General features: G+C 35.0%; 2 protein-coding genes across 2 annotated transcripts; both read left to right on the top strand.

Annotated features, from left to right (window-relative positions):
- Nucleotides 1–40,870: 40,870 nt before the first annotated feature.
- LOC122050219 (U-box domain-containing protein 51-like) lies at nucleotides 40,871–43,458 on the top strand. The gene is made up of 7 exons (XM_042611145.1): nucleotides 40,871–41,015; nucleotides 41,103–41,185; nucleotides 41,263–41,381; nucleotides 41,522–41,900; nucleotides 41,971–42,090; nucleotides 42,160–43,303; nucleotides 43,388–43,458. The coding sequence occupies exons 1-7, from the start codon at nucleotides 40,871–40,873 to the stop codon at nucleotides 43,456–43,458; spliced, it is 2,061 nt and encodes a 686-aa protein (XP_042467079.1).
- A 4,433-nt stretch (nucleotides 43,459–47,891) lies between these two features.
- On the top strand, nucleotides 47,892–63,140 carry LOC122051187. Its single transcript, XM_042612175.1, has 9 exons — nucleotides 47,892–48,299; nucleotides 48,759–48,938; nucleotides 49,064–49,166; nucleotides 49,255–49,334; nucleotides 49,417–49,494; nucleotides 56,130–56,221; nucleotides 61,119–61,230; nucleotides 61,334–61,459; nucleotides 62,806–63,140. Exons 1-9 carry the CDS (start codon nucleotides 48,018–48,020, stop codon nucleotides 62,923–62,925), a joined length of 1,173 nt encoding a protein of 390 aa, XP_042468109.1. The 5' UTR covers nucleotides 47,892–48,017; the 3' UTR covers nucleotides 62,926–63,140.
- Nucleotides 63,141–72,089: the final 8,949 nt, after the last annotated feature.

The raw sequence follows: 72,089 nt of genomic DNA, 5'->3' as shown, positions 1-72,089 counted from the left end.
TGAGACAACTAAGATTTGATTTCTGATGAAATCACAATTCATATGGGGTCTTGCTAACCCTTTTCATAGGAATTCTATTTAGGATGTAGCATGCACTTAGAAGTACCTCATCCCACCAATAATCAGGCAATCTGAAACTGATTAACATATAATTTACCATTTCAATTAAAGTCCTATTTTTGCCTTTCAGCGACACCATTTGATTGAGGCGAATACGGTGGTGTGAACTCATGAAGACTTTAATTTTCCAATTCAATTGATTTTCAACTTCTATATTAGAAATTTACTTAACACCTCATCATTACTTTTAAGTAAATAAACGTAAACATATTTCAAATAATCATCTATGAAAGTCACAAAGTACTTATTTCCATCACGGGATACTTTACAATAGTAGTCTTTTCCTACAAACACATTGTTCTTTGTTATTATAAGGCTATCAGACTCAATAACTAACTTAAATCCACTTTGTTGACAAGATCTCCAAAAATCAGATTTTTCTGAATTTGGGAAACATGATACACTTCATTCAAAGTCAGTGGCTTTCCTGATGTGAAATTCAATAGCACTGTTCCAATTCCAGCAACTTTGGCACGAACATTGTTGCCCATTTTCACTTCTCTGCCATCAGTGCATTCTGTGTAAGTCTTGAAGATAGACATATCATTAATTATGTGAACAGTATCCCCAGTGTCCAGCTACCATTCATCTTCAACTCCAATAGAGTTGACTTCTTCCACTATAGCAGCGACATTTGTATCATCATTTGCAGTTGGCATATTAATCTGTTTTCCTTTGAATTTTTCATCTTTGATGCGGAGCCGGCAGGTCTTTGGCAAAGTTACCAGGCTTCTTACAATAATAGCAACTACCTTTCTGTTTTTTCTTTAGAGGAAATCCATTGGAACTTGGAATCTTCCTCTTTTGCCCATTCCTCTGATTCTTAGATGATTCTCCTTAAGTTTTTTTTATTTTTTTTTTTATAGCCGTTCTAGGAGTTAGCCAATTTGGCAATTTTTGGCTCCTACTTGAAAAGGCTTAGGCAAAAGGAGCTCAGCATTTTTAAGATTACTAACAATCAACTTTAACTAATGCACTTATCCAAAAACAGATTTACTATCAGACATCTTGAAATCAAAATAGTTACATATTAGAAACTTCTGGTTACTTGATTCCTCGATATGATATTTGTTTTCCATTGCTAACCATAACTGCTTGGCTGAACCGATGGTTCTGTGTGTGCTGTAAACTGAGTCTGATAATGCATTCAGAATACTGCCTCGACACAGAAAATCATCCTTTTGTTTTTGTTTTTCCTTTTACAATTTCAGTTTGCGTCCTTCTTTGTCGTCTGGCTTGTCGGTTGGGATATCAGCAAGATCATCACCCAGAATATACGACAGTTTGATTTCCGTCAGGAAGAACAGAACCTTCTCCTGCCAACGTGTGAAATTGTAGCAATTAAAACGATCAAGACGAAGCAAGTCCTGATATGACACTTGAATGGACTGTGTCGTGGATTCACGTAGCGTTAAGTCCTTGAACGAAGACACCCCTTAAAAATTGTTGTAGAATTTCAACTCCAAGGCATGTAAACACTGTCTTTTAAGAGATGTTTTCAACACAAAAAATCTCTCTCAGGATACAATGGAGTTCAAAGAAATCATAACTCAAAAAACTGATGATGCAATATATTTATAGTAGCCGACATGTCTATTTAGAAAAGATGAAACTTTTAGCAAAATAGTGCATAACCCTTCACGAACAGATTTTCCCTTTCAACTTTGGGACACATCCGTTGCATGAACAAATGCCCAGGTTTTGAAATTTCTAAAGCGGCAGACATTATTTGTCTCGTCGACAAAGAAGAATTAATTTATGAAAATAAACGGAATTAATTTTATGAAAATATTCTAACACCCTCTTCAGGTTAGAAGAGGAGGACTCGTCTTCCACGGCGCCTCTATCTTCGGGTTAGAAGAGGAGGCTCGATTTCCATCCATCCGCATCAGCAAGCTTGGGTTGATATCTTATGATGTGATGTTTTTTATGTGTTGGATTGTTCATTCATGTGATTGTGTTGGATTGTATTGCATTATTTTTCCATGTTTAGATTTGCACCCATTTGATTAATTTTAAATTTATGCTATGAAATGTCTCTTTCATTAGTTAGTTTCTAAACTTAGATTTTCTTTGATTTGAATTCTTGTCACGCTAAATTAGTTGAATGTTTTAGGTTCTCTTATATTTATATCTTTCATTTTAATGCAATTAAATTAGGTTAGATTATGTTTCATTTTTTGTGTTGTCTTTTAATCATTAGGTTTAGTTTCATATTTTTTTTTTACAATACATTTGTTAGATTTAAAATCCAAATTCAAATCTCCATTTTCATATTAAAAATTCTCAAAAAACAAATAACACTTGTTAGATTTAAAATCTAAATTCAAATCTTCATTTTGACATTAAAAATTCTCAAAACACAAATAACACGATCTTACATTATTATTTTACTGTTACATACATTGAGAGACGATTCAAGTCGTTTTTATATTACATTAATATAGAAGATGTTCAATAATTTAATTGAATTTCATACACCTATGATTGCTTATCATTAAGACATGCATCATTGCTAGCTTGGCATGTCTCGAACTTACTGAACCAAAAAAATAATAAAATAATAATTATTTGAATAATAAAAAAAACATGAAAGTACTTTAAAAATAAGAAAAATCAGAAAAGTATAAATAATAACTATTTTTACGTTGTTATTATTTTAGGTAGTGTTTAATGAAAGTAATTAACAATTTATCAACAGTTTGTCTTTCAATTTTCTTTTATGATATTGGGTCGAAATCATTCGTTAAATTCAATGGGAGTAGAGTAAAATAGAGAAAAATCTTCAATCACAACTTGAATTTTGTATGCAATCTCCACTCATAAAAAACTTTATTTCCACTCCTTGCATGCAAAGTTTTATTTGCTTCAACTCCCTCATGCAAATATTATGACCTAATTGTCCCTCAGATTTTTTAGATAGAAAAGATCCAAAAATGAGTATAATTCCTCTTAAATTCAGCACTTTACATTAGAATCGATTATATTTTCTATTAAATTGAGCATATTTTTTCCTATTTTAATATAATTTCCTTCTAAATTCAGCACCATATAAAAAGAAAATCTAGTATATTTTCTATCTAATTAAGTATCATTTAAAGAAAATCTAGTATATTTTCTATCCAATTGATTGAGTATCATTTAAAGAAAATCTAGTATATTTAAGTATATTTTCTATTAAAATTGTCCTTCATATTTTTTAGGTATAAATAGTTTAAAAATAAGTATAATTCCTATTAAATTCAGGATTTTAAACTAGAATCGAGTATATTTTCTATTAAATTGAGTACGACTTTTTTTCCTATTTAATATAATTCCTCCTAAATTCAGTACCATTTGAAAAAAATCTAGTATATTTTTCATCCAATTGAGTATCATTTAAAGAAAATTTAATATATTTTCCATCCAATTGAGTACCATTTAAAGAAAATCTAGTATATTTTTCATTCAATTGAGGTGGAAAAAGAATCGTACTCAATTTGATAGAAAATATACTAGATTCTAGTTTAATGTACTGAATTTAAGAGGATTTATACTCATTTTTAGATTTTTTTTAGGTAAGTATATTAAATAAAGATTTTTTCCAATGAGGAGTGCATGCAAAGTTGTGTTTACTAATGAGGACTGCATGCAAATTTTCCCATGGGAGTATTAGGTTGCCCTTTCCCGAGAACTTAATAAATTGACTAACTTTAAATAAATAAATAAAACACAAGAAAATCAAAATGACATATATGAAAATCCGATTGAATTATTTTTAAAAAATTATTAAAAAGTTAAAATTTAATTAAATGTATGAGTGCATTAGATGGGGCCATTAAGACGGGTGTGCCTATTGAGCTGATTGGGGCCCAACTGTACTCAATTAAGGAAGGTAGATGATTCATTCAATATATAGTTTAGCTGGACAACCTAGAGTGATGAAGCCATATGACTAGCTGACTGTGTGATCAGCTAAGCTAGTTGAATTAGATTGATTAGATAAGATGTGTCAATTTGCTAGATGGACTCATCGCGTCGATGAACCTGACATAGATTACTGTTCTAGCTTGATGCATTAAATGAACTAAGATGATATAGACAAAAATTGGACACTCCTTTTGTGTCAACTAGCTAGCACCTTTTGAATCGAGTTCCTCCAAATCTATTTTAAGACAACAATTTTTATTTTAAAATTATTATCAAAGATAAATAGGAGATCATTAAATTAAAAATACATTATATTTAAAATTCAGACTTATTTGATTGGGCAAGATAAGTTTGACTGGCTTATAATAATTTTTACAAATCTATGAAGTTTATATTTATTTTCTAAACTAAATTAAGAAATAATAATAATTATTTTATTCTTGTTTATTTAGTTTTCTAAAAATATTTATTTAATTTAGGCTATGAACAATCGAACCTACACATCCGCTTACTCAAAGTTTACCTAAGACTTAACCTATTGCCAAACATTCACCGCACTTCGTTCTCAAATTCACCACAAACTAGAGTGATTGCTTCGACAACATTGATGATTGCATTGGCATTGGTGATAACTATGGTCATGATGGCGGCTGACGACATGGAACCAATATTCGTGGCGTTTCAAATATTGCAATGGGTATATCCATTGCAGTTGTAGCCACTATAGTGGCGGTGGCGAACGCCATGGGCACGGCGGGGAAGGATGACATTGTCGATTCCGCAATTTCTGATGAGGCACTACCCCCAATTGCGGTTGGAAAGAGAGACACTGGTTCGATTAATTTAGTATTAATTTTGCATAAATTATTTTTATTATTTTTAAAATAAATTTGGTTAAATCGGTGTTAATTGAAATAACTAATTTTTAATTTGATTCGATTTTAGTAAAACTTTGATTCAATTCCATTAGTCAATATTAAATCAATTTTCAATTAATTTACGAAAACTGAATGTTCACCCTAGTAGCGGTAATAGAGAGAGAGGTGATGAGGGTAGCCGCGATAGCTAGTTGCATTGCAAGACGAGGCCATGTGGATATCTGAGGGGACAAGAATAGCACCTGTTCCACCAATGGTGAACCTCTCGTGGCGATAGACATTGTCCCCCATGTTGAACGTAACATCAACAATCGTGTTCGGGTTGCATTGGAGCGTGATTTGAAAGGGATAGGTAAAACAATCTATAAATTTTTAATGAATGTATATATTCTAATTATTTTTTTATTAATGTGGTCTTATTGCAGGTGCCCATGTCATTTATACTCTTTTCATGCTTCTTGGTATTGCAGTGCCCATGCCATTTGTTGCTATTGGAGCGTTAGTTCTAGATATATATCACGGGATATATGATATATGGATATTTAACCAGGGATAAGGTAAATTTAAGTGAATATTAAATATTAATTTAATATTTTTTCATTTCATAGTTATTGATTATAATTATTAATTCTTAAACAAGCTTGAAATATCAATAAAATGAAGACCCCTACTCCAGCTTAGGATCCCAATCTATTCACTAATCTAGATAATATTTTACTTTGTTCATAGGGTTATAAATGAACTCGGAAAATTAACACATGACATTTAAACAAACGGAGTACCACACCACTCAATTCAGGTTACATAAAATTTAATATCATAATAATATATAATAAAAAAAATTAAATAGATATCTATTGCCTAATACAGATAAAATTCATAAAAGGAAGGTAGCTAAAAATCAATATTTTACCCATTGGCGATGAGATTCATTGAGTACATGGATGTAAGTAAATAAACACATTGAAGGATATTGAAGGAGTCAAATTCATCTAAAACATGAATCTTAAGACATTATTCTTGAAACTGTATAATCCCAAAAATAGGCAAATGTCTTCTTTCTTCTTCAATCTCTTCCCGTGCCACTAATTCACCACCAACACTGCATTGACACAGTATTATTCTATCACCGAAACTCTAGCTCAAAATAAGATTTAAACCTTGATATTGTTATTGGATTGAAACAACAATATAATCTATGATTAATTAATTTTGTGGAAAAAAACTTTACAGATTTGAAGCTAAAGTTTCTTCTTGCACCAATCAAAACTAGTGCTATGCTGGGTTAATAATATCAAAACTAGTGTTATACTGGGTTAATAATATTAAATTATAATCAATAAAATTAAATTAATACGTTATAAACATTATTAACTTATACTTACAAAATAAGAAATAATATTAAATTAATATTTATAAAAACTTTTAACGTAAACTTATCTACTCATGATGTGGTTGAGAAGGAGGTCTAAAATTGAACAGGCTGAATTGATTAATTGAAGTTGAACTCTTTAGAATTAATTGAATCGATCAAATTTTTTTAATAAATCGAACATACCGAACTGATAAAATATTGATTAATTTAATTTTCAACTAAATTAATCAATTTTTTCAACAATTATACATTTTATTTGATTTTAATTTTCTATTCGGTTAATTCAGAATTAAATTCTTTGGATTTTCTAATTTAGGAATTTAAGATTTAACTTATCCAGTTTATTCAGTTTAACTAAATAAGTAATTTTAAAATTGAAACTGATCTAAATAACCAGTATTTAAAAAAAAAAATTGAATTTTCAAAATAATCTAATTAAAATTTTAAATTCAATTGGTTTAATCCATTAGTTTATTCAAATTTTTAGTGCTTACCCGCTTTATGTCCGTTTCATAATATTTTAAAAGATTGTAAATTACGATACCGAGTATCTTTTAAAGCAATAAACCCGGGGCTGCAGAGATATTGCCCATAATACCAATCTTTAAAAAGCATAATAGCATAAACACTTGAAATGAGGTCGCATAAATAAAAAATAATTATAATACATTAATGAAATTAAAATGTACGTATAAATTAAATTTTGGAGGTCATTAATTTTACCTTTCCCATCCAAATTACGCCCATTCACTTCAGCCGACCAGAATGTTGATTCGAAGGGATAATGTTTATTGTCTACCACCACCAAGTTTAACATTGGTTGAATGTTTGGAATAGAGTATTGATATGTGGATTCGGTGGGACAATGTCTATTGTTTACCACCGCCGAGTTCACCATCAGTGGAATGCCTAAAACCGGAATGTTGATGATATGTTGATTCGGTTGGACAATGTATATTGTTTATGACTAATGAATCTCATCATCAATGGTTACAATATTGATTTTTAACTACCCTTCCTTTTATGAATTTTATCCTATTAGGAAATGGATATCTATTTAATTTTTTTATTATATATTATTATGATATTAAATTTTATCAAACTCGCATTGAGTGGTGTGGTGTTCAAGTTTTTGGTTTGTTTAAATGTCATTGAGTTAATTTAACGAGATCATTTATAACCTATGAACAAAGTAAAATATTATCTAGATTTGTGAATAGATCCTACTGGGAGCGGGAGTCGGTGTCCTCATTTTATTGATATATCAGGCTTGTTTAAGAATTAATAATCAATAAGTATGAAATAAAAAAATATTAAATTAATATTTATAAAAACTATTAACTTAAATTTACCTTATCCCTCCTTAAATAGCCATATATCCAGTGATATATGTCTAGAGCTAACTTTCAAGAGCAATAAAAGACATGGACACCTGCAATAGCAAGAAGCATGAAAAGAGTATAAATGGCATGGGCATATGCAATAAGACCACATGAATAAAAAAAAATAATTAGAATATGTACATTCATAAAAATTTATAGATTCTTTTACCTGTCCCTTCCAAATCACTCTCCAATGCAGCCTGAACACGATTGTTGATGTTATGTTAAACATCAACGTTATGTCTAACATGGGGGTCATCAGGGGTTCATCATCGGTAGAACGGGCATTATTATTGTCCTCTCGGATATCCACATAGCTTCTTCTTGCAATGTAGTCATAGCGGCTATTCTCATCGCCTCTCGCTCTGTTGCAGCCGCTAGGGGTGAACATTCGATTTTTATAAATTAACTGAATTAATTGAAAATCAATTTAATATTGACTAACCGAATTGAATCAAAGTTTTACTAAAATCGAATTAAATTAAAAGTGGGTTATTTCGATTAATACCGAATTAATCAAATTTATTTAAAAAATAATAAAAATAATTTATACAAAATTAATACCAAATTAACAGAATTAACTGAATGCTTACCCCTAGTAGCCGCTGCCATCACGACTCTCCTTCTCGCCTCTCTCTCTTCAGCTGCTATCGTCCTCGCCTCTCTCTCACCTCCTCCCTCGGATATCCACATGGCTCGGTCTCTATTCCTAACTGCCATTGCTATCCTCGATGCTCCATGTCTGTCAACAACCATTGTAGAATCTACACTTGCGTCTCTCTCTGAGCCACAATCAGGGGGTAGTACCTCATCATAATTTGCAAAATCTGCAGTGTCATCCCTCTCCGCCATGCCTATGGTGTCCACCATTGCCGCCGTAGCGACTATGACTACAATGGATATGTCCATTGCAATATTTGAAACTCCATGGTTGTTGGTGTCCATGTTGTCAGCCGCCATTGTGATCGTAGTCATCACCAATGCCAATGTAATCGCCAATGTTGCCGAAGCCATCACTCTAGTTTGTGGTGGATTTGGGAACAAAGTGCGGTGAATGTTCGGCGATAGGTTAAGTCTTAGGTAAATGCTGAGTAAACCTAGATTATGTTACTTTGACCACTTAAATACATTTTCTATTTTTTTAAAGGTCTTTCCTAATTTATTTAGCGATGGCCCCAAGATTTGATTTTCAACCTCTAAATCATCAATTCTTAATTTTTTATGATTACTTTAGATATTCTTATTTCTAGTATATATCTAATCTTCTTAGAGTTCTTACTTAAAGTATTTTCTATTTTCCTATTCTTGGGTGGAATAATTCTAGCATGAAGTAATTTAAAATTATCTTTAGAAATATAATACTTTCTATTTTCATGATAAAAAACTCTATTTTTTTTTAAAAATAATTTTAATATCGTGACACAAAAGAATTGCATTATGAAATAATACCTTAAAAGCGCCTACTAAATTTGAGCCTCTTCCCTTATTTTTAATTTGATGCCACCCCTTTGACTTTGATTACAATAATCTCCTTATTAGTTGGATAAGAAGCACAGTGTGCTCCTTCCCCTTTAATATTATGGGGCGACTTCTTTTAATTTTTTCTACACCTTGGGTGTCATTTTAATCTTTTTCTTGATTAATTTTAGATGCTTTTGTTGTGTCTCTCCTACCTAAACTCAAAATAAATTGTTGGTGCGGGAAGCATCCGACGAACGAACCTGTGTTTTGATTATGTCAAAGGGTCCAAAGTTAAGTTGTCTTGTTATATAATAGGGTTCATTGAGCATGCAGGAAAGTCCTAAATTTTCTTAGGCAAAAGTCCTAGTGGATTCTAGGCAGGTGAAAAATCCTAAGGGGTGATAACCCTAGGAGGGGATGGTAATCCTAGGTGAGGAAAAGTTCTAGCTGATATTAGACATGTAGAAAATCCTAGGAGGCAGTTACAACACCCATAAAGTTCCTCTATTTAAATACAGCAAAAAGAAGTAGAAGAAGAGATAAAAGAAATAAAAATAGATTAATAAATGGCCTTGGGCTAAGATTTAACCCAAGACCTCTTATTTATGATTGATTAAAGTTGCTATTAGGGTGGTGGTAAAGCATCACATTAGAAATAGGAAACAATTGATTATAAGTAGATTTTGTGTGAAAAGATGCTTCAATTTTCACCTAGTATAAAAGGGAAATGAAGAGATGAAAACCTAGCTTTTCATCTCCTCTTCTTTCCCAAGCCGAATTTTCCCTTCTCCTTCTTCTTCTCTTTGATATTTTTGGCCAAGAAAGCTAGGGCTCCAAATCTTGAAGTTTTTTCAAGGGAAGGATCTAAGGAAGGGGTTTCTCTCAAGGAAGTAGTACACACAGGGAAGGTGTCTTGGGGATTAAAGCGTTCAAGAGGGGATTTATCTTCCCTACACCCTAGAAGAGTAAGATTTAGCGAAAGGAGATAAGTACTTCTCACCTGCGGTATAAGTTGCTTCGTTGATGCATGTTGTAGTATGTATCTATGTAAGTTAAGAGAAAATTCATGCCATGATATATTTCATGTATGTTAAAGAAGATAGATGTTATGATTGTAAGATGCCCTCTAAAGTTCTGGGATTAAGAGCACGCTTAAAGTATTTGATTTGCTTCCCATTAAGTTTTGAGACTAAGAAGCATAATCAAGTGGCTCAAGGTGCTTCCCCATAAGTGTGAGGGATTAAGTGCACACAAGGTGTTTGTTGAAATGATAAGCTAGAGCAAGTATAAGAAAGTGATATTTAGAGAAAGTATTTTACTTTGATGTGACATTGTACCAGACACAAGGTCCATGGGTGGGTTCCTAGATCGCCCCTAGGCCCCTAGATCGCCTAGTAGTATCTTAATAGGTTCAGGATTAGCTACTTCGGATCTTATTAAGGATGCGCACACGGCCGTGCACCCCTTCGTCACAGCCGAGGTGACATGGCCGTGTGAGCCACACGGTTGTGTCCCTCTTCTTCACTGCCCAGGTGACACAATCGTGTGGAAGCCACACGGTCGTGCCCCGCTCTAGCAGGGGAGGCTTTACATGACCGTGTGGCACACACGGTCATGCCCAAACTTGGGTCTGGTAAGGCCACACGATCGCTCATCACCACACGACCATAGTATGCCCCTTCACGTCTATTATTTTACCAATGAGCATTCTTATATTTCATACTCTAAATCTAAGATAATCAATATTCTATAATGTTGTTTTTGTTTGTTTTGCTTACATAAGCAACTAATATCAACTTAGTTCAAAATATATTTAGCTCACTATTTCTATCTTCCTGATTAGCATACGAAGCAATGTAAAAGAAACAAATTAGCAAAGACACTCTTGACAACGACACTCTCGCAATAGCAGACATTTAAAGAGAAGAAAAAAGAAATACCATTTGTGATCTCAAGTAGAAGATGGGAAAAAGAAGTGTCGATATACTATTGAACAATACTTCTAGCAGCCTACTATAACACAATGAAACTCGATAAGCATATAAATATCACAAACAACATAAACTATTACCAAGCGAAACATGCATGACAGTTGTCAACTTAAAAGCTATTTAGCAATATCAAACCATGGTTTGAGAAGTCATTCATACATGTAAAACCACCAAGAATTAACTTCAATAGTCTTGAACTCTCAACAAACTTATTTATTGGCGCAACCAGATTTCAAAGCTTCTAAGGCCGAGAAAATAAAGTGATTTATGCAAATTAAAGTTTCTTGAGTCCCTTTTAGAGTATAGGCTCCATTCCCTTTCTTCATAACACAAGGGGCATGTGAAAGTCATTGGTGTAGCCCACTCATGTTTTTTAGTTAGATCACATACACTAAAGTTCTTGCCTTACTTTTAGGCTATATCCACTATGATTGAATTTATAAACTTGAAGATGGAAAATGTATACTAAACTACAAAGAAAAGGTTATACAATCTTGAGATCAGATTAACAGTGCTACTGAAATTAGGGATGCCATGAAATGAAACATTCTTCATGAAAACAACTTGATCATGGAAAGGAACATTAAAATGGATTCTCAACTTGATGGAAGTGGTTAAACACGAGTAAGATATGAAACAATAAAACTTAAATAAGAGATCTTTCTAAGAATAAAACAAATGGATACATAAAAGAAACTAAATGGCCAAGATTGTAGCTAATAGAGCAGTTTTAACTCTTTATAGTGTCAGTAGTATTGATTAATTTGTTTAATTCTCATATACCGACATCTATAAAACAAATAGTGTCGGTAGTATTGATTAATTTGTTTAATTCTCATATACCGACATCTATAAAACGGTATTAACATTCATGATTTCAACTGCCATCTCAACATGTTTTTGGAGAAGTTAATCTGGAGAAAGCTTGAAGGCATCGGAGTAAAAGACCAAAAAGATATTATTTTTTTTTTACAATCACAACAAACTACGTCTTGCATGTTTAGAGTGTTTGCTTTCTCAAAGCTTAAAAACAACTACTCTATTGTTTTTCAATTCAAAGAATGGGCAGACATTGGAACTTGTTGTTTTTTCTTAGTTCATGGCCTTTGTTTTTTTAATTTGAGAAAAAATGTTAAAGTTTTTGTTCTTCCTTTAATTGGATTCCATTTGATTAAGATAGGACAGAAGAAAATATAATAGGGTAGAATTATTCTTTTATTGAGTTATATTTTATATTTTGAAAGGTAATACAATTTTTATTTTCAACCCTTCCGCTAAACGTCGATCAATAAAAACTAAATAGTTATCTAATATAAAAAAATAGAAACTAAATAGTTGATTATGAATTTGTCATCTACTCACCCAGGAATTTAATTCTGAAATGACAGGAAATCACTAAACCAAAAGCAACAAGAAGAAACGAATAAGATCAGAAACATGAGGTAAAGAAGCCTAAAGATTGCACCTTTTCAATCAATGAGTTATGCCACAACTTCAGCACGTCAAAGTCAAACCAAGCGAAGGGTGGACCAAGAGTCCGGATAGAGAGGTGCGGCGTGGAGAGGGGAAACCCTAATTGGGAAACACATTTTTTACCGAGCAAAGCAATTAGTGGGCGTCGGCAGGCATGCTAATAGTATATATCTTTTAATGGATCTATTCAAATAAATTCTTTTACTTTATTTCTTTTTCTAAGATAAATTTTAGACCTTTTTTTTTTATAAGACAAGTTTTAGATAAGACATTTTCTCTTGAAATTTTTATTTTATTTTATTTTTATTTTAGATTTTTTCCTTTGAAAAGGTCATTTATGTGTCAATTTAAAAGAGACGTTATGTAATTTTGGAAGACAAGTAATTTCCCTTTTAATTAATCAATTTCATTTGATTATTGGAGATTGATCCCTTTGAAGTAATCACCCTATTCCCCTTCTCATTTTTCCCTTTCGATTTTTCCACGTGATAGGCTCCTGGATTCCTATCAACTTGGTATCAAAGCACGTTCACTTCATCATTGCCCTATAGTATCTCACAGCAACTTCAACAAGCACATGGTCTTAACCCGACTTCAAGAGAAAAAAATCCACTCTGACATGACGACCGGAGGATCTCATCCTGACGCCAAATGGACTATGGAATTTGAAAGTAAGCACGAGACAAGGATGGATAAACTTAAAAAAACTATGGTATCATTGGTCACAATAGTGCAAGAATTGAAGGATCGTTTAAAAGTAGATTTTAGCTCAAGCATACTAATCAAAAAGAGAATAAATCAGTAGTCTCGACATCAACAATATGACTAAGGAGCGAACTCAAATAAAGATCGAGAGCACAACCTTCCACGTATGAAGGTGAAATTTCCTCGCTGGGAGAACAATGATCTGATTGGATGGATTTCAAGGGCTGAAAAATCTTTTCGCTTCCACAGCACATCAGACATTGCAAAGGTAGAACTAGCATTGGTCCCTCCGGTTATGAGAATGTTGATGGAGAATTGGCCAAAATTTGACAGACTACAACCGTACTCGAGTACCAAGGACAATTCGAGCGACTCTCTAATCGAACTCGTGATTGGTCAGAAAAGCAATTACTCGTGATTTACTTCCTCCGTATTAGCCCTAAGACGGGTTGGCGGGGCGCTGGGGCGAGCGTATTCGCCTTTTATCATCTGTTGTAATTTCTCTGTCCCCAATGCTATCCAGGTTATTATCGTGGTATCCGTGATTTAATATCTAGTTATGACGTATTTATAAAAAAATTTCCTCCAAATGGACACGTAATCAAAGAATGCTGAGCTTCTCGACTGTCCGTCGCGTGCGCTTCCTAATTTATCTTGGTGATTAATAAAAAAATTTCGTGAGACTAGATTGGTCACTGCCAAGACTAGTCAATAAAATTAACTAAATTTATTATTTTTTATATATAATTTCTCTGATATAATTTGCCAAAAGCTCCTTGGGCGAACGAAAGACCATATTTAGCTTATTCTCTTCCTCTTTATTGTTGCATGCTTTGTTTTGTGCCACTATCACTTTGTGTTTTGATCGTTAAAGTGGTTACTAACGATTTTCCTTTCTGTTTTTTCAAAGCTCATGGAATGAATCAATCTGCGCGTCACATCCCGATGGTCTATCCTTATCACTTCAAGATAGAATCATAGTCCATTCCTCATCACCTTGAATGCTGAAATTTATACCGAAATTACCAGAAAAAGTGATTAGAAAAGAAAGAACGAAGTTCAAATAATTCACTTTTCTCAATTAAAATTCACTTTTAAATATATTTATGTAAATCAAAATATTCAAAATTATATTTTCTTTTTAAACTAATGTCAAATGTTATTTATTTACTATAGTGTTTGTTCAAAATATACTTATCATTTTATTTTGCTAAATAATGTTATTCAAATGTATAAGTAAAATAGATAAGCGGTTTTTAAAGCTTTTTTTTTTTTTTTCTAAAAAGGGACTTTGACTACAAGAAGTACTTTAGCCGGAGATTTTTTTCCCGGAAATTATTAGATTAGTTTAAGGTGAACTTTGCTGTAGATTTTAGATGTTAGAGTTTTGGTATTCATTTACAATGTTTTTTATCGTGATAATTAATCTAAGAGTTATCTGACAATAAATGTTTTTGAGATTTTTATAATCATGTAATGTGGAAAAATATTCGTAGCATGAAGTTTAAAGAATAATGTAGTAATTTGGAGCATTCTTATGAGAAAAATGGGAGGTCATTTGCACTAAATTTGACACTTTATATATATATATATATATATATATATATATATATATATATATATATATATATATATATATATATATATATATATATATATATATATATATATATATATATATATCAGCATTTAAAATTTTTTATTTTGAATATTATAATTCAAGAGGAAAGTATGAACCCTAGAAAAAAAAATCTTATTAGTTTAAACTCATTATAACCCAACCTCTAAACTCTAAAATCTTAAACCTAAAGTACATATAATATATCTCGTGAGTTTCTAAAATTTTTAATCTTAAATACTATGATGTAAGAGGGAAGTCTGAACCCTAAAGAGAAAAATCTTATTAGCTCAAACTAATTATAATTTAACTTCAAAATCCTAAAATCTTAAACCCTAAATATATATAATATACCTCAAAATATATATATAAAAAAACTTACTGAATGAATCTGGGTACCTAGATTCATTTCAGACGCCTAGACCATGTCGCGCACGAGCGCCTAGATTCATTCTAGGCGTATGTACAAACTGCTAGTTTTATGGTCCTATAAAATTTCTATGTTTAATAAAGTCATTTCTATGAAGAACTAAACAAAGTAGGGGCTTTACCTTATTTTTCTAAATTAATAATTACTTTCATAAAACTTCCTCAGTCCTTATCTTAGTAAGCATGAGGTGAACAGTAACTATATCAGGAATAATGAAAGTTTTGGCCAGATAAGTTCTATGCAGGCTAAGTAAGGAAGGCATACTGCCTATATTCCTAAAATAGCAAGGGCAAAGTGTTGGTGCAGCGTGATCCGATAAGAGAGGAGTGAATTGCCTATAAAATTAAAATAACCTTTCTCGATTTTTAGACTTGATTAGTAGCACCAATTAAATCTAACAATAAGAAAACTAAACTAAACAACTTAAAAGGAAGATTAAGAGGCTAGAAATTTACTTGGTTACAACTTAGGTGGTTGTTAATCTAAGGCAGTGAAAGACACTAAAAGATCTCCTTCATTATAGGCGGAGAAGTTTCTTACAATTGTTGAAAAACTCAAAGAAATGCTAGGAAAGTGTTACAAGAGTTATAGTTTAAGTTATTGATTATTTATTAACTCCAAGGGTCTTTTTATAGTCCCTGGAAAACTCTATCCGAAGTTGGAAGGAGCCTCCAAGATGGTCCAAGGCGCCTTCTATTAGATAAGTCTTATCTGTCGAAGATAAGATCTTATCTCCGCTAACGGTCACTGGAAGGGATTTTCTATGGGTTGGAAGGCACCTTCGATGAACAGTGCGAAGGCGCCTTCGATATTGTTCATCGAAGGTTCCTTTCAAGCCTTTGAAGGCGCCTTCGATACTGTTCATCTGAAAATGACTAACTTTCTTTGTTAATCATTTTTCACTTCGCTCGCTTGGGTGATGCTCCGACTGTCCGGAATTAAGCTCACCGGAACCCAATTTTGGCCTTCTCCTCTAGCAGCCTTCCTCCCTAGCTTTTCATCTCTCGTACTGCTGCGCGCATCCTTCTCGTCCACCGGTGTACTTTTCCATAGCACCTCATCCTTCGGATACATTGAGCCCATCGCCTCCCTTCCCATGGTATCCTTCTCACTAGCTGCGTCTTCCGCTCGACTTCTTATGTTCCTAAGTTCTTGTACACTTAGACATAAGGATCAAATATACACATAACCTAACTGAACTTGGTTGACCATATCAAAACTATCCCGGAGTATGTACACAAAGATTTAACTGTGAGATCCTGAATAGGTGAGGCTCACTTAAAGAAAAAGAGAGAAAAATTAGGAAAGAAAAATTGGATAAATTGCTCATAATTAATATTTCTTTTATTTTTCATAATCACTGTTCACAATTATTGTTCATAATCACTATTTCTTGTACTATTCATAATCACTGTTTATAATTACTATTCATAATTACTATTCATAAAATTTACAAAAATTTGGTATGTGGTATCAGAGACTAAATACTTCAAGAGGACCTAAACACTTTATGAATAGAATATAGTTCCAAAATACTTATTTTGAAGAAGCCCTTGATTTCTCTCAACAATTTGCTAAAACAAAAGATGCTAGTTATTATAACTCTACTCTATTAAGCCAAGGAGATCAACTACTGGTACAATAAAATAATAATATATTAGCTCTCCTTACTGTTAGGATCAAAATGTAACTAGAGGGGGGAGGGGGGGTGAATAGCTCATCACGTGCTTCGTGGTTGACGTTGCTTGTTTCTTCGAAGATGTGCAGCGGAAATACAAGAAACAAAAACATACAACGCTAACAAGGATGGTTTACTTGGTATCCACCTCACAAGAGGTGACTAATCCAAGGATCCACACCTACTCACGCACCCTCCACTATGAATAACACTTCTTTATGGTAACTACCAAAGGTGGAGAAGCCCTACAACACTCTCAATACAAGAAGAAGAAAGGGAAATACAAGATAAGCAAAAGCTTACAAGATGTACAATAAAAACCCTAACCCTAACTTCTTCTTCTTGCTTTTGATCTGCCTCTTGACTTGGAAGAACCTCCAAGAACCTTCAAGAACTGGCGATCTGGAGCTTAGAGAGAGCTGTGGAGTTGCTGTCGAGGATCTGAAATGAATTGTGCGAGTACTGCCGAAGGAGACGCCCGCCTGCAGCTCAAATACGACGCAACGGTCGGATCCCGATAAATTCAAAAATTCCCAATCTATCGGGGAGGCTTTGGATCGATCCACGGATCGATCTAGAGCGCCTCTGTGCTTCGGAAAAACGCCTGGATTGATCCAGTGCTTATCGCGCGAATCAGCAGCGTCCCAATCGATCCATTGATCGATTGGGACCTCTGGATCGATCCAGAGGCTCTTTGTTCGCTGGGAAAAGCCTGGATCGATCCACTGATCGATCCAGAGGCTTTCTGTTCGCTGGGAAAAGCCTGGATCGATCCACTGATCGATCCAGCTCTTGGTTTTTGCCCAAAAACAAGTCCCAAGCCTCTCAAACCAACATCCGGTCAACCTTGACCTGTTGGTACATCATGCCTAGCATCTGGTCACTCCCTTGACCTGCCATGACTCCCTACCAAGTGTCCGGTCAATCCCTTTGACCCACTTGGACTTTTCTCTTCCTGCCAAGTATCCGGTCACTCCCTTGACCTACTTGGACTTCCACCAGATGTCTGGTCAACCTTGATCCATCTGGATTTCCTCGTGCCAAGTATCCAGTCAATCCTTTGACCTACTTGGACTTCCCAACACCAGATGTCCGATCATCCTTGATCCATCTGGATTTTCCCTTGCCTGGCTTCACTCACCAGGACTTTCACCTAGCTTCACTCACTAGGGTTTTCCATCTGCCTAGCTTCTCTTCCTAGGACTTTCACCTAGCTTCACTCACCAGGATTTCCTTCTGCCTAGCTTCACTCACTAGGACTTCCCAGTCAAGTATCCGTTCACTCTTGACCTACTTGACTCTTCTTCATCCACACTGATCAGTCCCTGATCAGAATCTCCCCACATGAACAAATGCACCTGCATTGTCCATGTGTCTACATGTATTGTCAAACATCGAAACTATGACCAAGACTCAAGCTTGATCAACTTAGTCAACCTTGACCTAAGGGATATTGCACCAACAATATCTCCCTTTTTGATGTTTGAAAATACTTTTAAGTTAGGACCACTCTGAGTTAAGCTAATCCCATAGCCTTAACTCTCTTCATGCCAAAGTATGAATGTTGGTTCTCTTCATTCTCCCCCTATGACCTCCTCCATAGGTAATGAAGGCCTAACTTAAACCAACCATTCTCTCCCTATTGGCACACATCAAACAAACACTATCTCTCCCCCTGAAGAGATACTCATCATTGGTTATAACTTCACTCGTTGAACCTTTACCCCTTTTGAAACTCTCCCCCTGAATAGTTTCTCAAGGTTGTGATCAACATCATAATGAATGTCCCATACCCTTCATTTTCCCTACATTCTCCCTCAATGTAGACAAATGCCCAACCTTGAGCATTCTTCAACCACTTTAAATACCACTTGAAATAATGAGGATATCCACTCCCCATTTCAAGTTCAAATGCTCATTCATGAGCATTTTCTCTAAAGAAGGTTAACCACCCTCCAAGGTTCATGAAAAATAATTTTTCATGTCTTTAAAGAGTCCCTCCCCCTAAAGACATGGTGGTAACTTCTGTCATTGCACCAACAATGACTTGGAATCCCTAAACCTTTAGAAAACCCAAATTTAGAAGTTTTGAGGTTTAAATGTTCAAAATTTGAGACAAACCTCAACCTAAATTTCAATTTAGTCTTCCTTAACTAATCCATCCTTGTTTTCAACATGAAAACACCCTTTTTATGTATACAGATGTATTTTGAAGGGTTTAGAATGGTTACATTGACTAAACAAGGTTCAAAATGCTGAAATCAGGCTTTCTCAGCCAAAATCAGCATCCTGGATCGATTGGAGTTGGGTTCCAATCGATTGAACCTAGCTGAATCGATCCACTGATCGATTCAGGATGTGTAGATCGATCCAGCGAGCTTCTACTCGCGAGAATTACCTTCTGAATCGATCCACTGATCGATTCAGGCACTCCAATCGATTCATGGATCGATCGGAGCTCTGATAGTTGCTGAATTTCAAATTCAGCCAACTTCAGAAACCCCTAGAAAATTCTACAAAAATCCAAAAATCATGAAATTTCGTGTAGACATTATTTAGGGCATACTTTATCATGGAAAAATAGTTTTCTAGGAAAATACATCATATTTTCAAAGATTGACACAAGCTTGAAAACTTGCTAAAACTTTAGCGTTTTAGTCAAGTTTGTGTCTAACTATTCAATGGTGATTACTATCAAAATATACCCTTCACCAAGGTTTTCCAAAAGCATTTTTTAAAATAATTTTCAAAACCAATATCCCATCACATTCCTTGGGCTTAATGCACATGACTTGTACATTAGCTTTCCCAATGATGGGAAAACACATAACTATGTGTTTTGATGAACCTAAAACCCAAAAGAATGCACTAAATCAACATCTTGAGTTTTGTTCATCTTCCTAACATCTCACTTGTATCTAATGTGCACTAAAACACATACAAGTCACCTTATAGTCCTTGTGAGATGTGAGATTTTGGTTTTGCCCTATTCTAGGGATCATGCATATCTATCTAGGCATTTTAGAGATATTAGACATCCACCTAGGATGTCACTTGTTAATAAGTATTGTTAAATGTCATTTGTTCTTAATTACAAGGAATTAAACTTAATGCATGATTATGTTATGGCATACAACAAAAGGAAATAATTTTCAAAAGAAAATATCCTATAACTACATGATGTATGAATGTCATGACATGGTATTTTTGGATTTTTCATAATAAAACATGAATGCATAAATAGACATGATGTCATGGCATATGATGGGCAAACAATCATGGCAAGGTTTAGCATAAATAAAATATACCTAGATTACTTATCTAAGTATCCTTACCACATAGCTAACTCAAAATATATCACTTGTTTTAACTTAAAACGTTAAACCTAGATTGCCCTAAATGCTTCAAAGAAATGCCAAAACCTAAATTGACATTTCTATTTCTCTTGATTTATTTATGTCAATTGAAATTAAGCATATTCCTCAAATGTTGGCATATTTCATTTTTCCACAAGAGTAGCATTTTAAATTAAGGCTTAGATTTGCCTTAAATTACTAAGCAAATACCAAAATCTCAACTTGGTATTTTTTATGCCTTTTCTAAATTATGCCATTTTAAAATAAGATCAAGACTTCTCAAATTTGACACATTTTACTCTTTCAAAGAGTAAATCAATAATCCTCTTCATTTTCAAAAGTTAATAATAACCTTGAAAATGCTCTTTGAGTGTCAATTTCTTCAAAGTTGGGTTAACTACCCTTCTTCTTAGAGTTGACACTCTCTAACCCATCTATGGGGTAGAGAAGATGCTCCTAGGAACCCAACACCTATTGGTGCTCCTTGGATGCTCTAGGTACTTACTAGGGATAACTTCCCTAGATACCTTCCTAATGACCTTGTTTGGCTTTTTGGAAGCCTTGGTCACATTTTCTAGGTCAACTCTAGGGATAGTCTCCCTTGTGACCTTGTTTGTGACTTTCTTAGACTTCTTAGAAGCCTTAGTCACATTTATTGTAAAAATACTCTTAGGGATGACTTCCCTAGTATTCTTGACTTGACCACTAGACCTAGGGTTTGTTCCATAACTATATGGAACCCTATGATAACTAGGCACATCCTTTTTAGCTTTGGGGTTGTATCCCAAACCTCTATGACCATTGGATGACTTTTGTACCCCTAAACTTAGGTTATGCTCATTTTGCCCTAATAGGATATTTTCCAATCTTTTTAGGGTCTTTTCTAATTTATCAAGTCTTGTCCTCAATACTTGATTTTCCCTCACTAAGTCCTTAGTATTTGATTTTTCATTTGATCCATGAGCATTTTTATTCTTGGGCTTGTATCTATTACCCTTAGTGTTCTTGCCCAAATGTCTATCTACCTCCCTAACCTTAGGTTGGGTAGTCTTGGCATGTAGGGCCACATGCTTTTCCTTAACGCCCTCATGCTTTCTATTTTTATGGTAAATTGCATTAAAATGATAAAAATTAGAACTATCATGTTTTTTACCATAACATAACAGGGTAGGCTCAATAAATGTTACCTTCTTCTTTACCTTGGAGGTTCCCCCTTGACTAGTGCCTCCCTGAGCCTTGACCATCTTCTTCCCCTTAGGGCATTGACTTTGGTAATGTCCTTTTTGTTGACACAAGAAGCACATAATGTGCTCCTTGCTCTTCTTTGTCCCGGGGGAGGTTTCCTTGGGCTTCTCCTTGCCCTTTTGTGTCACTTGACCCTTCTTCTTAACCAAGTTTGGACACTTGCTCTTGTAGTGCCCACTTTCCCTACACTCAAAACATATTATATGATTTTTATTTTTAATTGAAACATTTATACCTTCTTGTGTAGGGATGGCACTTGCTCCTTTGGATCCGGATGTGGAGGCTTCCTCTTGATCCGATGATGATTCTCCTCCAATAGATATGACTTGATTTTTGGAGGTGGAAGCTTCTTCATCCTCTTCTCTTCTTGACCCGGATGTGGAGACTTCTCCTTGCTCCGGCTTCATTGATCTACACTCCCCCTCAATCCTAGAGGTGGAGGTTTCATCATCTTGTACATGAAACAAGGAGTATGCTCCCTCCTTGTTCTCTTCATTGCACTCCCTTGAAGATGAAGCTTCTTCTTGGACTTCTTCTTCGGAGGTTGAGCATCTCTCAACCTCGGAGTCCTCCTCTTGGTCTTGCTACAAAGAGTCACTCTCTCTAGATTCTTCTTGCTCTTGTACAGTGGAGGGGATCTCTTCATGAAGCTTGGCCAATTTACTCCATAATTCCTTTGCATCTTCAAATTCTCCAATTTTGCAAAGGATGGTGCTTGACAATAAATTTACCAGAAGCTTGGTCACTTTGTCATTTGCCTCGCACCTTTGGACTTGCTCTTGGCTCCACTTGCTCCTCTTGAGAACTTTGCCCTTTGAGTTTGTTGGAGTCTTGAAGCCTTCCATAAGAGCAAACCATTGCTCTATCTCCATCATAAGAAAATTTTCGATTCTTGATTTCCAATAATCGAAGCTTGTGGAAGTGTATGGTAGAGCCACCCTCGTGTCGAATCCGAGCCTATCTCGGAATTCCATTGTAGAAGTTGAGCTTTTGAATTTCTTTGACTTTGACAATTTTGCCTCAACTTCTTCACCCTCTAGCTCTTCTTGTTATGCTTGACCCTACCGGCGATGATTCCGGTGAAGAGCAACCTTGCTCTGATACCACTTGTTAGGACCAAAATGTAGCTAGAGGGGGGTGAATAGCTCGTCGCGTGCTTCGTGGTTGACGTTGCTTGTTTCTTCGAAGATGTGCAGCGGAAATACAAGAAACAAAAACATACAACGCTAACAAGGATGATTTACTTGGTATCCACCTCACAAGATGTGACTAATCCAAGGATCCACACCTACTCACGCACCCTCCACTATGAATAACACTCCTTTATGGTAACTACCAAAGGCGGAGAAGCCCTACAACACTCTCAATACAAGAAGAAGAAAGGGAAATACAAGATAAGCAAAAGCTTACAAGATGTACAATAAAAACCCTAACCCTAACTTCTTCTTCTTGCTTGCTTTTGATCTGCCTCTTGACTTGGAAGAACCTCCAAGAACCTTCAAGAACTGGCGATCTAGAGCTTAGAGAGAGCTGTGGAATTGCTGTCGAGGATCTGAAATGAATTGTGCGAGTACTGCGGAAGGAGACGCCCACTTGCAGCTCAAATACGACGCAACGGTCGGATCCCGATCGATTCGAAAACTCCCAATCGATCGGGGAGGCTTTGGATCGATCCACGGATCGATCTAGAGCGCCTATGTGCTCCGGAAAAACGCCTGGATCGATCCACGGATCGAACCAGTGCTTATCGCACGAATCAGCAGCGTCCCAATCGATCCAGAGGTTCTCTGTTCGCTGGGAAAGGCCTGGATCGATCCACTGATCGATCCAGAGGTTTTCTGTTCGCTGGGAAAAGCCTGGATCGATCCACTGATCGATCCAGCTCTTGGTTTTTGCCCAAAAACAAGTCCCAAGCCTCTCAAACCAACATCCAGTCAACCTTGACCTGTTGGTACATCATGCCTAGCATTTGGTCACTCCCTTGACCTGCCATGACTCCCAACTAAGTGTCCGGTCAATTCCTTTGACCCACTTGGACTTTTCTCTTCGTGCCAAGTATCCGGTCACTCCCTTGACCTACTTTGACTTCCACCAGATGTCTGGTCAACCTTGTCCCATCTGGATTTCTTTGTGCCAAGTATCCAATCAATCCTTTGACCTACTTGGACTTCCCAACACCAGATGTCCGATCATCCTTGATCCATCTGGATTTTCCCTTGCCTGGCTTCACTCACCAGGACTTTCACCTAGCTTCACTCACTAGGGTTTTCCATCTGCCTAGCTTCTCTTCCTAGGACTTTCACCTGGCTTCACTCACCAGGATTTCCTTCTGCCTAGCTTCACTCACTCTGACTTCCCAGTCAGGTATCCGGTCACTCTTGACCTACTTGACTCTTCTTCATCCACACTGATCAGTCTCTGATCAGAATCTCCCCACATGAACAACTGCACCTGCATTGTCCATGTGTCTACATGTATTGTCAAACATCAAAACTATGACCAAGACTCAAGCTTGGTCAACTTAGTCAACCTTGACCTAAGGGATATTGCACCAACACTTACATCTTTACATTATAGGCTTACAATATTTGAAACTTAGCTTTTTACCCCTGAAAACCATATTCACAAAAATAATCAAACAAACGATCTAAAAGATACATTAGGGAACTTAAATAGAGACCTTGTAAACTTTCTCTCGGTAAAATAATTCTCAGACAATCACCTACTACCTATAAATTTCTCACATTCACAAACCAAGCAAAAGACCTCTCTTCTAATGGATCTACGAACACGAACACAAACTGAAGCTTTTACAAGATCATCACAAACTTTAAGACAACTAAATAGAACTTTATCTATGATACTCAGGAGATTATCAACCAATACAGCTACTTATCAATTAGAAGAACTTATAGATATTGAATAAAATTTAGACACTTTTTTAAATGAACAATTAAATACCCTAAACCCCAGAAGGATATACAATCAAGGATTGTTATACTTTTCTATAGCACTTTATAAACATCATAGAACGCAACCACTTCATTTACCAGATGGAGGTGAAGAACGTTTTACACTTATAACTAAAGAATCAGCAAGAACATTTCTACAACGTAAACATAATTACATCCATTTATGACTAATTGTATTTGGCCTTAGAGGACTTACTAGAAAAAGCATTGAAGCTAAAGTATTTTTAGTCCTCTTTGACTCACCATTTTTTGATAATGATAAAGCTGTTATTAGACTCATTGAAGTAGACATGAATAGCAATTTGGGTGTTATTTGTTTCTGTCCAAATTTTAATATGACTATCCCAGACTTTATAGAACAAATTAAAATCTCAGTCCAAGCAAGAGGCTATAGAGATTTTTAACGACAATATATCCAAATAGACATAATATTTCTAGGAAAATCATGACTAATATTAATAATAGTTTTAAAGTTCAAATAAACAAAGACTTTTCATCCAATCTACTTGCCATATTATACTGGACCCTTAATCTATAATTAAATAATAAACCCTAAACTTTACAGCCAATGAAATATATTATTTATCAAGATAGACATGGTAGTTCTATAGTAAGATTTCATAATTATAAATCCTCCACATCACAAGAAGAAGATCATGAGGATAACCAAAATAATATGAACTTAATGAGCATAGAATACATCACACAGCTAGATCATACATACAAAAATAATGAGGAAATCTATTTATTTTATGATGACTTAAATGAATATGTTTACATCCCAATTGAAATAGCTATGTACTTCACTAATGAAGACTTAATAGAATTAGAAACATTTAACCTCCTACACCATAAATTAGAATTTGACTGGATGTTATATTTTGATGAAGATAATAATATTATTGCTAAAAAGAAAATTTATTTCCCAAATGTCAATCTAATGAATCCAACTGAATCTAGTAGCACTAATAATTTCATACCACAACTTTTACAAGTAAGATATTCTGAAAGTTCTATGAGAACTATGGATTATGGAGAAGGTTGTTGGTTGCTACTCGGAAAACCTATAGGTTCCACTGTACAAAAATTTTGTACAAAGGTCTGAACCTTTTCCTAGCTACCATGTGTTCTTTTAAATTAAATTTTGGATCGCCTGCGGAACTTAACACGTTTGATCCAAAACTTAATCTATTTGTTCTTTTAGGTTTTGACTTGGATCTCCTGCGGAACTTAACACGTTCGATCCAAGTCTTCTTAAGTTATTAATTCCATTAAATATTAATTTCCATAATTGGTTCCCAGTACTGACGTGGCGAGGCACATGGCCTTCTTGGATATGGGAGCAACCACCACCGACTAGACAAAACCTTTTATAGAAAGCTAATATTTAATTTCCTAAAATAACTTTAGGTTAACCAAAGAGAACAATCAAATCACAAGGAAAAGAAAGAAACAAAAGAACACAACTTCGAAAAAACATATTCGAAATTCTAGAACGTAAGCCTCTTGTATTTGGTATTATTTCCATAAATAACTAGCATGATGCGGAAATAAAAATTACTAGTTATACCTTGTAGAAAAACCTCTTGATCTTCTACCGTATTCCTCTTCTAACCTCGGACGTTGTGTGGGCAACGATCTACCGAGATGAGAAACCACCAACCACCTTCTTCTCCTCCAAGCAAGGTTCGGCCACAAAGGAAAACTTCACCAAGGAGAAAAACCAAAATACTAACCAAGCTCCAAGAGATGCTAGCTTTCTCTCCTTCTTCTTCTTCTTCTTCTCCAAGTAGTATCCGCCACCACAAGAGCTCCAAGGAAGGGAGAGGTTCGGCCACCACAAGAGGAAGAGAGGGGAGGATGGCCGCCACACCAAGGAACAAAAGAGGGAGAGAAATAATAGAGGTTGTGTCTCATGAAGGCACCCTCACCCCTTCTTTTATATTCCTTGGCCTAGGCAAATTAGGAAATTTAATTACAATAAAATTTCCTCAATTTCCTTGACATGATTTAATTTAGAAAAATAAAATAAATTTTCCAAATCAAACTTCAATGGTCGGCCACATCATTGGAGAGCAAATTGGACAAGTTTTAATCAACAATTAAAACTTCTTAATTTGTCTCCGGAAATTTTAAAAAATAAAATTTCTCTTTAAAATCTCTTCATGGTTGATAAAAGGAAATTTCTATAATTTTAATTTTATCAACATGTGAATAATTTTTAAAGAGAAAATAAAACATCTCTCCAATCTACAAATAAGGAAAGAGATCTAATCTCTTTCTTTAATCTTTTGTAGATCTTTTACAAGAGAGATATTTTAATTTTAATTCTCTTTAAATTATATCTTCCACATAATAATAAAAATTAAAATTAAATTCTTTTTTTAATTTAATTTGGCCGGCCCCACTAGCTTGGGTTCAAGCTAGGCCCAATAATATACCTAGGCCGGCCCTAGCTTGGTTCCCAAGCTAGCTTGGTCGGCCCTTTATTGGTGGGTATAGAAGGTGGGTATAGGTGGGTATAGAACTCTATAAATAAGAGGCTACGATAGGGACCGAGAGGAGAAATTGGTTTTGGTCTCCCGATAAAATTAAGCATCCCGTGTTCGCCCCGAACACACAACTTAATTTTATCAATGATAATTCATTCCACTAGAGAACTATCATTGAACTACCGCACCAATCCCAAATTATATTTTTGGGCTCCTTCTTATTATGAGTGTGTTAGTCTTCCTGTGTTTAAGATATCGAATGTCCACTAATTAAGTGAGTTACTGACAACTCATTTAATTAATATCTAAGTCCAAGAGTAGTACCACTCAACCTTATCGTCATGTCGGACTAAGTCCACCTGCAGGGTTTAACATGACAATCCTTATGAGCTCCTCTTGGGGACATTATCAACCTAGTATCTCTAGGACACAGTTTCCTTCTATAATCAACAACACACACTATAAGTGATACCATTTCCCAACTTATCGGGCTTATTGATTCATCGAACTAAACCTCACCCATTGATAAATTAAAGAAATAAATATCAAATATATGTGCTTGTTATTATATTAGGATTAAGAGCACACACTTCCATAATAACCGAGGTCTTTGTTTCTTTATAAAGTCAGTATAAAAGAAACGACCTCAAATGGTCCTACTCAATACACTCTGAGTATACTAGTGTAATTATACAGTCAAGATAAACTGATACCTAATTACACTACGACCTCCTAATGGTTTGTTCCTTTCCATTTTGGTCGTGAGCTACTGTTTATAATTTATAAGGTACTGATAATATCATCCTCTGTATGTGACACCACATACTATATTATCTACAATATAAATTAATTGAACAACTACAACTAAATGTAGAAAATTTGACCAAATGTGATTCTTTATTCATAATGAATGTTTACAAAGCTTAGGCTTTCAGTATACACTCCAACAAAGGTCATCCTCCTAGAACAAGGATTAATCCTTATACCAATAACAATCCTTTGATGAGAACAATAGGAAATAGAATATCACTAGAAATTACCTACTTTGGCAAAAGTTTAGTCTTATTAAATATTGGGGTATGCGATGATCCACAACCATATGATACATATTTAAAACAATAGATAGTCTCTGTAAAAAGATATTATCAAGTTAGACATGAATTAGATATAGAATATGGTGAAGCCATGATAAGAGTAGGAGAAAATTACTTAGGTAATGTTGCTAGAGCAGCATGGGAAGCCTATAAGACTACTTATCCTGAGAAAGTAACAAGGATTGCTTCTCAAGGAAACAATATACTAAATTTTTGCTATACAATCCATAGGCTATTCACTGCCAGAGACGCTAATACAGGATTAGACATATAACAAAGAGAAGCAATGCGAGATTTAGAACAGTTACAACTTTTTTGTTAGAATTGGATTAAACCCTTCTGTAATGATTTCTTAGCATTAACAACAGTCTTAGGAAATTACTGTAATCCCAAGTTAGGAGAAAGACTATTTAGTAAACTTCTAAAAGATTTTGGAAAAAGAAATATATAAAACCTGGACAGATATAAATGTAGCACCACAATATGATAATATTAGAGTACGTATTCAACACATTATTTCCTCACTTAAAGAAAAATGTACCTACATCCATATATATAAATAACTTAAAAATCAACAATATGGATTCTACAGTCAAATTTACACCCTTCAACAATATGGTCTGTTTCAACCTAAAACACAAACTAACAATAGACACATTCCATCAAGAACACCCAAGCACTATGTAACAAGCCATAAAATAGTAAGACCTAAGAAAACATACTATGTTAGAAAAAGCAAATAAAATAAACCATACCTAAACAAAGATAAACATGTGAGAAAATTCAAACAAAAAAACTTATGCTAATACTATTACTTGTTTTTCTTATAATGAACCTGGACATTTATCTTTTACTTGTCCAAATAAAAAAAACTATATACAAGAGATTCTAAACTAGTCACCTATACCAATCTTGACTTAGTAGAAGTACAATCAGATGTCTCTGATACATCTTCAATATACACTATTGTTTCAGTAGATGATATGGAAGAAATATCGCCCTCTTTTGATTATAGCCTCATGAATTCTTTCTTATATGCTTCTTACCCTCATAACCTTGAAACATAGGATTATGTGCCTTTAGATAATCTAGAAGAATTATTGGAAGACTTGCCAAATAATACAAATTTAATGCTAAAACAACTTAGTGCTAAAACTACAGAAGAAATTAACTATCTACATGATTGGATACTAAAAATAGGAAGTGATAACATTCCATTTTTTTATAGCTATTATCCATATTTAGACAAAAGAGGTACATGTAAGATTTGTAGAAAATAAGCATGTAACTTGTGCCTTTAGCAATTATTTCCATTTTAGTACCCATGAGTCAGCCATCTAAGGGCAACACTAGAAACTTTTTGCTAGAGACAAGAGCAACTAGAAACCCATATACACAAGTCACTGATACAGGTAAAGGTCTGCAACTCTCCAATACACCACCATTAGATGTTGATATAGCCTTTACCAAAGCTTCTAGTATTTGTAACATAGGAAAACTCTAGGCATTAGAGTTAAATGTCTTGTCAATATTCATGACCATAAATTTACATTACATGCCTTTTTAGATAGTGGAGTTACTAACTCTATAATAGATGAAGTCACACTTCTTTCAATATTATCAAAAACTTTTATAAAAATAGCATCACAACCATTAATCATTACTCAGTTTGATGGTCAACAGTTAGCTTGTACACAATTTGTTACTTATATACATTTAACGTTTTATGATAATTGTGGCCAATATAGCATACCCCTTCCACTCTCTAAACTTTGGATTAAATCATTATTATATCCCAATATTCACTTAATAATAGGACTAAACTTTCTTTTGGCACCTGATGGAGCTTTCCTTCTAAAAAAAGATTATGCTCTTTTCTTTTCCTCACCCATAGTATCAGACTATTCATCTATTGTTCATCCTTTAACTATCAAACTAGTCTTAGAAATCTTATCCCTTGATGATAGTATTTCTTGTCAATGTTCTACTAAACATGTCTACAAACAGTCAAGTGATCCTAATAATAGCCAAACCAGTGCTCTAGCTCTTTCTAACTATTAGGATCAAATTTGTGCTCTAGCTCTTTCTGAATATCAGGATCAGGAAAAACTAAAGTCACTTGGCTGGTCAAGACCTATATTAGATCATTTTGATGACACCTGGACTATCACATTTGATCCCCTACTCCCAAATAGTTGCTTCAAATAATAAATACTCATCAACCTAGACTCTGTGATTTCTAGATTAGAAAAACTAGAAATTATTAGAGAAAATCCTACTAAATATTGTAATAGAGACAAAGTCTACTACAAACTATCAATAATTAACCCAGATCTCACATTTAAAGCTCAAGATTTATAAAATACAAATTAGGAAACTAATGAATGTAAGATGCATATAAATCAACTACTAACTTTAGGAGTTATCTAGACATTAACATCTAGACACAGAAGTGTTGGATCGAAAGCGCTAGAGGGGGGTTAATAGCGCTCATGTCTTTCACTTTTGTTTCGGAAGACTTAATAATAAACTGCAACGGAAATATAAAAGATAGTTGCAAACATGCAAACACCAAATCTTTTACTTGGTTTGGAGCCTAGGGCGACTCCTACTCCAAGGCCCACACTCGTTGAGCGTTTACTTTGGACAATCACTATAAGTTTACAAAAGTACAATTTTAAAGTACAGCAATTAAGTACAGTAAGAAAATATACCAACAACTTAAGAATAGGAAATTCAAAGCTTCAAGTTGTCGGTGTCTTGCTACAGCTTTATCGGATGGTTCTTTGAGCAGTGCACGGAAGATGGATCGTGTTTTCGTTGTTGTACCTTGTTTGTGCTTGAATCAGGCATATATAGCCTATTGAGGGCACCCTCAACCTCATTGAGGGCGTCTCAAATCCCCGGGTCAATCGCGCGTGGATAAGCCTTTGCTTCATCACTGCTTATCCTCCTGAGAGCGCCTCCAACCACATGGAGGGCGCCCTCCACTAGGGTCCAGGGCGCGCTCAAGCTCCATGCGGGCGTCCTCTGCCCTGCTACGCGGAGGTCTTCAATCAGTGATCTGAGACGCCTCCAAGCTCCATGGAGAGTGCCTTAGGACTGTTCATCCAAGGCTTTTGCTGGATTTTTACCCCCTACAAGATGTGTTGGTCCAAAATACAAAGCACACCCTACAAGACAGAGTTTAGCACAACCAAATAAATTAAACATAAGAATTTGGCAGTCATCGGACTGTCCAGTTCTGACTTTGGATTTCCGATCGGAAACCTTAGGTCGAACCGACGCCTACTATTCCCTCACCGGGGAGCACGTCCTCACCTACTCCACTCAGGAGAGTTTACCTGTTGTCAGTTGATCCTCCAGACCAATTGGACTTTGCTCAATGTCCGAAGCTTCCGGTCTTCATATTGGACGTATGCTCCACGACTCGTCCAATCTTTCACCCAGTTCGCGACACCAAGATTTCAACCTAGGGTTACCACCCCCTAGGATTTTACCCGAAGCTCTCGTCCTCCCAAGACTTTCCGCCTAGGGTTACCACCCCTAGGACCTAGGGTTACTTTCCCCTAGGGTTTTCCCTTTGCCTAACTGTAGCTAGGACTTTTCCTCACCTAGGGTTACCACCCCCTGGGACCTAGGGTTACCACCCCCTATGGTTTGCCACCTGCCTAACCGCAACTAGGACTTTTGCCTAAGTACACTTAGGACTTTCCTGCAAGCTCATTCAAATATGTTAGATAACAAGACAACTTAACTTTGAACCCTTTGACATAATCAAAACACAGATTCGATCGTCGGATGTTTCTCGCACCAACAAGAAGTTCATCTTTTATAGTTAATAAAGGAGCATAACAGAAACATGACCAGTCAAGGATGATGTTTAATTATAAAAGAATTAATGATAACTCTCATGGAGATAGTTATAAAATCCCTGACAAAGACCAACTTTTAAATAAAATTCAAAACTCTAAATGGTACTCTAAGTTTAACATGAAATCAGGATTTTGGCAAGTTAAAATGCATCACAAATTTTCAACAAAAATGGATGAAATTTTTGAACATGTTTTCATGTTCACATGTGATGATGTCTTAATTTTCTTTAAAACGAAGCAACAACATTATGCTCAGCTTTATATCATTTTTAACCTATTTGAAAAACATGGTCTTATAGTCTCTCATAAGAAAATGAAAATAGCAACCACCCATATTGATTTTCTAGGGACTGAAATAGGTCAAGGACAAATAGCACTTCAATCTCATATTTCAGCAAAACTTCTTATGTTTCCAGATAAGAGGGAAGATACTAAAACTCTGAGAGCCATTCTAGGCCTTCTTAATTATGCAAGACATTACCTAAAAATATAGGTAAAATTAATGGTCCCTTATACAATAAAACCTCCTTAATAGAACAAAAATATTTCAATCAACAAGATATAGCACTTGTACAACAAATTAAACAGTTAGTAAAAGCAATCCAATTGTTAGCTCTTCCACTAGATTCAAGATTACTTGGTTATTAAAACTGATGGTTGTGAAATAGGATGAGGAGGTATGCTATTTAGAAAAACTTCCAAATATGACCCTAAAAATATTGAAACTTTATGTAGATATGTCTCTGGCAAATATCAAGAAAAAGGGCATTTAACTTCTTTAGATTATGAAATATTAGCTGTTATTTATTGCCTAGAAGCATTCAAATTATTTATCTGCAATAAATAAAAAATTACAATTATAACCAATTGTGAAGCTATAGTAAAATATGGCCAACAAAAGAAAGGTTTAAGAAAATGACTAAGTACCAAAAGATGGTTAAAATTTACAGACACACTTATAAACAAAGGATTAAAGATTCAATGGGAATATATTAAGGGAAGTGATAATTCCCTCGCATATACACTTTCTAGATTTTTACATTAACTTCATAACTTTTGTAGGCATGGATAGACAAAAGAAAGTAAAAAACTTTTGCCATGAAAATCATGAGGTTTGGCAATCAAGAACTCCAACAGTTTACTCACTATAAGGAGCAATTCCACTTTACAGCAAGAGAAAAGATTGACCATATACAAACTTGTTTAATTGACAACATATGGAACATTCCTACAATCCCAGACAATTCAAATTACAAGATAGCTATTATTAATGCTTTAGCCAATTACTTTCAAACAATAATACAAAAATCAATTGGAAAGAAGTTTTCTTATGTAGTATACTCTGGTACACAAGCAGGAGTCTATTATGATTGAGAAGAAGTTACTATTGTCATCCAAGGTTGTGAGCATGCTTCCTTTAAAGGTTTTTACTTCTTAGAAGAAACCTTTACTACAACAAGAACAGTCATCGACCCTAAATTTTTTTTGTTAGCACTCTACTTAAAATCGGTGGAAAACACCAATGGAAATAGAGGAACCAAAAAAGACTTATGCATAGGCCCTTGCCACAATTACTAGCTCCAATGTGACAAAACCTTCTATCCATAGACAAAGGTATTTAACTTTAGGATAGTTAAAAACTCAATCAGAAGTCACTTCAACACAAAGGACATCAGAAGCAACAATATTAGGTCTTCCCAATACTATTCCTGAACATATTGCCATCTACAAACATAGGTTGGTAGAAATCTCTACTTTTCATATTTTTGCTAAGCTATGTGAGATCTTAAAACTATTACATCAAAAGGTACCAAAACGAATGATAATTATCTATGAAGCATAATTTAGCCCTAAACTCAAATGTTAAAAAAGAAATAAAATTTGTGAAACTTCAGAAAAATATGGGTGCCAATGTCAACTCATATATTCTTTTAGAAAAGTACATATAAATATTGATACATATGAGCCTCCAACAAAAAAAGGTAGGTTGATTACTCCATTCCTCGTAATGGACTATGATTTTCTTTATAAATTATGGGAACATGATCCTGATGCTATCCAAAATTTTCTAAAGAAACTTGGATAGATTATCTCCTTAGCTCTTGAAGAAGAAGAGACATATGTGTTGGGGTTGCAGGGTTGCAAACATAGTCCCACTTTGAAAACACATGAGAAAGATCATGCGTTTATAAAAAAAAAGATATCTTCATTGGCATGAGACCTTTTGGGTAGAGTCCAAAAGCAAAATCATAAGGGCTTAGGCCCAAAGTGGACAATATCATACCATTGTGGAGATATCTAAATTCTTTTCGATCCTACAATATGTTATATTTACTATTGATAGCTCTCTTCTGGAATGGGTAAATCTGACGATTGAACCTACTTGGCATCTTATCAAAATAAACATTAATGAGTTTAATGGACGACAACCAGAATTTGATGACTATACTTCTGATTTTGATATTGAATGGGATGATTTCCCCTCATTAATAGATCAAATCAAATGTTGGAGAACCTCGATCTAAGGATCTTACTGGACATGGGATCGACAAGAAGACCCTAATGAGTACTTCCTAGCTAGAGAAACATACACTAAAAAAATTTATTGGTCTAGAGATATGGGAATCAAGTTCTTTCCTTTCTCCTTCACAACACAACATACAACATTATTACAGCACTACAAATGAAAGGTCGAAAGATGGTCTCATAAAGCAAAAGAAACTTCAGCCCTTTCTACTAGAGCTTGCAGAGCTACTCTCGCCATTGCCCAATGAAGCGAAGCCCGAGCACACAACTCTTCCAACCAACAAGCCTAATACAATGAAGCTCGGGGAACTAGTGCTACTCTATCAATGGATTCTGTAGGCGAACAGAACCTTAAGAACATGCTAGAACCCTAAGGGTCCCACACTGCACTACTACTTGGATACACTTACTTCACAATTCCATTCTCTCATCCTTCATATATCTCCACTACAAAAAAGGTCCCCTTCTACCTTTTTTCTATCATCCAGATGTCTCCACTACAAAAAAAAAAGGGCCCCCTTCCACCTTCTTTCTATCCTCCAGATGTCTCCACTCCAAAAATGGCCCCTTTCCTTCCTTCTCCATAGTTGTCTTCCCTCTCTTCCTCTATAAAAAGCTCTTCTAGTCTCAACCCAAAGAGCAAGAGAGAGCCCCCAACATGCAAGTAGTCTCAGCTCCGCAAGTTTCTATAACTCTGCTGTTTCTTTCCTAAGTCCATGTAAAGTCCACATGCCTCCATCTATTTATATACCACCTCTATATAAGTTTTTGTAAGTTTGTTGTTTCTTTCCTAAGTCCAAGTAAAGTCCACATGTCTCCATCTGTTTATACTACCTCTATGGAAAAACATTTATATAATTAACTATTGGTTTTATGGTCTTGTAAAATTTATATGTTTAATAAAGTCATTTATATGAAGAACTAAACAAAGTAGGGGGTTTGCCTTCTTTTTCTAAACTAATAATTACTCTCATAAAATTTCTTCAGTCCATATCTCAATAATCATGAGGTGAACAGTAACTGTATCAGGAATAACAGAAGTTTTGGTAGGATAAGTTCTATGCAAGCTAAGTAAGAAAGACATACTACATATATTCCTAAATTAGTCAGGGCAAATGTTCAATTGTGAGGTCTTGAAGAAAAATAGGACAAACTGCTCATAGTTATTGTTCACTTTTACGGTTCATAATCACTATTCATAATTATTGTTCATAATAAGTGTTTACAATTACTGTTCTCAATTATTGTTCCATTCTCTTACTCTGATGCGCTTACTTTACAGTGTTGGTCCCTTGGCGACCAGCTGGAGGGGGGTAAATAGCCTGCACAATAAAAATAAACAAAATCCCTTCTTGAACTTTGTAGCTTTATTAGTCTAACACTTGCATACAAAAAAAATAAGAGACTAAAAAAGAAGAGGCACAAAAGGGTTACTTGGTTTGTAATCAGAAGATTACTAATCCAAGGAAGTTGAAACTCACTAAATAATCTCTTTCAGGAGGAGAAACCTCTTACAGCAGTTGAAGCACTCAATTATAGAACAAAACTAAAGAGGAATCAATTACAAGTGTTGTTTTGACCTTCTAGGACCAAATCTGTATTTATAGCTCTAGTCGAGGTGTCTGGAAGGGTTCCAGGCACCTGGAGGGGGATAAACTTTTATCCCGGTTGCAACGGAACGCGCTATATCGCATTTGGATGGTTTTCTGGTCCGAGCACCTGGACCAGTTCCGGGCGCCTAGACCAATTCCGAGCACCTAGACCGTGCTGAACCCATATCAACGACGATGCCAAAACAAGGCGCTCCTAGGCTATCCCAGGGGTCCAAGTGGCCAGACCAAGTCCGGGCCCCTAGACCAGGTCCGGGTGCCCGGATCGAAAGTCAACATTTTGTTGACTTTCGGTCCCGGTCTTCCACTCCGGTTATGCTCGCATTTGTCTGGGTTTTCCACTTCGGTTCCACTTTCTTGGGTAATTTTCGCCGTCCGGAATAGCGCTCACCCGAACCCATTTTTCGGCCTTCTCAAGAAACCTTCCGCTCCGACTTCTCGTCTCTCAGAAACGTCGCGCGCCTCCTTCTCGTCCACCCGCGTACTCTTCCACAGCATCTCATCTTTCGGACACACCGAGCCCATCGACTCTCTCTCGTGCTGTCCTTCTCGCTAGCTGCATCTTTTGCTCGACTTCCTGATCTCCTAAGTTCCTGCACACTTAGACACAAGGGTTATACCGCAATAGGACCAAACCTGATTTGGTTGATCACATCAAAACTACCTTGGAATACTAACAATATTCCCCTTTTTGATGTGAGCAATTCCAAGTTAAGTTAGTATAAATTATAAACAAATAACAGTTATAAGTATTTTCAAGTACAAAAATTATAAAAAATTTATACTACCCTCCCCTTAGACTTAATCTTCACTACTCCCCCTTTGATCACATTAAAAATGGGATACTTTAAAATGCTACTTGGAAATTCTAAACTGAAAAGTCTAAGGGAACACTCTAAAAAAAATTGGATCTATAAAGTTTTTTTAAAAAAAAACTTTGAAAAACTTTGCTTAAAAAAATGGACAAAGAGAAATGACTCTTGAGATAATTTCTAAATTCAAAAGTATGAAAACAGATAGAGTATAATGAGTTAAAAAAATTGAAAAATTTTCTTTAACAGAGAATATGATATACTTTCAAAGAAAAAAAATGGCTAAATAATTAAAAAGAATTTAACATTCAGAAAATTTTAAAATTTTTCCTACAGATAAGTGATAAAGTTATCTTTCTCGAAAAAATTAACTTCTAATTAATTTCTAATAGAAATTTTGACAAACACTTGAAAGCATTACTTAACAATTAAATGCTTCATAGTTAGTAATTAAACATTTATTTTAGTAATTGACTTCCAGACTGTGGCGAGGCACTAGACCTTCTTGGTTATTGGAACAACAACCACTTCTAAACAAAGTTTTTTAATGAAAGTAAATATTTAATTTTCTCTCTGAAAGCCAAAAAAAAATAATTAATCTAAATATGATTTCGGAATCCAAAATAGATTCCTTTCTAGCGGATTAATCAAAAAAATTTTAAGAATATATTTCTATGATATTTTCCTAATTTGACCCTTATTGTATTTAAAATATCAATTTAAATCATTATATCTTCTAACATTTTGAATATGTGAGCATGCACAATCTTTCAAATATTCTATTTCTATTTTTTATTTTCCATTTTTTTTTGTCAAAATCTTCTAATTGACAAAATATAGCTAAGTTTGATTTTAACTCTTTATTTCCTTTTTCTAACTTACAGTAATTTTTGATAATATTTTTACGAACTGAAATAGCTTATAATGAGGAAGAGACCGTGTCTGACTTATCTTGTCGATCTCGTAATCTAAAGCTCCACCTGAAGTGCTGCTTTCTTTTGATGTTGCTCCCCCTTCATCGATGCTCTCGATGCTCATTTCGGACGAGCTTGCTTCGTCTTCGTTTTTTTTGTGACTTGCCACTAGCGCAAGTTCAACGAGGGCTTCTATCTCTGATTCGAACGACGTTTCATCTCACGTTGCCTTTAGATTTCTATACTTGTCGATTTGAGATGGTTTTTTATTCTTTTCCTTATCCTTGTCTTTGCTCTTCAATTTTGGGTAGTTATCTTTCATGTGCCCTTCTTCATTGTAGTGGTAGCATCTTACTTTTGTTTTTCTTCTTATACCCTGCACTTGATTACATTTTTTAGTTTTAAATAAATTTTAAAATTTTCTTACCATGAGTGTTGTTTCGTAGTTATCGGGAGAAGATTCAGAATCTCGTTCGTCCATTTTTGCCTTTAAGACAATGTTGTACTTTGGCTCCTTCTTCAAATATGCACATCTTGTTTCATGTACTTCAATTCAAATGTTAAAAATAATTCTTCTAAAGTACTTAATTCTAGATCCTTAAATATATAATAAGCATCTACTAATAATACCCATTCAGTAGTCCTAGGAAATGTTTAAGCCGTACCTTAGCGAATCTCAATTGTTTACCTTTTCTCTGAGATTCGTGAGTCTGGTTATGAGTTCCTTTATTCTTGAGTGAAGGTATACAACAGTTTCTCCTTCTTCTAATTTGATGTTATTGATCTGGTTCCTGAGCAGATCCCGTCTCACAAGTTTTCCTTAGAGGTTCCTTCGTGTATTCCAGGAATTTCTCTCAGAGCTCCTTGGCAGAATCGTAGGCTCCAATCCAGTTGACTTCTTGTGGCGGTAAGACGCTCAGCAGATGGAACTCTGCTTTGTCATTTGCCATGAAGCCAGTTTGCTCCTTCTTCGTCCATTGATATTCTTCTTTACCCTCAGGTGCTACAAAACTAAATTTCATTACTGAAAATAAATCGAAATCTGTCTTAAAGAATACCTCTATCTTTTTCTTCCAGCTCACGAATTCTCCCTCGAACTTCTATGGGTTGATGCTCGGTCCGGCCATCTCTTGTGCTTCATTCGGCGATTAGTCCTCCTGAAGTTGTTGGGCTCTGATACCACTTGTTGGTCCCTTGGCGACCGACTAGAGGAGGGTGAATTACCTGCACAATAAAAACAAACAAAATCTCTTCTCGAACTTTACAGCTTTATTAGTCTAACACTTGCATAACAAAAAAAAAAAAGAGACTGGAAAAAAATAGGCACAAAAGGGTTAGATTTGCAATCAGGAAATTACTAATCCAAAGAAGTTGAAACTCACTAAACAATCTCTTTTAGGCAGAGAAATCTCTTACAGCAGTTGAAGTACTCAATTACACAACAAAACTAAAGAGGAATCAATTACAAGTGTTGTTTTGACCTTCTGGGGTTAAGGCTGTATTTATAGCTCTGGTCGGCGCGCATGGAAGGGTTCCAAGCGCCTGGAGGGGGATAAAATTTTATTACCATCGCAACGGGGCATGCCACGTCGCGTTTGGATAGTTTTTCTAGTCTGGGCGCCTGGATTAGTTCTGGGTGCTCGGGGCGTGCTGAACCCGTATCAATGATGATGTCGAAACAAGACACCCCTGGGCTATCCCGGGTGTCCAGGCGCTCGGACCAAGTCCGAGCGCCTAGACCAGGCCCAAGCGCCCTGAACTAGGTCGGGGTGCCCGGACCGAAAAGTCAACATTTTGTTGACTTTTTGGTCCCGGTCTTCCGCTCCGATTCCGCTTGCATTTGTCCGGGTCTTCTGCTCCGGTTCTACTTGCTTGGGTGATTTCAGCCATCTGTAATAGGGCTCACCCAAACCTATTTTCTGGCCTTCTCGAGCAACCTTCCACTCCGGTTTCTCGTCCCTCGAAAACGCCGCGCGTCTCCTTCTCGGCCGCCGGCGTACTCTTCCGTGGCACCTCATCCTTCGGACGCACCGAGTCGTCGACTCTCTATCGTGTCTTCCTTCTCGCTAGCTGCGTCTTTTGCTCGACTTCCTGTACTAGTTCCTGAGTTCCTGCACACTTAAACACAAGTTAAATTACAACAGGACCTGACCTGACTTGATTGATCACATCAAAACTATTTTGAGATATTAATATACAACTCTATTCTCTTATCCTCCGGATGTCTCCGCTCCGAAAAAGACCCCCTCTACCTTCTTTCTAAAGGCACATAAAAATTTCCTTAATTTTTATAAACAGTGATCGAGAACCGTAATTGCGAAGAGTAAGTGATTATGTGCGTGTGCATATTTTATAAGAAAAGATATCCTTTTTAAAAATTTGAACAACTTTAATCAGCAGTTTAGGTTAGAGATATATTATTTTAATGATTATTATTGTACTACTTTTGAGTAATTTTATTAAAGATATTTATAATGATCCAGGTCAAACTTATTCTAATTAAAGTGGAGCTAGCATAGAACTAGAGAGATATTTTTTAAAAATTAAATTATTAATGGAATGTTGTTTGATAAATTAAAAAAAAATAATTTTGTAAGATATAGGTAAAAGGACGTCATTTTTATTTTCTGCCTACACTTTTATTAATATTGCATTCCTGAGATAATTTAGTACGCGATTAAACTTTTCTTAATATCACATCCCTCACAATTATGGTACAAATTAGAAGTGTGATCTAGAGGCCAACCTGAAAAACTGTTTCCTTTTCCTATCTCCCCGCTTGTCCCATCAAGCAAAAAATAGCAAACACTTGATCCATTTAAAAGGTGAAAGAGCAGACGAAGCACAAGATAAATGGAGAAAGAAGAGGAAGGGTAAGGGGAATACTTGGCCTTCTCTTGCTCTCCCTGCCTGAACATTCTTCTCTCTGATCATTATATTATTTAATAAGAACAATGATCGAGGGCGCCAGAGCTCAGACGGTCGCAGTAGCCGTCGACAAGAATAAGAATAGCCAAATCGCTCTCAAGTGGGCCTTGGATAATGTCGTCTCTAAGGGGCAGGTCATCTTCCTGGTCCACGTTAAAACCAAACATTCATGTGAGTCAAACAGAGTTGGCAACTCAGTCAAATAGATCTCAATTAAGGCATTTAATCATCGATCTCTTTGTTATTCATGCTATGCAGCGACTAGCTTTAATCAAGAAGATGCCGTGCCTTCGGCCAGAGACGTTCTTGTTCCTTACCGATGTTTCTGCAGACGAAAGAATGTGAGTGAGCTCCTGCTCTTCCTGAAACATACCATCACCTGGTTCATTGATGGGAAATGCATGGTAAAATTCAACAGATTAGTTGCAAGGATATCATATTAGAGGATACTGACGTTGCAAGGGCAATTCTGGACTTTGTCGTGAGTGCAGCAGTTGAGATTCTAATTTTAGGAGCATCGAAAGGTGGATTTATCAGGTGATGATAGATTATATTTGAACCTCCTCCTGCATGCACTCTTGAGGGGAGGGGACAAGAGTGATGATTGTATTTGATCTTCAGGGCTGATTTATTCTCTGCACGCTTGTTCTTATTTCAGTCCTCGCTTCTTGTCTCAGATCATTTAGAAGCGTAGACACAAGTACCATGATTCACAAACACGTGCCTGATTTCTGCACTGTGTACGTGATCTCCAAAGGGAGGATTTCTTACACGAGAAAAGCCATCAGACCTGCACCAAGACAAGCAAATTCTCTTCTCGATCTCGAAGACCACCACCATGCTGATTCTGAAACGTGGAAACCGTCCGCAGAGCAAGAATCAAACAGAGGAATGCGCCACCAGACGATGAGATACAGTAGCAATTCGAGCAACTCAGCGTCGAACAGCTCCAGAGCGAGCATCGATCGACTCTTCACGCAACAAGCATCAGATCTTGATTCCAAGTTCTTGGATTCTGAACCATTAGATGGCGAGGAAATCCCACCTAATATACCGGTCCGTGCATTGAGTATCCATCTCCGCCAGAGGATGAATCATGTAGGTAAAAATGTAAAATCCATTGAAGTATTTTGGAATTTTTCAGGAAGAAATTAAAGCAGAGATGCAGAGGCTCAGATTACAGTTAAAGCAGACGATGAAGCAAAGATACTGCATGACCAACGAAGCACTCGCTGCGAATAAGAAGGTAATCGATTAATCTTTCAACAAAGACCAGCTCCAGAATCTTGCTATTGGCTCATGTCTTTTGTTGCAGGCAATGCAGATTCGTCAATGGAAGTTGGAGGCACAAACAAGAACAGAAGACGGTTCTGTGATTCATGCAATCAAAGAGCAAGCAAAGCACATGGCCGCACTCGAGTCAGCTGCGGCAGCCAACCGCATCGCGGAACGGGAATCCAGAAGAAGAATCGGCGAAGAGAAGAAAGCACTCGAAGAGTCTAACGCGGCCTCATGCACTCTCGCAAACAGTAGTTATCTGCGTTGTAGAATTTACAGCATTGAAGAGATCGAGATAGCTACGGACTACTTCGCGGAGAGGCGAAAAATCGGAGAAGGTGGGTACGGTCCCGTCTACCGATGCCATCTCGATCACACCCCGGTGGCCGTCAAGGTGCTGCGGCCGGACGCTGCCCAGGGGCAGGCACAGTTTAAGCAGGAGGTGGAAATACTGAGCTGCATTCGGCATCCCTGCATGGTGCTCCTCCTCGGTGCCTGTCCGGAGTACGGTTGCCTCGTGTACGAGTACATGGCGAACGGGAGCCTGGAGGACCGACTGTTCCGAAGAGGGAACACGCCGGCCATTCCCTGGCAGCATCGATTCCGAATTGCAGCGGAGATTGGCACCGGACTGCTCTTCCTGCACCAGAACAAGCCGGAGCCGCTGGTGCACAGAGACCTTAAGCCCGCAAACATACTTCTCGATCAAAACTACGTTAGCAAGATCGGCGACGTCGGGCTAGCTCGCTTGGTTCCACCTTCAGTAGCAGACAATGTCACCCAATATCACATGACATCGGCGGCAGGAACATTCTGTTACATCGACCCGGAGTACCAACAGACCGGCATGCTGGGGATCAAGTCAGACGTGTACTCATTCGGCGTGCTGCTGCTGCAGCTGCTCACCGCGAGGTCTCCCATGGGCCTGACCCACCAGGTCGAGCTTTCGATCGAAAATGACTCGTTCGCAGAGATGCTGGATCCTGCAGTTCAAGATTGGCCAGTGGAGGAAGCTCTGTGCCTTGCGAAGCTATCACTCAAATGCGCAGAGCTAAGAAGGAAGGACAGACCTGATCTCAAAACTGTGGTGATGCCTGAACTCAACAGGTTGAAGGTGATGGGGGAGGAAAACATGGAGCAACTCATGAGATCGAATCGTGGCTGCAGCACAATCATGCCAAGTAAAATTTTAATGCTTCATTTATTCCTCAATTTGCAACATTCTGTCTAAAATCTACTTTGACTGTATTAATCTTTTTTCTTAGGACATGAAGAGTGGCAGATTGTGTCTGAAGCCAAGTCCCAATCTATTGGAATAGGCACAGTTTCTTATTGAAAGGAAGGGTTATCCTCTGTATTTTATGTCAATGCCATAGAAGCAGGAGGAAACAGGTCCGTTTAAAACGTTTTTGTAATTAGAGATGGAGAGTATATTTGTAATTTGTTTGTATAATTACACCAAATTTTCCATTCTTTTTTTTTAATACAAGTTACACTCTCATGAAATATTTCATGGATCATTTGTTGTATATTATTTATGTTATTTGCCAATAAAAATGATTAAATAAGAAATACTAAATTATTGAGTCGTTTAAAACATGGTATTATAAAACATATATAAGTATTAACGTATGTAGTGTATGGTGTATTTTTTATAAAAAAATGTATGTAAATAAATTGTACATGAGTTATCACAACTGATTTGGAGTATGTTTAGACTTAAACAGAGGTGAAGCTTAATGTTAATAACCAAACCGATAAAATCGTTTAAATTTAAACAATTAAATGTTTTTTTAACTAATCAAACGAATTTAACTTTTAATAAAAATTGAATCAATAAAATATTAATTAATTTAGTCTAAAATCAAAATAATCAATTTCCATTTTCGGTTTAATGAATTCGGATTTTTAAAATCGGGACCGAACAGAATAATCTAAATTAATGGACATTTATTAAAAAAAAACTGAATTTCTAAATTTAATTGAACAAAACTTTTAAATTCATATTTAATTGATTAATTTGGTTTATCGGAACTTTTTATTTACTCTAGAGTTGCCAATTCTAATCTTTTGTGTCTTTGTATATATATTCAAATATGCTTTAGATTAAGTGTTTTTGATTGATTTAATATGAGATATTTATTATGTGATAATTTTATCATCCAAATATTTACTTATTTGGTTCAAAAATGATTAAATAAGAAATAAATTATTAAGTGTTTAAAGCATATAAGGTATTTTAAAATATGTATGAGTAAATTATTCTGTTTAATTTTTATAATGAATAAAAAGAAAATAAAATAGTGTATATAAATAAGTTGAAATCCTAATTTAAACCTGAGTTAGATTCATTTGCATTCCATTAGTGATTGATTTAATGTGTCTCAAAGGTTTAGACCAATCGATTAATAATTGAACCAATGAAAAATATTTAATTAAATTTAAACAGAGTAAATTATATTTTTAAATTAATCCACCGACTGAATTTTTTTAATAAAAATCAAATAAATAAAACATTTATTTTATTTGATAAACTTGAAATAATTGATTTTCATTTTCAGTTTAATCAGTTTGAGTGAATTCATTCTTGATGGAACTGAATTATCCGAATTAACAAATATATTTTTTAAAAAAAAATTCTGAATTAATCGACAATAACTTTAATTTAATCGAACTTTTACTCATGTAAAGTTGTCAATTCTAATATTGTCTTCATATATATTTACATACGCTTTAGATTAAGGATTCCTTTGTGATGATAAATTTATAATCTAAATTTTGATAAAGTTGACAATTTTAAATTTCATAATAGTTATAGTATCTCATGTTGAGTCATTTAAAATAAGTTTTCAAAACTAAAAGTTCTGTTATATTAAAAAATTAATTTTATTATAAGAAATTGTAATTATTCTCTTGGTCTTAAATTTGAATTAATAATTTTAATTACGTAAATTACTTAATCAAAGTTGCCGAATATTCAAATCACACATATATGTCGAATCGAGGATGTAATTTTTGTAATTATCGAATTAGCGTTGACTGGTTAGTAATTGTTGACCGATATAATTGGTGTTCGACAGGGATCAACACTGAGGATGTTAGCTAGTGACCCTTGGTCCAAGTAAATTAGAAATAATTGGTTAGGTTGACTGATACATATGGTGAACATTTACCTGTATTTTAAAACTTCACATTCCACTCATAGAGTAAATCAAGAAATATGTGTGATTATCCGATTAACTTTTCTAGATTTGTCATTTCACAAAAAAAAAAAAAATCACAATAACCACATTTAGGATTCATACTATAGATGTCTATAGATGTCTAACCACTAAAGTGTCCCCAGAGTTAGTATCAAAATAGAATATTCATATTGTCATCCAGATATTTATAGTTCAAACCTCAATTATAACGTATTTGTATGAATTTCCTCCAAATAAAGAGTGCAATATGCTAGGCTTTTGTATTAGTTGCCGCGTGCACTTTCCCGATTTATCCTGATTTATCCTGATGACTAATGAAATACTTCCGTTTGCGAGATAACAATGATCTACATTGATCAACATCGTGGCAAAAAAGCGAATATGCTCGCCCGCAGCGTCCCCGCCAACCCGTCTTAGGGCCAACACAGAGGAGGTAAATCACGGACGACTACTAGCCTTTGGAATAGTGACTAGCATATAAGGGAGGTATTTACCTCAGCTTTACCGAGATTCGAACCCCAAACCTCATTGTGACAACACCTTATGCGATAGTCACTAGACCCATCCGAGGAGACGATACATTGACCAACATTGTGGCAAAAGACGATTCGCTTGCCCTTAGTGCCTCCGCCAGCCCGTCTCTAAGTCAATACGAAGGAGGTAAATCACGGGGGCTACTATCTCAAATAATGACTAGTGCATGAGGGATATATTGACCAACATTAATATTGCATTGAGTTGATTGGTCATTGATTGATGAACCCAAACTAACCAATTCAATCTCATTAAGTCATCCAACAACCAAATGGATCATGTTGAGTCTTCAAGTTTTGTAAGGTAGCTCCTATGTACGTTGTTCTAAATTTTTCCATCAAACCAAATCCTGATGTGCCACGGGGAGTGGTCACCCATAAGAATCAAATTTCAAAATTTATCTGAGTTGATAGACCAGAATCGTAAATTGGTCAACCACATGCTCAGTTAGCGCGCGGATGATGTGACAAGAAGATAAAATTCGAACAACTAAGCTTATCTAGATTGGTTGATAAATGTGTAAGGTGATCATTTGGTCGACATCTAAAATGACTTTTGATTGGTTATAGGACAAGTGTCGTTGTACTAATGGCCCATTTTGAGCGACATACAAGCATAAAAAAGTCATCCCTTGATAACTTATTTTTTATTATTTTATTTAAAACTTGTATGTTATTTTTTTTTATTGTAAGAAAAAGAGATTTATCTGCCTCTAGAAGATGTTCAAATTGAACAACAATAACGGTAGTAGAGTAGGAATATAGATTTTGAACCATGTAAAATTGATTTATGTATTTTCTTTGTTTATTTTTTATTTATTATTCTTTTATATAGTTTACTATCTTAAAATTTGATCCTCTAATAATTAATTTTGATGAAGTTGAAAATAAAATGATATTAATATATTTTTTACACATTATTTTATATTAAAAATATATACCGTCATAGTTATATATCTTTCGTCCCACATATTAAGATTAACAACATTGCGAGTGGAAAAACTTCTATAAATATCTTGGGACGACAATGTTAAAAAATATATTTTTCTCAACTTTTTAACTAAAATCAAATATACTATTAAATTAATTTTTTTTTTACGAATGAGAGTTTATTATAATAGCTTACTTCTCAGTCTATTACAGGAATTTGTTAATGGGGATAGATGTGCCAAATTTTATTGTGCAAATGAACCATGCCAGGAACACAAAATCATCTTGTTGCTACCCCTTTAATTTCTCTATATATAACAGAAACATAAGTGAAACCTAATTTAAATTCTCTATCAAATTTATAAAAAGAAATTAGCTTGAAAGCTCGATTACTTGGAAGCATCCTTTCCCAAATAGAGGGAAACAAAGAATGAAAATTTTAATTAGTTTTCTCCCTTCTCTATTTAGGAAATATAATTATATCAAATTATTATTATTATTATTATTACCAATAATGATTTAGTCTAGTGATAAGCAAGACACATTTAGAGAACTTAATTTAAATCAAAGGAAGATATTTAAATCCATATAAGGACATAATTAGAAGGGATTTATGGTTTTAAAACACCCATGTTAAAAATATTTTTTTTATATCTTAAATTTACTTTCATTCCATGTGAGCCAAAAATAGAAGGAAGAACAATATTTTTTCATTCAAACAAACCATTAGCCCCTTACTTTGCAAAGACATTATCCAAAAGTGAAGCTATGCGTTTAGAAGGAATTTATGTTAGCACCCATCGAACGTTTTTTACTTGCTAGAATAAGGAAATATAACTTTATCTTAGTTTACTTCTCTCCAAAATTTCTTTTTAAAAAATTAGATTTTTTTTTTCATTCTCTTTATATTCAATAAAAAAGATATTACTTTTTGATAGTAACAGAATTTATATTTTTTAGTGAAAATATTTTTCATATAAGGTTCAACTGTGAAAATTTTCCAAAGAAAATAAAATTTTTATTATTGGTGGTGTAGTTTTGAACAATTGATGCCCTACTCCAATTTAGGTTTTTTTTTAAATAAAAAAAGATCTACATTTTGAGCCGCCCAATTTGCCTTTGCAGAGGCCAAACAAGGAGGTAAATAAAAGCGAATTCGATCACTTCCGATCGTCTCTTGGGTTTCTGCAGCGCTCCTCCGGCTTCCTTCTCTCCCTCGAGTTTCCTCCATGGAATCTCTCTCCGGCTCGGCTGCCCTCTCCGGGAACGTTAATCCCTGCCTCACTTGCAGGCACTCTAGTTCGGCCCTCGTCAAACTCCCAGCCTTTGGATCCTGTTGCAGCGGAGTGCGCCGAAAGGATGCGTCTTTGATGCTTTCGAGTCCTTCGCAGCGTAGAATAAGACTAGGCAGGGCCTTTGCACTTGAAGCCTCCGGAGGAAGCGTGGAGGAAAACGGGGTTCTGTTGAGCGGGTTGAATTTCTCGATCGACGATGGACCATTATTGCTGGAGGTACTGTTTCTTTTTCCTCCTTCCTATCAGTTTAACTACCAAAAAAGAAGATGTTTTTTTGGTTGGAACTTGGAAGAATGAGAGTGATGCATACAAATTTATGAGAGCAACTTGGCGGTTGATTGTTGCCTACTGAATGTGTTTTGTTGTTCTGCACACAAATTATTTTACAATGAAATTGAAGAAATATCATGATAAAATGTATATCAATTCTTAAAAAGAAATGGGAAGCAACAACCTCTTTAGCCAATTTTTTGGTTTGTGAATATGGTTTGGTTTGGTTAGATTGTAGCATTGATCCGTTAGTAGTGGTGTCCTGTATCTGTTGATACGGGTCCTGCCTTCTTTGTCCAGTTGTCCTTGAATGGATTTTGTGCTGTTTACCAAATATAAAATGCTGCCTTGTTCCCTTGAACAAACTCAATTTGGTTACATGTTTCTCTCTCTCATCCTTTTCAGAGCGAGTTACCAAATGGTGGTTACCAGAGTTTCACGAGCAAAGAGCTGGAGACGGGAACACCTGCTACATTTGAGAATGATGGACTCTTCAGGTCACCAATTTTAGGTGGTGTACTAACTGCAACTTCCACCCATAATTTACCTCAGCCTTCTTTGGATGTCCGTAACCTAATGGAGCAGGTGATTTTGCCAAGATAAATTAATTGGAGCCTACCTTTATTTGCCCTATGTTTTATTATAAATTTAATTTTGCCAAATCTATTTATTTTCCATCTCTAATGCATTATTTTGTGTTTCAACTATAGGCCAGGTTTGGTCAGCTATGCACTATAATGTCACATATGCATCATCATCGTATAGGTTATCCTACTGGTTCATTGGTTGATTTTATTGTCGATTCACTTGGGCGTAAGTATCACTTTTAGTTAATACCTTATCTCTTCATCTAACTGTACCATTTAGTTATAGAGAATGTTATTTTTGTGCTTCTGTGCAGATCCAGTTTTTTCACTCTCTCCTCTAGCTATGCACACAAGGAATCTCCTGGAGGATTCAAGATGCTCTCTGCTTGTACAGGTGTAGCTTTTATTGACATTATCATCAATTTTTTGACTTTTTTCTGCTGTTTTGTCTGACTGAATGCATCTTTCAATTGAAGATACCGGGATGGAGTTCACTATCAAATGCCCGTGTTACAATATTTGGTGATGTGTTTCCACTTGAAGCCGATCAACAGGTTTTTAGTAGATACATGGAATTCAATTGCAGTCCTTTTATTTGCTAAATTGTTGGAACACTCTTAACATTCATAGCCAATAAATGATCATTTCTATATATGTAAAATTTCTGTCATCGATTATCGGTAACTAATCAAATGACATAAATCTATAGCCATCCTTTTGGTTACTTCTATAAATGGATGCCATGATGTAAGCTTGGTAAGTTATGATTATCAAGCATCCATTTTTACAATAAATACATACATTGGAATTGTAATCTGAATGCATTGACTTCACTGATTTGATTTGGTAGCTTTTGAGGATTAATGATTTAAATATGTTTTCTAGATGTCCATATAAATTGCAACCACTTACCTATATTTTATCAGGATTATACATCCTTGTGGGTTCTATTGATTGCATGTGCAGTATTCTGACCATATTATCTGAATACACAGCTGTATGTGGTTGAATTTCTGTTCATTACTAACCTTTTCTTACACCTTTGTGTGCTACACTGGCTTAATTTATTGAGACTTGACCTAGCTTTGATTGTTTATTCATTCTCAAATGGGATCTTTGACTCTTTCACCTAAAACTTTTACTTATGTAGCCACAGGGATACATAATTCTGTCATCAATGAATATGATTTTTCCACCACACTTGAGATGGCATCATAACCATTTATGGTCTTGGGACCTTTGGGTTAATATAATGGACTGTTAAGTGTGCATCTTCTTACCTACTTCTATTGTATTAGTTCTCTATTTATTATTACAATTTTCTCATGTTGTTAATATCTACTATGAATCTACATTAGGGCTGTAAACGAGCCGAGTCAAGCTCGAGCCAGCCTTGGCTCGAGCTCGGCTCGATTCGATTTAGATCAGCTCGGCTCGAGCTCGAGCTCGATCAATCTTATAAATTTAAGCTCGAGCTTGGCTCGATCATTTAATCCTAGGCTCGAGCTTGACTCGAAAAGCTCGAATTAAATTCAAGCTTTCGAGCTCGAGCTCAGCTCGAGTCATAACCTAAGCCAATTTTACAGTATTTTTTTTATATTGTAAATCAAACAATAACAAGTTTAAATAAATAATGATCAAATTCATCCCTAAAATTAAACATCAAAACATCAATTATTCATCTATGAGATAAAAGAAAACTACTTGAAGTTCAAACATCACAAATTCACAACACGTGAGATAAAAGAAAACTACTTGAAGTTCAAACATCACAAATTCACAACACGTGAGATAAAAGAACACTACTTGAAGTTCAAACATCACAAATTCACAACACATATCTCAAATTCTTAGTCTCAGATAATAAAAAACATAAATCAAAAACACAATTATCTCATAAAACACTATTCTTGTTGCCAAAATATCAAACTTCATCTCAAATTTCCAACAAAATTAACCAAATCCAAAAACATGATATTCTAAATTCAAGCCATCCAAAGTTCCAAACTGCTCAAAACACTAAATTTCTGCAACAATGAATATCTTCATCTCCATCTCAAATTCTCAATCATACCACCTATACTGCAATCTGCATTCAATAACATGAAGTAATATTAAGCTTAAGTTTAACTGCAATAGCACAATCTGCATTTAACAATAGTAAGTGATATTAAGCTTAACTGTAATAGCACAATAATTATACTGGAAACACATGTTAAACAAAGAACTAAAATCTTACTTACTTTAAGAGGTAGATACTGGAAGAACAATTTCTTGATAAGTTTTAGCTTTCTGAAAAAGTAAAAATCAGATCAATAAGTGATTAAATACATTAGTATGCAACTTAGAAAGCTAATAATGAAATTTAACTTACTTTAGTCTTCTTTTTCAGTCCATGTATATGTCGAAGCCAATCACCCCCACACAGTAGAGTTTGCATTGTGTTTGGAGAGAGAGATGAACGATAAGAATCAATAACTCTTGTCCCTGCACTAAATGTTGCTTCTGAAGCCACTGAACTCACTGGAATAGCTAAAATATCAGCTGCTATCTTTGACAATATTGGATATTGCATTCTATTCATTCTCCACCATTCTAAACACGAAAATTTTTTAGGAATCTCATTCTTCTTTAGACGGCCTTTTTCAAGATAATCTACTAATTCAGATCTCTTAGTCTCTGAAATTTCAACTTTTGCACAATAATCATCAAAATCATCCCAATTATACACAGAATTTTGTTGACTTCTTCTAGCACTTGAAGAACCAAAACTCTCAGGCTCAGATAAATGAGGTGTTCCTTTATTAGTTTCTTCAACAACATACTCCTCATAAAGAGAATTAATTATCTCCTTAACTTTTGAGATATGCTTAGAGGCATCCAATTCAGAATAAAGTTTAGGAAAACAAAATTCAACCGCAAACATTTTTTTGGTTGGATCTAACACAGCAGCTATAGCCATCAATAAATTACAATCACCCCAATACTTGTCAAATTTTTCTTTCATTTTGCTAGCTAGTTGCTTAAGAAACAAATCTTCATGTTGTGCATAAATATCCAATGCTGACTTTATTTTTTGAACTTCTTGAAGAAATAAATTTGAAGTAGGATACTCACTACCTGAAATAATGTGTGTGGCTGTCCAAAAAGACTCCAACAGTGAGCAAATCTTTTGAGCTTTATTCCATTCTCCTTCTTGAGGGCAGCAACCATAAAAGGGATCACGTTCTTTGAACATCTTAAAAGCTTCTTTGAACTTGAGTGCACAACTTAACATCTCAAAAGTCGAGTTCCACCTGGTTTTGAAATCACGAATCAATTATTTATCCTTCAACTGTAGTTGTTGCACACACTCTGCAAATTGCACACATCTTGCCTCTGAACGATTTACATATTCTACACTTTCCCTTATATTACCAATAATATCTTCAATCTCCCTCAATCCATCTTGAACGCACAAGTTCAAGATATGTGCACAACAACGAACATGAAATAAATTTCCTTCACATGCCAATGTTCTTGACTTTTGAATGGTATCTTTCATATATCGAATAGCCAAATCATTACTTGAAGCATTATCAACTGTAATAGTGAAAACCTTGTTTTCAATGCCCCACTCTTTCATACACTTGAAAATGGCATCAGAAATTTGAAGACCTCCCCTTGGTGGTGGAACGTTAATGAAACTTAAAACTCGCTTTTGTAAATTCCAACAAGAATCAATCCAATGCCCAGTGACAACCATGTATTCAATCTTTTGAGTCTTTGACTTCCAACAATCTGTTGTCAAACTTATTTTATCAACACACTCAAGACTCTTCTTCAACTTCTTTTTCTCAATCTCATAAATTTTCATACAATCTGTTCGGCATGTCGTCCTACTAATTTTTTGCCATTCCGGCATTCCACGCCTCATCATTAAATTGAACCCCTCTTCATCAAGAATGGTGAATGGGTGTTCATGCATCATGATCCAATGAGCAGCTGCCTCCCTCATTTGTTCCATGTCAAATTTTCCAGAATGCACAGTCAGAATGGATGGCGAAGCTGAATCAGTAGGCAAAAAATTCAACTTTGATTGTTGTTCAGCTGCTCGTAAATTAATTTTTCTCTTCACACAATTTAATCTATGTCTCAAAAGACTTGATGTGGCCCCTGATTTACCCAATGTAAAAATAGATTGACAATGTTTACATTTTGCTTTCTTTGATCTATCCACTGTGTCAAAATCATTCCAAACTTCTGAAATTTTTTTCCTTTTCTTTGTTTGGAATCCCTCTTCCTCTTTTGCTACAGCATTTTCTTGTGTTTCTTGACCAGCTGTGGCAATTTCCTTGTTGATCTCAAGATTAACCTCATTACTTTCAGCTATGACACTATTTATGGTAAGTGGAATAGATGACCCTTCTATAGACATAACTCATCAAGAGATAAAAAACTGCCAAATAAATTATAAAAAACTCAGAAGAAAAAAAAATAAAGTCGAGAGAATATAAATGATGAATTAGGACAGACTAAAAGTATGAATTTTACTATTGTTAAGACTTAAGAGAAGAATATACTCTTTCTTAATGGCTCAAGTTTTTAGATCATAGTGCTCACCAACCAGACTTTGCATGCAGAAAATGTATGTTTGAATCATGCACATTTAATTAACCTTAATGATAACAAATGCTGCAGATAACAGAACATAGGAGAAAACAGACCATACATAATTGTACACATTCATACCTTACTTTTAAGTTAAGCAGAAGAATGTGAGAAAACACATACACAATATCAAACATAAAAACACCAAATTAGTTCCCAAAACATTACAAATATTTATGTTGGATTAACTGGATGTAGCAATTTACTAAGTTACTTAAAAGTTAAAACTTGGATATTAGAATCCACTGTAGATCTACACCAATACGTCTGTTTTAAAAAACTTTACATATGGTCAGTCAGGCTGTTAGGTATCAAAATGCAGAGTTGATGTCCAGCACCAAAATGGAAGGGGCTTATGAGGAAGCCAAATAAGGCATTTGAAATCATGCTACATAGACAAAACGATGAGTGATAATTTCAAGTATTACAAAACAGGCACACAAGCAAAAGATAAAATCACAACAGAGCAAGTCAAATAATGGGAATCTAAGTAATGAAAATCCATGAAATAAGAAGAAGACCTTCAAGCAGAAGACAAATGCAAAATCGTCGCTTGAAAGATGTTCCTGCAGAACAGATAGAAGTGGATGATAAGTGAGAAGTAGAAATATAAAGCCAAGTTTTTTCAATGGTTAAACAAAAGAAACCACAAGGACAACACAAGCACAACAAATTTACCCAACATGTTAAACATCAAGTTGAACTAGACAAAGATATTAAAAACACATGAAAAGATGTCATGTATTTGTGATATCAACCAATAATATTAGCTTCTCGTCCTCACAGCAATGACTTGATGACATATGAGACAATGATAATCATAGCACTAAAAAAAAACGCATAGAAAAAGGAAGAGGTTTGTGGACTGTGGATCTTTTGAATGACCAATTTTGTGCATTTATAGCATCAAGAAAAAGGAAGAAATAAGAAACGCATAGAACACAGTGTTTTCCGAAAACTCACCAAAAAAAAAATGCACGCAAGTTTGTTCCTGACTGAGGGTGCGCTGAGACGCTGAGTAGGCATGGCGGCGACTGTTGAGTAGGAACGGCGGTGATTGCTAAGTAGGCGGCAATGGTTGAGAAGGCGGCGACGAAGGGAAAGCTGAGAAGGCGGCGACGAAGGGAAAGTTGAGAAGGCGGAGACGAAGGGAAAGTTGAGAGGTTGAGAAGGCGGTGACGAAGGGAAAGTTGAGAAGGCGGCGACGAAGGGAAACTGGGAAAGTTGACAGGCTTGAGGCTTGAGCGTTGAAATTAGGGTTGTAACTAAAATCTGATATTTAGGAATTTAGAAATTAGAATTTAAGAATTGAATTTAGGTTTTAAAATTAAACTTTTAAAACTTACAGTTTTACCCGGTACTTATTGTTAATCATGTAATGGCACTAAATTTATTAATAGTTACACGAATAAATAAAAATCATATATTATATATATAGCCTGGCTCGAAAAAGCTTGACAAGCCATCGAGCCAGTATTATTTCAGCTTGAACTCGGCTCGAATACTAAACGAGCCGGCTCGAGCTCGGTCAAAATCAAGCTCGAGCCAAGCTTTGACCGAGCGGCTCACGAGCGGCTTGACTCGTTTACAGCCCTAATCTACATTATGTGCATGCCTTAAGTGACTTAGGCAAAGTTTGACATTGCATTTGTATTCCAAAAAGTGCATTTATGAGATGTACTTTGTGCTAAAGCGGATTGTGTGGTACTTGTTTAGTGTTTGATAATTTGCTTCTCAAAATTTCTTTTGATACAACAATGTTTATAACCTTCAACTTTTTGTAGAAGCGCACTTGGGAACACTTTAAGTAAAACAAAGATAGCACTGCTAAAACATATAGAAAATTAATTATGCATTTACATCTCATTTATTCAATATATCATTGTTATGTTGAAATATACCTGTCTTAATGATAAAAAAAATATTATATCGATGGGGTTAGGAAAGCGAAATAAGCACTTCATGAATGATTTAATTGTACATGTGGTAGTATGAGTGTGAAGCACCCCGGTTCAGTACACCACTCATCCAAATTATGAATAGCTATCGGCATGCTCTCAATACCATGTGGTGAATAGATGGGAGTCCATTCTATCCCAAATTGATTAGTTAGGAGGCAATCCACCCTCGGCATATGCACTAGCAATCAGCTCACTTGTCCATATGGATATGGTCTGGAGTACCATGACACTAGAAGAAAATTTATACACACAATGTTAACTCCATTAATTGCTTTTGTTTGACAAAGCACTTGCAAGGCCTCAAATAGCTTCCTACTATTACATTATAAGTACCACATCTGTAAGTAGAGAATACTTGTGTTATAATATTAATTATTATGTTCTTCTTGGGCAAATTGTATGTTCATTTGCTAGTAGAAATTCGCTTTCTAATTGTTGCTGAATGCTGAGCATATTTACATTTTTGGTATTTCTGTTGATGTTTTACTGGATATTTGTATAATAATATAAATTCTTATCTGATCAATGAAAAAGATTACCTAGCAATCAATGTTCTTTATAAGCAGTGGATTTTCTAGGAATGGGCTCGCCAACAATTTGCTGCAAAACACCTACAATGGGCATCCCAACAATGGAGCAACTTCTACTATTACAGGATGCAAAACATTAGGTAAGCCATCAATTTATTTCCACAGTATTAATTTGATTTTCCACTGAGTAGATCAAAGATAGTGGTCGATCTACTATTTGTTTTTTGTAGTTGTGCAGCAACATATTGAACTTCAAAATAGGCAGTTTTTTGTTTGTTTAGACATGGTATAGTTGGATGCTATGATACTTCTAGTTGAAAATTAGAAATATGCAGTAATATTAAGAAAAGTAGGATCAATAGAACAAAGATAGAGTAAGGAAAGATAGGGGATTAGTGATTTAAGAAATTCTTACATCTCTCCTTATTTTCCTACACCATGGTTTTTAAATTAACATGCGGTATGATTTCAATTTATGGAGTGCATATCAAGGCCCTATAGTAGCACTGCATGCAAATATGCAAATGGTCCTCCACTTTTAAAAACAACAAAGCCTACTTTGTTGTGCTTGGATAGACTCTTATATTCTTAGAAGTGAGTTACTTCAATGGAAGAGACAGCTATCTGTTTGATAAAATAATTTAGTTGATAAAATGTAGTAATTGCAGCCCAATGCATCAAGCACCCATATGGTGTGTTTACTTGGAAATAGGAAGCAAAAGAGATGAAGTTTGTCATTTTCTTCCATTTACTTGGAATGAAGAGGCAGAAGAGGAAGAAATTTTTTTTTAATTCTTTTCAATTTCATTTATTTTCATATCAAGTGGAAATAGAGGGAAAAAATTGTCCCTAATAAAGACAATATTTACTTTTTCCCTTTCAGTTCTGTCAAATAAAACAAGATGGGTGGAAGGAAATTGATATATAATTCCTGTGTTTGCTTTCCAAATTAATCTGCTTTGTTTTCTCCCATTTCCTCCCTTCTAGGTAAACACTAGTAGTCAAGGAAATGAACTCAAAAACTAATTCATCATTCAAACAATTTGGATCATTCAATTTAGCAAAATAACCCATGTGGCTAAATGTCCTACCTATACTCTGTTAGAACTTCAAATGATCACCGAGAAAACTAGTTGTTTTTTTGGTGAAATATAGGATATCCTTACTTCCTTGTGTACCTATAGTTGTTAATTAGTTAAGTAGTCTCTTAGAAGATCTTTAAGGATATGGATAGTTATTACCCAATTCTCTCTCTCTCTCTCTATATATATATATATATATATATATATATATATATATATATATATATATATATATATATATATATATTCTTTATTTTCTAGATTAGTATTATCTATAAGTAGGGTTGTATAATATGATTTTTATAAGTTAATAAAATTTTAATTTCCAAAATGATATCGGAGCCAACTCTAGTTGTCTCTCTAAACTGTATCCATATCTCCAAATTCTAACTATTTCTCCAAACCCTAATTGTCTCTCTTGTCTCGAGCATTACATGTCTACTAACACTAGCCTCCTTCTCTTCTATTGTCACACAATCCTATGGAATCAATTACGAAGAAACTTTCACTCCTATAGCCAAATTAGTACAGTTAAAGTTTTCCTATCTCTGGCTACAAATCTAGACTCTTCACTTCATCGATTAGATGTCAAGAACGCTTTTCTCAATGGAGACTAGGCGGAAGAAATATACAAGCCACAATCAACAAAATTGTAGATTGAAACAATCATTGTACAAATTCAAATAATTCCCAAGAGTTTGGTTTGACAATTTACTAGAGTAATAAGTATTAGTAGTATGGTTATCTACAATGTCACACATATCACAGCCTCTTTATTACATGTTCAACTCAAGGGAGAATTGCTATTCTTATTGTATATGTGGATGATATTAGTCTAAGAGGACATCATATTCTTGAGATAAACACACTCAAGAGTCTATTAGTCAAAGAATTCAAAATTAAAGATTTGGAAAGCCTCATGTATTTTTTGTGGAATGGACAGTCAAACACAGGAATCTCAGTCTCTCAACGAAAATATGCTTTGGACCTTCTGAAATAAACATGAATGCTCAAATACAAGTCAGTAGACACTCCCATGAACTCAACAATCAAACTAGGAACCAAAGAGGATTGTGCACCAGTTCATAAAGGCAGATATTAAAGGCTTGTGGGAAAACTATATACTTATCACATACAAGACCTGAAATTGGCTACTCAGATATTACAGTGAGTCAATTCATGAAGAATCCAATGAAGAGCACATAAAGGCAGTCTATAGAATCTTGGCATATTTAAAACTAACATTGTGAAAAGTCTTATATTTTGGGAAATCACAAAAGCATTAAGTTAAATGATGTAGTGTCAAGAAGCAATGCAGATGTCAAATTTAGAGCAATGCTGTATGGTGTGAAAGGATGTGGTTACAAAGACTATTAAGGGGTTAAGGATCATTGTTAAAGAACTTATGTAGATGTTTTGCTATCAATATTGCAAAGAACCTAGTGCATCATGATAAAATATACATGTGGAGATTGATCACCACTTCATATAGGGAAAGATAGAAGAAGAAATAATCAAGTTATTGCATTCACTAACTAGTGTTTGGACAATAGATATCCTTACTATGGCTCTACTAAGGAAGAACTTTAAAGATTTAAACTTCAAACTAGGCTTAATCAATGTCTACAACCCAACATAATGAGTGTAATAGCCATATATATATATTCTGTTTTAGTCGTTGCTGATTTTTCCCTTTTTTAAACTCTTTTCTTATTTCAAGACGTGGTATCATCTATAAGTAGGGTTGTACAATATGTTAATATAATTTTAATTTCCAACATAAAACTAATAAATAAAATTCCTTGACTTTTATCAGCATTATGCTTTTGTTCAAAGCCCAGTGAATTGAATTGACTGAACCGGGAACTGGATGCGTCTCCAGCTTGGTATCTATAAAATGAAAAAAAGGATAATTTTAACCTGGTCATAACCAGATGCAAGTGGAACTAGATTGAACTCAGCGTTATCCTCTTTTTGTAGTAAACTGGGATTGCCTGTGATCAACTGAATTACTGAATTACTAATCCTTACTTCATTGTGTGTTTATCTCCTCTTGGCATCAATAAAGAAATGTTTCCTTCTAACTATTCATCCCTTCCTTTAATTACCGAGTTCAATTGCCAGATCCATCTTTTTCTGTCTTGCATTGACTAGTCCATCTAATGTAGGTTGCCATTCTTGTCTTCAACCTTAAACACCAAAGAGTGAGATGTTTTGAGTTTCCAATTATTCAGTCAACAACTTCCATGAAAATCTAGATCATCTACTTTCCCCTTCCATTACTGTCAGTTCAGCATGAGATCTGTGTTTATACTTTACAGTTACACATAAGTTTAACATTTGTCTCCCTTTTGTACTTTCTCCTGAGTAAAATACCTATTATATGAGTAGCTTAGGAATTATCTATTTGTACCTAAAGTTGATTTTCTATTATATGAGAGTTGATCGGCTGTTTCATTTTTAAAATATTCTAGAAGAATCTAGTTTTTTAACCATATTCTCAAAATTTATTTATAACTTTTGTTAAGATATCTTTATATTTTATGTGATCCAACAATTAGGCCTACATGGTTGTGGGAATGGACTGCAAAATTAGATCATAAATTTCGGGATTTCCTTCTGATATTGGTACATTTTTTCATTTAGCAATTTTAAATAATTCTCTAATAGCATAGTCATTAGTATTGTGGTTCATACGGTAGGATCTTATGATCTTACCACTCAACTTAGTTGGCCCAAATCTCATGAGATCAAAACCGGGATGGATCTTATGAACCTACATTCCAATCCTAGTTTCCTCACCTTTCTTGCATGAATCCAACAAACTTAATTGAATTGTGTATAAAATCACCTACCAATTGAAATCTTGAGGTTACTAGTGAAACTTATAGCATTTGTTGTGTGTGTATCATTTTAGAAAATTTTCAACATTATGAGATTGTGTTTTTTTGGTAAACTTCAAACTTGAAGAATCCATTTTACTTATCACTAATAATATTCATACTAATCATTATTTTTAATTAATTGAATAATGTTTTCTTTGTTCTCACTCTACCCCTTGCACAGTCTAATTTAATAAATTCAACTCTTCTAACTATAATATTAGTTAACTGTCTGTGAATGTGTTTGTACCATCTAAACCAGAGACACGACCCACCCATTCACCCCCAATATGAAATTCTTGGCTCCTCACATTTTATCATCTATTGAATCTACATCTAATTGTTGTCGATTATTATTTTTTTATTCTTTCTTGTACTCTACACGTCCATCTTAACCTCCTTTTGTACATGTGATTCCCTAGCAATTCAACACTTCATTCTATATAGTATGGCAACAAATTTTCTTTTAGCCTAAACAGAACACAACAATCACACAAGACTCTCTTTACTGTATGCATTGTTAACTGGACATCTGTGTGATAGTCGGCAACAGCCTCTAATCTGACTCTATTTTTCTAGATGAATTTTTAGTACAACCATTAGATTCTCCAACTAAACAGGTCCCTTCTCTGTGTTAACACCCACACTGTAACATGCATAGTCGGGAACTGATCTCTGCCACACACAAGCTTTTTTATAACTTAGCTCGTATAAGTACAGAAGTATTTGCCAATTTTTTACCAGTTCAATTCCAATTAAAGGTATTTACGATATGCAGTATGACCGAAGTTATGTTCTCATGTCTCCAAATACTTTGCCTAAATTTTTTGAAGTTCCTATTTCCAGATTTTATTCTGAAGTTGTTTTTAATTCATAGTGGCTAACCTTTTTGCCATCTAAGAAGGTGTAGAGATTGACAGATTCTTATGAAATGTGTTCTCATAACTTTGTTGCTCATTTCTTTATGATTGTTTTGTTTATTGTATGAGTTAGTATTTTTCCTAGCAATATAATATAGAATAAAGCATGTATCCTGCTATATAATGACTAATATAGTTTTCAACATTGCTCAGTGACATATATTTTATTGGAGGATTTGGAACTGTTGCGTGGGTGGATGTGAAGGAATATGAAACCATGAAACCCGATAAGATTGCTGCTGAGAGTGGAGAACAAAATTTGAAGGTAGGCTTCATACTCTTGCTTATGTTTTGTTTCCATTTTCAATATTATTTTTGTAGGGTGAAATGGTCTCTTCTAAACATCTCATCTTAACATGCCATGCTAGGAACTTAATGCAATGTTTTCGAAGAAACTTAAAGATATCTTATCAACAAAAGTTGAGATAGATGATGCTGCCTTCATATCTGTAGATAGTAAAGGCACTGATGTTCGGGTTCGACAAGGCGCACAGGTATGAGTTATCACTGAAAAGAAAGTGAAAATTATGCGTGCTTTCTTACAAGTCTTTTCGTTGTTTCATGAGCAATTACCATTCCTTCGATTTTTTATAATTGTGCGCCAAAATTCTCAATCTGGTCAAAATCAAACACAAATGATATTAAAATCTATTGAATCACTGCTAATTATGTTTTTTAAAAAATCTTTTGATCTTCCTTTATCTCTTACACCTTCAACTCTAATTGATTCAGGTCAAACTTAAAAAATATTAGTCGTCTTTGGACATGTTTATGTCATCTAGAGCTCTTGAATCTTTGATCTTCCTTCACTCCTTACAACTTCAACTTGAACATATTTGTCATTTTAACTTATTCTCTCTTATTTTATCATCTTTTATAGCTGCACAAGATATTTGATATGCATCTTTGTCAGTAACCTCATTATGTTGTTAATGATATTTTTATCAATTATTACTGACCAGTTGAATAATAGATCCAACTATCATTTCTCTTGCTGCTTCTCTCTCTTTCACCAAATATGTACACATCGATGAAAACTCTGGTCCATGGAATATGATGGATGGTACCAGTCTTGTTAATTGTTATGTTTAAACCTAATGAGCACACACCAATCACAAATAACTCGTACAGGTCATCTCCATTTCTATCAATAATTTTTTTTGTTATTAATGAAATTTTCATCAATTGTCACCGACTTATTGATAGTAAATCTAACCTTCACGTCTGTTGCAGCTTTTCATATTATTGAAACACATTTCATCTGTTCTACTAATAAATCCTCATGTTCCACTGATTTATCTATTAACTGAGGTAATCATACAACATGATTTTAATCATCACCTACATTTCAATTATGTTTCTGTGTAATTGCCGACTCTAAAAAATTGTTCCAGTTAGGTCCATTTGTCGTATGTACTCAGTAGCACGTAATGATACACAGCATCCACGTTGGCATTATAATCTTGGTCAATCGCCTCATCAACATCATGTTATCATCTCAAACGGACATACTACCATGGACAACCCACGAATGCTTAGTGGCAAAGTCAGCAACTTGCTACTTGCCATTGAATAGAGCAAATTTTAAAATGAGAAAAATGATTTTGGCCAATTTAATATCGTTCACTAACCATATAGTTAAACCCTACCTTAGACGCTCAGTTATGCCAAGTGACAGCAATGCTGCTACTATTGTTTTTCTTTTTTGGGCGCATTTATTTTTTGAGTTTTTTTTGGTTTCTTCCATCATTGTTTCAGGCATGTTAGGCATTTGGATATGTTTCAACATAATATTGGTCTTGTTGATATTGAACGGTTTACTTGGGACTTCATCTTGCAGTTTAGCATTCGAAGGATATCCTTCGAGGCTGAACGTGAAATTCAAACTCTGGATGATGCAAAAGCTGCTCTTGTAATGATAATAAAAAGGCATCGCAAGTCGAAATCCTCAACCGAATAATTTCTTTGTTAGCTTTTATGTAACTTAATATCTCTTTTCTTCTATAGTGAGACATCCGAATGGCTATTTAGTGACTCGGAGAGGGACATTTGAAAGTTAATTTGCTAAACTATTTGTTAGAAGTTTTTTTTTTGTTCTTTTAAAAACATATGTCCCGGATATTTTTAGGTGTGCACATTGGTTTTTTTTTTATCAAAGATCCGTATAATTGTTTACTCTCCCTTATTTGAATTACTTTTTGGTAGTGTTTTTGGACCATGTTATATTATCTTCCTTTTTAAAATCACTTGATCATGAAGCTTTAGTTCATTGTTGCATGTGATTATGATTGTAATGCGTAGCAAATTAAAGAATTAAGATATTTATAAAGTTTTTCCATATAATTTCGAGTAACGAGTTAGAAAAGATGGATGCTAAAATTTATCTTGAGATATTCATCTTTCCTCTTTATTAGTAAAAGGAAAGTATAGATAAACCGTTCATCCATCAACTTATCTCTTCGACGTTCAACTTGTCTCTTTAAGGGAGTCTATTAAATGACCACAAATCCTACCTAGATCTCTTTGAAGAGATGGAACTAATTTTCTGGAATCCTTTTGAATTGTCCGAGCAAACACAAACTCAAACTCGAGTCTTTTTTGATAATTGATCAAACCAAAACTCTATCCACATCCTTTGACTCACTTAATGCAAATTGGATCTTACTCATCAAGTTGACTCACCCAATTCAAGTCAAAAGTCACTACTCAGGTCCAATTCAGTCACTACAGACCCCTTTCGAGCCATCCCTAATCCTTCCTATTCTTTGCTCATTTAATTAAAGTCAAAATTCAACTCTCAGTCCATCTACTAGAATCCTTTGAAGCCATCTAATTAAAGTTAAAATTCAATATGCAAATCATCCAGCAAATCATTAAGTTGATTCGGGTCACTGATCGATTCAAATAAACAATGCTAGAAACAACATTTTAGGTGAAGAAAAAAAATTCTACTTTTATCCATCTGAATTGTTTAGTTAAATGCCGTGCCAATCTGATTCTTTTAAGAATTTAATGGTCAGCAAGCTCATTTTCAAGTCCTTTGAATCGTTTTGAATTTAATCCTAATCCTTTTGAGTCATCTCATGAAATCTTAATTGTTTCTCTTAAATTTCATCCAAACCCACAACTTGAACATAGAAGATTATGGATATTATAACAAAATATATACTCGTGAATATGGACTACACTATACGAGATATCTTACTATGATCGAAGGATATAGGGATGTAAATGAACCAAATGGTTCGCGAGCTATTCGGAGCTCGATTCGGTAAAAAGCTCATTCGAGTTCGTTCGTTTATCTTATCGAGCAAAGCTCGAGCTCGATTTCGAGCTCGACAGTTTTATCGAGCCGAACTTGAGCTTAAGGATATTCAGTTCGTGAGCTCGTGAACATGCTCGTTTATAGGCTCGCGAGCTAAAAAAATGAGCCTTAAAATGAGCCTTAAACCGAGCCAAAAAATGAGCTATAAAACGAGCCAAAAAACGAGATCTAAAACGAGCCTTAAAATGAGCTTTAAAATGAGTCAACAAATGAGCTCTAAAATGAGCTAAAAACGAGCTCTAAACGAGCCCGAAAACGAGCCTGAGCTCTCTTAACGAGTTAAGCTCGTTAACTTTGATAATCGAGCTAATAACGAGCCGAGCTCGAACTATTCGCGAGCTTGATAATTCTAAAACGAGCCGAGCTCGAGCCTTGTGATAAAAGCTCGATTCAAGCTTAAGCTGAGCTCGAGCCTGAATATAACTTAAACGAGCCGAGCTCGAGCCTAATACTGTTCAGCTCGGTTCGACTCGTTTACATCCCTAGAAGGATACAATAATACGAATTGAATATTTGAACTCGAAGTCTACGAGTGGATATATATTTACTTTAGAAAGTACAGTCATTTTATGGAAATCTTTTAAACAAATATTAATAATCAGATCTACGATAAAATCTGAGCTTGTAGCTTTTAACAAATGTGGTGAAGAGACTGAATGACTATGATAATTCTTAGAAGATGTTCTTGATGGTCGAAATCAATACCGACAATTTACATACATTGCGATAGTCAATCAGCAATTGACCAAGCACAGAGTCATCTGTGTATTAGTAAGTCTAGATATATACGTCGTAGAAATAATATCATTAGACAACTACTCTCAATGGGAGTTATCACTATTGACTATGTGAAGTCAAAAGATAACCTAGCAGATCCGCTAATCAAAGGGTTAAACAGAGAGTTAATTGCAAGAGTTCATCGTGAGGGATGAGCTTGATGACGATATGAAATGTTGATACAAAGAAAACCTAACTTATGCGGACTAAAAATCTTAAGAACTAGATTCAAAAGAACAACTTAATTACACCGACAAAATTGCTTATTGTAGGGGAACCACCCAATGGATCAATGAAAAATGGAGGTTAAACACATGACTTTTAATGATCAATCTCGTAATGTGGATTACTCTTAAGAGATCATCTATATGAGAAAGAAGTGAGATCGTTTTAAAGAGAATTGGAGATCACCTATATTAATTTGTCATAAAGCTAGGTAAAACCCCCTCTCACAAATGTCTGAATTTGTATATGTCCACATTAACGTGGCATACAAAATTCACGGTGTTTGAGGTAATTTTATTTGTCATAAGTTAGATTGATAAAATAAAAGAGGTAAAACTTCTTCTTACAAACAATTGGATTTGTATACGTCCACACTAACATGACATATAAAATTCATGGTGTTTAAGGTTGACAAGATAATTAATGGGTAAGACCCTCCTCTTACAAATGTCTGAATTTGTATATGTCTATACTAAGGTGACATACAAAATTCACGGTGTTTGAGGTGTTGGTGAATTTAAATGATATTGTTTTGAGGAATCAATATTATTTTAAATTCTAAAGTTTTGAACAAATATTTGATCGAAGACAGACCAACTATTAATTTTATTTGTCATAAAAATAGGTTGACAAGATAATAAAATTAATGGATAAAATCTCCCCTTACAAATGTTTGAATTTGTATATGTCCACACTAACGTGGCATACAAAATTCATGAGGATTTTGAGGTGTTGGTCTTGACCAAATATTTTTGTGATTCTTAAGATTTAAAATGTTTTTCAATCCTTTAGCTGTTATACTAGAGAATAGACATAGTAGTCCCAATTATAATGATTGGAAACAAAACTTGGACACTAAGGTGGACTGCCCTCTCAGAATTGAAAACAATAAAGGTGTATTTTATTCTAGTTATTGAAACATGTTTAGTGGTGTTATCTACCGTTACCTGGTGTGTAGATACAGGAGCCACTGATCATATCTGCAATTCATTACAGGGGTTCCAGGAAACCCGACAACTATATGAAGGGAAAATCACCATCTACATGGACACTGCTGCAAAAGTAGTAGCTGTTGTAGTGGGAGATGTTTATCCTCTGATAGGAATAAAACATGGATTTTGAGAAATTGTCTTTATGTACCAAGTTTTAGAAAGAACTTGATTTCAGTTTCTAAACTATTCAAAGAACTTGATATTCTGTCTCTTTTGATAACAAAGTTGTTATCAAGAAAAATAGGGAAGTTATCTATTCTGGTACGTTGGTTGTCAATTTATATATTCTAAATCTAATAACTCCCATGATGCAACAAATGTAAATTAATAACACATCTTCTAACTCTAATAAGAGAAAGCAACTTTCAAAAATGAACCAATCATATCTTTGACATCTAAGGGTAGGTCATATTAACTTGAGTAGGATTCAAAGGATAATAGCTGATGAACTTTTGGGTTCATTGGTGGTGGAAAACTTTCCAACCTACGAGTCTTACTTGGAAGGAAAAATGACCAAGAGACTTTTTAAGTCTAACGGGTGTAGAGCCAAAGATGTGTTGGGATTATTCTGATTTGTGTGGACTTATGACTATCCAGGTAAGAGGTGGTTTCGAATATTTCGTCTCTTTTATAGATGACTATTCGAGATATGGGTACATTTACTTGATGCGTCGCAAGTCTAAGTACTTTGATAAGTTCAAAGAGTATAAGGCTGATGTGGAGAAACATCAAGGTAAAAGTATCAAGATACTATAGTGAGATCGTAGTGACGAGTACCTCTTAGGAGAGTTTAGGGGTCACTTATCAGAAGTCGGGATTCAATCCCAATTGACTGCACCTGGTACACCCCAATAGAATGGTGTGGCAGAATGAAGGTATAGGACTCTTATGGAAATGATTAGATCAATGATGAGTTATTCAGAATTACCAAATTCGTTTTGAGATATACTCTAGAAACGACAATGAACATAGTGCCTTCTAAAGTCAGAACCCTCTACTCCCATAGAATTATAGAATGGACATAAGTCTAGTCTGAAGTATATTCGAATTTGGGGTAGTCCAACACATGTGCTAAAGGGAGACACTGATAAGTTGGACAAGAGTTCACTTGTTTGTGGGTTATCCTAGAGAAACGAAAGGAGGTTTATAGTCTTAAAAATCATAAGGTCATTGTTGACATCAATGCCCGATTTTTAGAAGAGGACTATGTTATGAACCACAAGCCCATGAGTAAAATTATTCTTAAAGAAATTAGAGAAGACACGTTTAAACTAGTACCAATTGTACAAGATGTAGTACCACAAGAAACTACAACACGTGTCACAAATGATGTACAATTACAGACAGTGCCTCGTCGTAGTGGGAGGGTTGTTAGACAACCTGAAAGATTCATGTTTTGGGAGAGTCTTTGGACTTGATCCCTGGTGAACATGAACCTGATCTCCGGACATATGACGAAGCGCTCCAAGATAAAGATGCAGCATCTTTACAAAGAGCAATGAATATAGAAATAGAATCTATGTATTCTAATAAAGTCTGGGAGCTTATAGAACCACCAAATAGTGTAAAAGCCATTGGGTGTAAATAGGTCTACAATAGAAGAAGAGGGACAGACGGGAAGGTGGAAACTTTCAAAGCAAGGCTTGTTGAAAAAGGGTATCGATTATGAGGAAAACTTTTCACCGGTAGCCATGCTTAAGTCTATCCGGATTCTTTTATCTATTGCTGCTCATATGGATTATGAGATTTGGCAAGTGGATGTCAAGACAACTTTCCTTAATGGAAGTCTTGAAGAAAGCATCCATATGAAGCAACCAGAGGGGTTCATTGCAAAGGGCAAATAGCATCTTGTATGTAAGCTCAATCGGTCTATTTATGGACTGAAGCAAGCTTCAAGGTCTTGGAACATCCGGTTTAATGAAGTAATCTTGCCATATGGATTTATTTAGTGTCTATATGAGTCTTGTGTATACAAGAAGTGTGATTGAGACGTGGTGGTATTTCTTGTATTATACGTAAATGACATTTTGTTAGTTGAAAACAATATCAAGGTGTTGTTGGAAGTAAGGGTATGGTTGTCCAAGCAATTCGATATGAAGGACTTAGGAGAATGTGCACATATTCTCGGATCAAAGTAATAAGGGATCACAAGAAAAGAATGTTGTGCTTATCCCAAGCTTCATATATCGATACGATCTTAGCTCGTTTTAGTATGCACGACTCCAAGAAAGGTTTTCTATCTTTTAGGCATGGAGTATCTTTATCTAAAGAGATGTCTCCGAAGACATCAAAAGAGATAAAAGAAATGAAGGCATCTCCTTATGCTTCAGCTGTATGAAGCCTAATGTATGCTATGTTTTGATTATCAAGTTTAAGTTGACTTAAGTTGAATTTTGATTTTTGATTAACATAGTTGGTTGAGTGAGACATAAGGGTGATTAGATACTTGACAGTCGATCCATAGTTATTTTAGGTATGAGGCGTCCAAAAGCGCATAGGTGGGTCTTGAGGCGCTAGGCATAAGGTGAGACGTACACTTTACCGAAGTAAGATGTTTTGGGTATAAATTTATACAATTCAAACATGTTTAGGAAATTTCTATTAAAATATTTTACTAACACAACTATAATCCATAAACTAATAAACAATAATGTAAATATAAAATTCACTTACATTTAAATATTGAAATAATTTATCTTCATAATTAAATTCAAACTTCAAAATAAAGAAAAACAAACTTCAAATATTGAAGAGTCACGCAGAGAGAAATAAGTTTGCAAGGGAGGTTGATGCTCATTTTCTAGGGGAGAGAAAGAGTCATGCTAGAAAAATGTGTCACATGTATGCAACTAATTAATTTAAAAGGTAATTAAAGTTATGTGTTGGACTTTAATTTTTTTTCACTTTAATAAGGCGAGCGAAATTGGGCCGTAAGCACGTCTTAACCTCAAAAGGTGTGTGCTTAAATGCACTTCTTCTTACGCTTGAGTTACTACCCAAATGTAAATGGCACGCTTCGCTGCACCTAGGCACAAGGCGCACACGACCCATGCACAAATGGCGCGCTTGTCTGCGCCTTGCGCCTAGGCTCACCTAGACACATGCTTTTTACATCTATGAGTTGATCAGTATGTTAGTTGGTTGAGCAAAGAGTCAAGTATATTAAGGTTACCGGATGTGTGATGGTGGAGAAGTCTAAGTTGGTCATGATTGACAGGACACTTAGTAAGTCCAACAAGGAGTATGATATAAGGCGAGAAGTCCAAGTGGGTCACAATTGAAATTGATTCACTCAAAACCTTGGTGAAATTTATTTGTTGATAAAAATCGCTATTAATGGGGGGGGGGGGGGGGGGGGGGATACAAAGAGTGAAATATTAAAATTTTCAATAGTTTCTAATTTTGTGTCATTCTTTGAATTTTTTTGAAAACTATTTGTCCTAAAATAAGTAATAAGTAATATCCGTATGAAATTTTATAATTTTTTGAAAATAATAAAATTACTTATGCATTTTGGAAATTTGGTGGAAATTGATATGCAAATTTTTAGTCCAATTGACTGATTCAAAAATCAATCGATTACTACGTGTATTAATCAACTGTTGTTCAACAATTGTTACTGTGAGTTTTGATTGAAATAGAGTCATTTCAGTCAGTTAAGCTCACTCCTAGGTATCTTAATTATCCCTAAAATAAATATTCAAATGCAATATTTTGAGTGAAAATGAGAAGGGGAAGTTAAAAGGAGAAGAATGATGATTTGAGTGAAGATTTAAATTTAAGGTTGAATTTTTATCCCCATGATTTAGATTTTGAAATTTTCTAAAGGTTTAGGAACTCTAAAATATTATTGGTGTAATGATTGAAGTGGAGCATGCATCAGTGGTGGTCCCCTTAAAAGCATGACTAAGCTATGAAAGGGAGAGAATTGACTCTTTGATGGATTAATGAACAATTGTATGGTCAAGATTGAATATTGGAGAAAATGAAAGATAGAGAACCTTTATTGTGATTAGGGATGACAATGGGTCGGATTTGGATCAGATTTCATATCCTTTGTCCTCGTCCCTATTTATTATATTCATCCTGTCATCATCCCTATCGAGTTTTTAACTTTTATTTCCATCCTTATACCCATTGGGGATTTGATATCCATCCCCATACCCATCAGAGGATTGGATATCCTCTATATTAATATTTTTTTTTTCATTCCATCCAACTCTCATCATTCAAGAAGTATATTAGTATTAACATAATATCAAAAAAAAAATATATATAATTTAAAAAATAAATTAACACATATAGTCTATTCCTAATTTAATCATATTCAATAAAATCAGATTAAACACCAACACAAATAATGAATGAGTTTTGGGAAAAGAAAATTTTCTTTTATATATATAGTATAATTGGGTATTCGGGTCGGGTATGGTTCGAATTCTATTAGATCTGTGATTATCTGAATACTCATATTTGATTATTTAATTAGGTAAAAAATCCCTCCATATCCTTCTTCATTCGAGTTGAATATCAGATCTTCCATCGGATTCAGAGGAAATTGTCATTCCTAATTGCGATGATCGAAGTTTGGGATGAAAGAAGAGAATCAAAGGGGGTGAATGAATGATTTAGGTTAGAAAATATTTATTTATACTTTGCCAAAGTAGAATGTTAGTTTAATGAGTTAACTTAATTTAAATATATTGTCAATATAAAAGGAGAGATTCTTGGTGTAATTTACCTTTGGTCAAGGTTGACTAAGCTCGGATACCAAGCTCGAGTTTACTCAAGTTAGATTTCTATTTTTGATCAATATGTTATTTGGTCAAGTGATACGTCCACTACAACAAAAACTGCAAACGACAACACCCCTACAATAACGGTTTTAAGAGAAAGCGTTGCGTATTTGCTCAAAGACAACAATTTTTGCCAAAACCGTTGTCTTTGAACTTCCCATTAAATATAAAAGACAACAGTTTTGGAAAAACTGTTGTCATTGAGCGATTTCTTTTTGAATTAACAATATTTTTTACCACGGTTTTCTAAATCCGTTGTCTTTAAGCGCTTTTTTAGGGGCTACGATAACAGTTTTGATAAAACCGTTGCCTTTAACTTTATTCATTTCGTCATTTCCCTCTCTCCGCAAATCTTTTCAGCGCCTTATTTTCCCCTTCGCATTCCCGAACCCTAAGCCATTTTTCTTTCCCTCTCCCCATACCATCTCTTCACGCCATCCTGTCAACCGCGCGACAGTAAGGGGTGCCGTCTCCGCTGGATCTGCCTCCACGACGGTGTGCTCTCTTTTCGTTTCTTGGTGAGTGAGTTTCTAAGCTCGACGAGTACCTTCCACTGCTGCTTCTTTGGCTCTTTGACTCCGTATTTCGCACACGTTTTCTCTTCCAATCTATTCTGATCATCTCTTTGCTAGCTTTCTTCCTTTTTCTTGCTGCTGTGGCTTTACGGTTGGTTTCTCTCTCTTTGGTGGCCTTAGCTGCGGATTTGAGTGAGGAATGGGGGAGTCATCGCGGGCGACGGAGCAGTGAGCGGATAGGGCCCGTCGCCAGGTGGTTGCGGGGACTTCTTGGCGGGAAGAAGACAGGCGTCGGCGAGCTCCCGACGGACCACAAGGAGAAGCGTAGATGGGGCTTCGACAAGTCCTCTCTCTCTCTCTCTCTAGATTGCAAGAGCGATTGGCGAACACTACAGAGAGGTGTGGATCGGCGAACACAGTTTTATAATCTGAGAGCAGTAGTGATTCGTCGACGGTTACGAGTAATTAATAATCCTTCTTCTGTCATCTTCTTC

This window comes from Zingiber officinale, chromosome 3A (genome assembly GCF_018446385.1).
Source record: "Zingiber officinale cultivar Zhangliang chromosome 3A, Zo_v1.1, whole genome shotgun sequence".
NCBI lineage: Eukaryota > Viridiplantae > Streptophyta > Magnoliopsida > Zingiberales > Zingiberaceae > Zingiber > Zingiber officinale.
The sequence above is the reverse complement of the archived record's forward strand: the minus strand, read 5'-3'. Positions and strand labels throughout refer to the sequence as shown.

Excerpts from the sequence above, each read along its gene's own strand:
- LOC122050219 (XM_042611145.1), top strand. The coding sequence starts at position 40,871 with ATGATCGAGGGCGCCAGAGCTCAGACGGTCGCAGTAGCCGTCGACAAG. Across the intron at positions 41,901-41,970 it reads AAATCCCACCTAATATACCG|TATTTTGGAATTTTTCAGGA; the intron begins GTCCGTGCATTG and ends AATCCATTGAAG. Across the intron at positions 42,091-42,159 it reads CACTCGCTGCGAATAAGAAG|GCAATGCAGATTCGTCAATG; the intron begins GTAATCGATTAA and ends CTTTTGTTGCAG.
- LOC122051187 (XM_042612175.1), top strand. The coding sequence starts at position 48,018 with ATGGAATCTCTCTCCGGCTCGGCTGCCCTCTCCGGGAACGTTAATCCC. Across the intron at positions 48,300-48,758 it reads ATGGACCATTATTGCTGGAG|AGCGAGTTACCAAATGGTGG; the intron begins GTACTGTTTCTT and ends CATCCTTTTCAG. Across the intron at positions 49,167-49,254 it reads TATTGTCGATTCACTTGGGC|ATCCAGTTTTTTCACTCTCT; the intron begins GTAAGTATCACT and ends GCTTCTGTGCAG.